General features: G+C 43.1%; 3 protein-coding genes and 1 long non-coding RNA gene across 6 annotated transcripts in view; 2 read left to right on the top strand and 2 right to left on the bottom strand.

The window, feature by feature from the left end:
• The window catches only part of LOC123424431 (fatty acid amide hydrolase-like), a 17,545-nt gene extending 1,769 nt beyond the window's left edge, over positions 1–15,776 (bottom strand). Inside the window, exons 1-16 of the mRNA XM_045108045.1 lie at positions 15,418–15,776; positions 15,222–15,282; positions 14,397–14,590; positions 14,173–14,302; positions 13,971–14,048; positions 13,738–13,885; positions 10,701–10,813; positions 10,548–10,623; positions 7,419–7,490; positions 7,113–7,164; positions 6,696–6,776; positions 6,541–6,624; positions 5,881–5,984; positions 5,604–5,696; positions 4,515–4,583; positions 498–559 (exon numbers count right to left, since the gene is read on the bottom strand). Of these exons, the coding sequence (XP_044963980.1) occupies positions 498–559; positions 4,515–4,583; positions 5,604–5,696; positions 5,881–5,984; positions 6,541–6,624; positions 6,696–6,776; positions 7,113–7,164; positions 7,419–7,490; positions 10,548–10,623; positions 10,701–10,813; positions 13,738–13,885; positions 13,971–14,048; positions 14,173–14,302; positions 14,397–14,590; positions 15,222–15,282; positions 15,418–15,624 (1,624 nt within the window). The 5' untranslated portion in view covers positions 15,625–15,776. The remainder of the gene's footprint in view (positions 1–497; positions 560–4,514; positions 4,584–5,603; positions 5,697–5,880; positions 5,985–6,540; positions 6,625–6,695; positions 6,777–7,112; positions 7,165–7,418; positions 7,491–10,547; positions 10,624–10,700; positions 10,814–13,737; positions 13,886–13,970; positions 14,049–14,172; positions 14,303–14,396; positions 14,591–15,221; positions 15,283–15,417) is intronic.
• Positions 15,777–29,264: 13,488 nt separating this feature from the next.
• Positions 29,265–32,394, top strand: LOC123424430. 3 transcript variants are annotated; one of them, XR_006621681.1, is made up of 5 exons: positions 29,265–29,302; positions 29,397–29,805; positions 30,700–30,808; positions 31,387–31,595; positions 31,762–32,394. It is a non-coding gene; the product is annotated as an uncharacterized LOC123424430 (long non-coding RNA). The 3 variants fall into 3 exon arrangements; XR_006621682.1 differs by adding an exon at positions 30,914–30,941 and having other exon boundaries at positions 29,271–29,805; XR_006621683.1 differs by having other exon boundaries at positions 29,271–29,805; positions 30,120–30,808.
• A 601-nt stretch (positions 32,395–32,995) lies between these two features.
• LOC123424429 (fatty acid amide hydrolase) lies at positions 32,996–42,064 on the bottom strand. The gene is made up of 19 exons (XM_045108043.1): positions 41,670–42,064; positions 41,513–41,573; positions 40,817–41,010; positions 40,610–40,739; positions 40,411–40,488; positions 40,180–40,327; positions 39,623–39,735; positions 39,462–39,537; positions 38,298–38,369; positions 37,997–38,048; positions 37,534–37,614; positions 37,380–37,463; positions 36,408–36,511; positions 36,182–36,274; positions 35,204–35,272; positions 34,675–34,736; positions 33,985–34,046; positions 33,731–33,826; positions 32,996–33,251 (listed from the first exon to the last, which is right to left on the bottom strand). Exons 1-19 carry the CDS (start codon positions 41,883–41,885, stop codon positions 33,192–33,194), a joined length of 1,851 nt encoding a protein of 616 aa, XP_044963978.1. The 5' UTR covers positions 41,886–42,064; the 3' UTR covers positions 32,996–33,191.
• A 23,193-nt stretch (positions 42,065–65,257) lies between these two features.
• LOC123424427 (dihydrolipoyllysine-residue succinyltransferase component of 2-oxoglutarate dehydrogenase complex 1, mitochondrial-like) lies at positions 65,258–70,002 on the top strand. Its single transcript, XM_045108042.1, has 13 exons — positions 65,258–65,448; positions 66,928–66,985; positions 67,067–67,106; positions 67,258–67,325; positions 67,416–67,490; positions 67,561–67,616; positions 67,719–67,763; positions 67,870–68,136; positions 68,229–68,323; positions 68,926–69,016; positions 69,094–69,204; positions 69,293–69,487; positions 69,592–70,002. Exons 1-13 carry the CDS (start codon positions 65,404–65,406, stop codon positions 69,781–69,783), a joined length of 1,338 nt encoding a protein of 445 aa, XP_044963977.1. The 5' UTR covers positions 65,258–65,403; the 3' UTR covers positions 69,784–70,002.
• The last annotated feature ends 1,364 nt before the right edge of the window (positions 70,003–71,366 follow it).

The raw sequence follows: 71,366 nt of genomic DNA, 5'->3' as shown, positions 1-71,366 counted from the left end.
CGTGAACTCGTGAACAATCATATTGCATAGCTACTTTATACTAGTACTAGATTACAAAAAGGAAGAAATGCCCCCTGTATATTTGACTCCAACAAGGTTCTAAATAGCTTGTGATATTACGTTACAGGTTTGTGCGGTCCCACTACAAAAGCATGAAACCCGTGATCTAAATAAGGAAATAGCTACTGATAGCTCAGCTATTGATTTTTCGGATCTTCGCGGCTAAGGTGTCAAATATGTGTTTATAACATCAATCTCCCCTACAAATTTCACATATAGAGTTGTCGTTACTTTATTTTTCTTATTACAAACTTCTTTCTCAATACAAAACAATGACAACAGTTATTGTGTCAAATAACAATTGTTCCAAATCAAGATTTTCAGCAGTTTTTATCCAGCATGTTAACATGGTTCAAAGTAGAGTTCTTGATAAGCTGTAAATCCACATATTGAAGAGCTAATGAAATGCATGACATGATATAGTGAAAAAAATCTACCTGATACAATATAATCAGACTCTCCTTTCAGAGCACTTGGTGGTATTCTTGGTGCGGTAATGCTGGGAAAACAACGCATCTCCTTAGTTGTTACAGCAACAGATAATACATATGATAGTAGGCAAGAGTACACCATTTTTTTAGCATAAGAGTACACCATAATTTCTTGAAACTGGTGCAACCGATAAAATTAGGAATGTGACATTCTAGGGAGCAAAGATAAACAGAGTTATATCAATTACTCTGCATAATCCCAAATGAATTAGTATTGTCAATTAAGTAATTCACAAATAGTATCTCACATTTAAGTTAGAAACCGATGAGACCTCCTAATTGGCGCCTTCAGCGCCGGCTAAGCCGCTTTGCGCTTGCACGCCTCTCCTGCAGAGCCAGCCCATTAAACGGGTCAGAGGGTGACCCTTTCGTTCGCTCAGATTTTTTTTCTTTCAGCTACTTGTTTGTTCGATCAGTTGATCAGTCAATATACGCTAAAAAAGTAGACCAATCAATGGTTGACCAGTAGACCTGGTTGACCGTAACAAGTTAGATTGCCCGTTGATTTTCTCAAAAAACTTGTGAACCTGAAAAGTTCACAAATTTCAAATCCTATGAAAATTTTCATAGAATAGAAAAGAGTTCATTTCAAAAAAAATCATGAATTATAAAATAAGTTCGCCAGTTTGAAAAAACTTCAAAAAAATTAAAAAATATTGATAAATATAGAAAAAGTTCATAATTTGAAAACACTTTGCAAATTTGAAAAGCAGTTAATGAATTTGAGAAAAGTCCATGTGTTTGGCGGAATTTAATGAATTTGAAAAAAAATAGTTCACAAAAGTGAAATAAAAAATCGTAAGTTTGAAATAAAACATGAATTCGAAATAGTCCATGGCTTGGAAAAGTTCATAATTTGAAAGAAATCACAAAAATGAAAAGGTTCACAAATTTCGAAATCATGAATTTCTGTAAAAAGTTTTTGAATTTTATAAACGTTCACGCATTTGAAAAAATGAAAAAGTAGAAATAGAATAACAAAAAATAAAACTAAAAAACAAATAGAACAAAAAAACAGGCTGAAGGCTTCAAGATCTTCCCAAAACCTGCCTTGGAAGATCCTGGAAGCCTCACAAAACCGGGACTGGAGGGACCTTCTCGTTCATCTTAGTTGAGCTGGCCCTTTTAAATAATTTCAAACAGGAAGGGGTGTGCGCCAGGTGCCGAAATGGCCTATAACTAACGCTTAACACGTCAAAGAGGTGCCAGCAAAACTGACATGCTTAGCCCTACATATACTCTCAAACTATTAGTGTTGTATGGGAGGCCCATCCTATTGGCACATGTGGCTCTGGCCCATTATGTCCACTGGCTAGACAAGGAGACATGCGGGGTTGTCTGCCCAGAAGTGCAGACACCAGACACCAACGACCAAGCGTGCCTCTCTTTCTCGATTCCAACATGGTATCACGGGAGGCGGTGTAGTCCCCAAGGACGATGTACATGTCAAGATTAACTCCAACACATGGACATGGACCGTAGCATGATGTACCATGAGTGATTGCATATGCTAGCTGTAGCTGCTGATGATAAGAGACTAGGGTCGTAATCCATGATTGTAAGATGGTACATGAGTCTTTTGAAAAAATGTATCAAGTATTAATTTCCCAAATGTCCAGAGTGGTGTGGACAAGTGCAAGCTGAACTGTGATGTGTTTGAGTTTGCTAAACGTACTGGGGACTCATAGGTGAGTAAGGGGATCACGAGCATATCTCCTTTTGTGTTAATCAACTATGATGTATGGACATGTGCAGTGTTATTTGTTAGTGGTATGAAGTAGTTCGTTATGTTCATCGCTTGCCATTCTCGGATGACTTGGGTCTACCTTCTGAAACATAAAAATGAAGTGTTTTAGTGTTTCAAAGTTGTGTATGCACTAGTCAAAAAAAAAGTTGTGTATGCACTTTCTTAGACTCGGTGTAATGCGAAAATTCAAGCACTCAGATCCGATAATGGCACTGAGTATGTTAACAAGGTCATTGGTGCGATCATGTCAGATAAGGGCATCCAACATCAAACATCTTGTCCAAACACACCTCCTCGGGATGGGGTGGCTGGGAGGAAAAAATGCCACCTGCTAGAGGTGTCCCGGGCATTGATGTTCACCATGAACGTGCCCAAGTTCATATGGAGTAAAGTTATCATGATAGCCACCTTCCTGATCGATCGCACACCATTCCGGGTGGTAGGTATTAAATCACACCAGGTGAGTTGGTTTTCAGATAAACTAAATACCCAGTCCCCCCACCCCCAGTGTGTTCGTTTACACTTGTTTTGCCTATGATCATAGGCCATTAGTGAACAAACTGGATCCTCAGGCGGCCAACTGTATCTTTATTGGAGATTCTTTGGGACAAATAGATTACAAACACTGGAGTTCGTCTCAGAGGCGAACATTTCTGAGCATGGATGTTACCTCCATGCATCGGAACCTTCATGGTGAGAAAACTAATCTCATTGTCTTGTTTGAATAACTTGACCAATTTCTCCCTCCGGAGATTAGTGAAGAGGGCGATAGTGCTAGCCCGGAGATGCAGATGGAACAGTCACCTTTAGTAATTCATGTGTCTCCTATGATACAAGCATCATCTTCCATCAATGATGTGTAGGTTGGCACAGTGACTAAGAGTGGTAGTGTGCTGAGGTGGACAACAAAGCAAGAGAAGCAGCTAAAGGTTTATGGACGGAAGCATACACTGGATCAAATTGGTAGCATACCAAGGTGGACATCAGGGAAAGAGGAGCAACTAAAGGTGTATTCACAAAAGCGAGGATGCGGTGTTGCACATCACGGGGAGCAACTAGATAAGCAACTGATAGAACAACAAGGTAGTACTAATGTGATTTCTATCTCCTCTAATGTGGATCACGCCGAAGGGTCAACTAAAGGGGAAATTGCTTTGAGGAGAACTACTCGAGAAACAATAAGGATACCAGAGAAATGTTATGGGTTGGATGACAATGATATTGGAATTATGTCTCCTATAAAGCATCCCACAAATTATTTGTTGCTTCTCTTCAGTTTGTATCAATCATTAATGAATGGAAGAAGGCAAATGAGGAGTCAAATCGGCGGATGGCCATGCATGCTGGAAGAGCTAGAGGCTCTGTATAAGAACAAGACATGATCAACAATTAATAAAGAAAACAACATAGTTCAACGTGATAGAACAAAACATGTGGAGCTAGACAGGTTCTTAATAAGTAAAAAAGTTGGATGTTGGGACTATTAAGATAGAGCATGTGAGTTCACGGCAACAAGTTGCAGATTGCTTGACTAACGGTCTGGGAATCAGAGAATGCAATTTCGTGTGTGATAAGATGAATGGTATATATCTATCACCCCTGGGGGGGGGGGGGGGTATGGAAGGCCCATCTTGTCCCGGGACCATTCTGTCCAGTGGCTAGCGCCCTGGACAAGTAGCCCACGGGGTTGTTTGTCAAGAAGTGGTGACACGGTTGACACCAGACACCAACGACCAAGTGCCTATCTCTTGATCCCAACAAATAGAAAACTTGGTCGCTTAGAACCACCAACCATCTAGTGGAAGCTAGAAAGCAGAATTTCCCTCATGTACTAGCCTCTTTAACTAGACAAAAACATGTACTCCCTCCGGTTTTTTTTTAGTCTGCATATAAGGTTTGGTCAAAGTCAAGCTTTGTCAAGTTTGACTAACTTTATATTAAAAAATATCAATATTCACAACATGAAATCAATATTATCGGATGCACCACGAGATGTATTTTCATACTATATAATTTTAATATAGTAGATATTCATATTTTTGAACATAAATTTGATTAAACTTTATGTTGTTTGACTTTGACCAAATCGTATACGCGGAGTAAAAAGAAACGGAGTGAGTACCAAGGAGTAAGCATGCATATACAGTATTACATAAATGACTAAGATGACATAAAATGTCTATGGACCGATTGTACTAAACATCAAAATCTTTTACCCGGTTGTAGGGGTTGCAATGACGTCGACCTTCCTGAAAGCTTCCATGTGATAGTACATTATCCTTCTCCTATATAAGCCATGGATATTGTAAGCACACAACTGGCAGAACGTTTGCCATGAGGAAAAGAAATATATACTTGATAGTCGCCAATTCATATCCCAGACTTAATTACATTTTTCGTACAATAACTATGTGTCATGTGATTTATAACAACACCTCAATGCCCACGATTTGTGCAACAGGAAGCAGATCTAGGAAATTTCAGTAGCTCGGTATATTTGACAAACTAGGACGCCCAAATGGACTTCTCGAAAAAAACATTTATGGAGTCTATTCAAGACATGGCAGCTCTTAAAAAAAGAAATAAGGAATTTGAGTTAGCAACACTTTCTGGTAGCAGATAAGGATAAAATTGACGCTACACAACTTGTAGCGTTTACTGATGTATTGTTAGTAAAAAGATGTCCACACAATTAATACACAGGAAGTCAATAAGTATGGTCCATCACCTGGTGTTAGGTATGCTCTGTGATGCATGTCCTTTTTTTACTTGTCTATAATTTCCAATTAGTTTTCAAACTAAAATGATAAAGAAAGAACTAACTAAAATAAGATATATATATATATATATATATATATATATATATATATATATATATATATATATATATATATATATATATATATATAGGATATGTCATATTAGAACAATTCAGTTAGATGGAATTGGAATTGGATTCGTAATTTAGCAATAACTGGGGTTATTGCTAGAAAGAACAGATATTGTATAATTAAATCCAACTAAAATGCAATAGATAAGGGCTTGTGGAAACCTTGGGATCATTAGATACTAGATTTTCTTCGTATTAGCTTCGCCGGTCATCTTTTTGTGTTATCTAGAAAAATTCTTACAATCTAAATAGGTTTTACTTTACCTTTCTTATCTACAATAACAGTCAACATGGTTCTAAAATAACTTACAAGATCTGAATAAGACTGCATGACGAAAAATCTTACTTCATACTCATGAATGAGTCATGTAATGGAAATCATAAATGGATCAGCTACATTTATACTCATATTCACCTGAGACGTTGAGAAGCAACATAATCTGCTGAAGTGAATGACCCGAAAAGTGCCAAACTTCCTCGAGTATCTAACGTCATTTCAGTTCGCCTCCTAGAAGATAGTATAGTTAGATTGGTAGTACGGAATAGTAAAGACTAACTAAAAATAATATTTTCAGTCTCTCAGGGACTAAAAATTTCAAGTTCTACCTCCTATTGGAAGGAAAAAAATTATAACTCAAGCTAAGATCAGTATGGAGAATCCGATATTTGTGTTGATAGATATAGATAGATACCCTTGTTGGTAATGAGCATTCAGCTGGCTGAATCCTTCAGAGCCAATAATAACAAGATGGGCAGTACGCATTTCCAAAAGCTCTGGTAATATTATCTCTTCTATCTTGAAAAATGTTAGGCAATACAAGTTAGCTGAGATGTCAAAAACAAAAAAAATATATGTATGTATAGTAGATCCCACATCATCAGAAAAGGCATCTCTTCATAATCATTTAGCAGCTGGGAAAAAATAAGCTTAACTATTACTTCCTGTTGGATACCTAGAAGCTCCAAATGATGCAAATCAGTTAGAACTTACAAGAATTGTTAACAATAGTAAGATGAACATTTTTTCTAATTAACACTTCACAATTGTTTTGACGGAACCATCAACAGAACTATGATACTCCCTCCATCCCAAAATAAGTGTCTCTAGTATAAAGTTGTACTAAGTTTGAGACACTTATTTTGAGACGGAGGGAGTAGTAGTTATTGTTGAGCACAGAGACATTCAACTTACACATGGAAATATTATTAATGAGCAAATGCCTTCATCTAAAGAAGAGATTGTACATTCAAAGGTACAACACCTAAACAGTTGATATAAATGGACATAATTGTGATAATTATACTGATATAATACAATAGTATAAGATATGTTGCGGTAGAAATGGCCATACCTGACACCCGAAAGTGCTGCACAGGAGGCTAAGTGCATCCTCACATGTATTTGAGATCTCAACATCAGAAACATCATGAAACCACTGAAAAGCCAAAGTTCATATAAGAAAAATTACGTGTGTACAAAGATAATATTTCATGTGAAAATTTGTACCTCTGTATATTTTCCCACTTTTACTGATTGCAGGATATCGTTGTTCTCACAGGACACCAAGTTAGGAACACACAGCGGCAACTGTACAGCACAAAGAGAAAGAGATGTATAAGTTGTGAGCCTGATAGGATGCAATAAGGTTAGATTTAGATCATAAGTTATGATCCATCCTCGGTAATAATGGAGAATGTTAACATATGATTGTTGCTATATTATGATTGCCGTACTATGTCGAATTAAAATATTTACATTTCATTTCAGAAAAAAAAATGTACTACTTCACATTTAAGAAATACTTACTTGTATAGTGCAATGACGTAGAAGTGACATGAAAGACATTTTAGAGTTTATTTAACATGCATTTCAATGTTTCTGGTACTTAACAGAAGGGAAATGTTAAAATAGGAAATATCTTACAGGTCGCAGAGTAAGCTTATCCATAGGTCTACAGTCTGCAAGTGCAGAATACCTGAAATGCAATAAGACTATATATAGGTGTAACACTGTAAGTAGTAAATAAATTAAGTACAAGCAGAGATTGTTCACTGTTGAGTGTTCATAAATGATAACTATTCAGTTGTACCCACTACCATGAGGTAGTTAAATTTGTATCTCATATCAATAACGTAAATAAGAGAGTTGACAAACTTCGACTTTGCCCACAAGATGGCTAAACAGATTTGTGCAACCTCACGATCTCATTTAGCAAGCCAAACTACTTACACTACCATAGAATCCTCCACTGATGCTGTAAGAGGTGAAGCAACTACAGCAGTCCCAGAATCGCAAAGCATCCTGCAAATAGGATATATAATTAATTAATTATGCATATATACTCATAATCTATCTATTATTTGTATACTAAAACAAAATGTTAAAAGCCATTACATTCATCCACATAGGCTAAGAATATATGGTCTGTTGATTGAGATTATAATGATTGATATTAAGAGGTGTAAAGTTACTGGGAACAACATCATATACTAATTTTGGCATCTGACACGTACGAGATGCAACCACAAATAACATGTATGTGTTAGTATCCGATACGATCACAACAAACCAATAAAATAAAACATGTATGTATCCAATACGATCCTCTCAAACCAATTATAGTTGACAGTTTGGTCTGGCTTTGGACACTCAACAAATGCAGGAGGAGAGAAAAACAGAAAAATGAATTGGCAGGATGTTGTGTTGGGCCACAAGTAATACGGTTTGAGCAGGCTAATGGGCACATGCAACACCATATGGGCTGAGAAATTAAACATGCTTGGGCATTTGAGTGTATGGGAGCATAGTGCAAACGACGTTACAAAAATGAAACTAGAATAAATCTACAAAAGACTAAGCTATGTAATTTACATGGGCTGTAACACAATCAAATGAAACACAAGTATCTATTATTAATCCTAATGGAAAGTCAAATAAATTCAATGATCAAGACGTATTCCATTCATAATATCCTAATTTGGCAAAACATGTAACACTCGTGTAAAAAATAGCCACGCTAATGCGCACGGCAACACACATCTTTGGCTCTTAGTAGTATATGTAAAAAATAATTGGATTGGCCATGTAAAAATAGTATCACTTTATTCAAATTGTGCTAATCATTTATAATTTAATATACAATTTTTTCATTAAAAGCAATTGCCCAAGGTACGCATCGAAGATCGCGTCAAAATCTAAAGGGCAAATGTAACAATACATAGGAAACAACTGAATAAGAAATCCAAGTATTTTTTATATGAAACTAAAAAAAGGAAAATATTTGTTTGTGAAACACCCCATCGAGCCAATAAATAACTATCAAATAATTACATTTAAATGGAAATTAGCACTTGGGTTCATTATATGAAATTAGAACAAGTTGGCATTTTGATTTACATCTGATGACACGAAATATTTAGCTACTAGGTTAACAAGCTCAAGATATTTTCTAAACTTTGCTTTTAATATATGAAAAATATCTGGTTTGATCAAACTAAAACAATATAATTTTGTTCAGCACGAATATTTTCCATAGTGCTGTAATGTACAATGTATGCAAGTATGAGTGGTCTATTGAAGTGTGTATGTAGATTGTGTAGACCGTTTCATCAGTTTGGACTTTTAGTTGCTTTCACTAGTGCATGAAGTTTAACATGGTATCAGAGACTAAGATCTTGAATAAAAGTCCTATCTTTCACAATTTATTCAAAAATTGTTTTTGTCCTATTTGTGTTCACGTATAGGCCTTTTGAGTCATGTCTCTAAGTCTATTAAGTTCCTGCGTCACGGACTTTTGGTTGCGTTGGTTAGTGGATGAAACTTGACATGATATCAAGGTCAAAGGTCTTGAGTTCAAATCTTTGATTTAGCAATTTAACCAAATGTTGATCTTGCTCTCTCTGTGTCTCACACGTGAGAGGATGTTGAAGTGTATATGTAGATTGTTAGCACTTTCCACCAATTCTGACTTTTGATTGTATTGACGAGTGCATGAAGTTTAACATGGTTAAAGTTAACTAAAACAATGCGTTATTTTAGTAAGACATGTATGATAATATCTAGTCCTCTAGCTGCGCAAATGTACGGGTTACGTTACTAGTTAAACGTATATTGATGGATTTTCTAATCAGATCCAATGCAAGCTAAGTAGCTAACAATAGAAAGTAACCTGTCAGCCCTGTTTACTTGACTATTGGACAATGTCATTGTTTAAAAGCAATTCCAGACATGTACTTTGTACTCCTATTTAGATTTAATTTGACAAAAGAAGGCCGGCTAGAATTTCTTTTGCAGTTTGCAGCAACCAACCTAGCTTGCCACTAGGAATTTCTTTGTTAGATGGAGAACAATCATATCTATCTGAACCATAAATTTGAAACCAATATCCAGAAAAGGGTATCGGCAAATCCTGTTACCGGTGTTTCTCTGGTTTAAGAACATATATATTGAGTTTTAACGAAGGGCTAGATATGCTTACTTAAGTGGCGTTAAAAAGGTTATCCTAATGTAGGGATGAAAATAGAGTGGAAACTTTCCGCTTTTCTGGAGGCAAAATGAAAATGGAGAGGAAATATGAAAACGGAAATGGAAATTTGCAAAACAAAAATGGAAATGGATTTTTTATGCGGAAACGGAAACAAAAATGGTATAGTGTTTTCCGATGGAACAGAGGTGAAAATGGAACTTTCCGTTTCCGTGAATATGAAATTTCCATTTTTTATATATTCCTATGGCAGATTTGTAATCCAACTACCAAAAAATGTACAATGGCACAATTATCATAATGGATCATTAGAGGACCAATTACTACATACATACTCAACTAGACCGTATACACAATTGTCCACTACTACTACTATACTATGCTAAGGTGTCAACATAACCATATTATTATTAGCTTGGTAACATTTCATTATATTTTTGGTTTTATGTTTATTTCTACACGACTCAAGGGGTTTTAAATTTCCGGACAATGCCCACTTATGTTTGCGTGTCCGCTCCGTATTCGATGTGTGTCTGTTTCTGCTAGTATCTATTTCCATATTCATTTCCGGGGTTTTTGTATTCGTTTCCGCTTCTGCAAAATAATATGAAAACAAATCTGGTAGCACCCAGTTCCGTCCGTTTCCGCTCCGTTTTCATCCCTATCCTAATGCATGTAAATTATGAAGCCCAAAAGCGCAAATATCACAAAACTACAAGTATTTCGCACAAATATTCAAAACCCTGGATTTAAGCATCTATTTCACATGGCAAGTAAGACGATAGCAATGACTTGAGGGATATATACTTCTATACGTAGCAAAGCACATGATAGTAGTAAATAGTATCAAGTAGGAACTTTTCTTAGTTAATTACCCAGTCATATTTGTACGCCCATACGTTGTCTTCAAACCAACAATTCCACACAGGGAAGATGGAATTCGAACTGAACCTGTGAGAAAGAAATGGTCGTAACTAGAGTGTAGAGACTAATACTAAAAAGAATGACACGGCTTTATATGTACAAACCTCCGGCGTCTGTTCCAATCGCTGCTGAGCATAACCCTGATGAGACAAGTGCAGCTGGACCAGATGAAGAACCACCAGTATATCTATCAATTGAATGTGGATTTCTTACTGTCCTGAAATAAATAAATATGAAATTATGAAGATAAAGTAGCAAACAGCAGAACAGAAGTAGACTGGATGAACAATATTGGATGACTGAAAATTCCAAATTTTCGTTTTCCATTTCATTTTCATAATGTGATGGTTTCCGGTGATACTGCTAGAGCATAATGTTTGTAGGCATCAGAGAGTTCTGATTCATTGTCCAGCTTTCAATTATTCAGCTGAGTTTGCGTCCAAGAAATAGCTAACAAATATTATAGTTCCCCATTTCCTTTACAAAACTTTAAGCAAAGTAAAAGAACCACCTAGATGTTCTTGAACATTCATGTTTTTGCAGCATTTTGAAAAGAAAAAGAAAAAAAGAGAAAAGAAATTTAAGCTAGCTGGTCACACTCGAGTTCCATCAGGTCAACATATATAGATGAAAACATGAACAGTTCAAAGATTTATTCGAGGGCCAGTTGCAGCTTTTCCACCTTAACTTTGAAATAATTACGTTGTTGTCAAAAAAGGTGGAAGCAACACGCATTGAACAGTTTAGATCAATTTGTCTGCTAAATGTGAGCTACAAAATTTTCACAAAGGTTGGCACAAATAGATTGACGAAGATAGCACATTCTGTAGTCCAACCGACACAGACGGCGTTTATGCCTGGGAGACATATCCTTGAGGGGGTTGTCGTTCTTCATGAAACGTTGCACGAAATACATACAAATAAATTAGATGGAATTATATTTAAAGTAGATTTCGAAAAGGCTTACGATAAGGTAAATTGGTCATTCCTTCAACAGGCCTTACGAATGAAAGGTTTTAATGAAAGGTGGAGAGATCAGATTGATGCTTCCATACGGAAAGGGAGTGTAGGTGTTAAAGTAAACGATGACATAGGTCATTATTTTCAAACACATAAAGGATTAAGACAGGGGGACTCAATGTCCCCAGTATTATTCAACATAGTTGCTGATATGTTGACAATACTCATTACGCGAGCCAAAGATAAGGGCCAAGTTGGTGGACTTATTCCACACCTTGTAGATGGGAGTGTGTCTATATTACAATATGCGGATGATACAATTCTTTTTCTGGAACACGATATGGCTAAAGCAAGGAACATGAAATTATTATTATGTCTATTTGAACAACTATCAGGGCTCAAAATTAACTTTAACAAAAGCGAAATCTTATGCTTTGGAAAGGCAAAAGAAGAGCAACACGCGTATAGACAGCTATTTGGTTGTGAACTAGGATCACTTCCGTTTAGCTACCTCGGAATACCTATTCATCATAGGCGCCTCACAAATAAAGAATGGAAATGTATCGAAGAAAGATTTGAGAAAAAATTAAGTTGCTGGAAAGGCGAACTAATGTCATATGGAGGGAGGCTTGTCTTAATTAACTCGGTGTTAACAAGTTTACCTATGTTTCTATTGTCTTTCTTTGAAATACCAGTAGGGGTACGGAAAAGACTAGACTTTTACAGATCTCGGTTTTTCTGGCAAAGTGATGAAGCTAGGAAGAAATACAGATTAGCTCGGTGGGATATTATATGCTCTCCTAAAGATCAGGGGGGTTTGGGCATTGAGAATCTAGAAGTGAAAAACAAATGCTTGCTTAGCAAATGGCTATATAGATTATCTACAGAATCTGAAGGAATGTGGATTCAGATAATTCAAAACAAATACCTAAATTCTAAAACTTTAGCTCAGGTTACAGCTCGACCAAATGATTCCCCATTTTGGAAAGGGCTAATGAAGATAAAGATGAATTTTTACCAGAGGGTAAAATTTATAGTTGGTAATGGTGCCTCAACAAGGTTTTGGGAAGACACTTGGCTTGGAGACACACCACTTGCACTTCAATACCCAATGTTATATAATATAGTACAACGTAAAGAGGATTATGTATCCACGGTACTACAATCTACACCGCTTAATATACAGTTCAGGCGGGCTTTAGTAGGAGCTCGTTGGGATGCATGGTTGCATTTGGTTGAAAGAATCATGCAGGTGCATTTGTCTGAACAATCAGATAGTATTAGGTGGATTTTAACTAAGAGTGGAGTATTCTCAGTCAAGTCCATGTATTCACATCTGATAAATACAGGAATTTTACCAACATCTTTACCTATTTGAAGGATCAAGGTACCCCTCAAAATTAAAATATTTATGTGGTTTATACACAAAGGGGTCATACTAACCAAAGATAACTTACTTAAGCGCAGTTGGAGAGGAAGGCCTAACTGTTGCTATTGTGAGCAAAATGAAACAATTAGACACCTTTTCATAGAATGCCCTCTTGCAAAATTGCTATGGAGAACTATTCAAATAGCTTTTAATATCAGCCCACCTACATGTGTTGGTTCAATATTTACAACGTGGCTAAATGGAGTTGACGTTAAAATATCGAAACTTATCGGTGTTGGGATATGTGCTTTGTTTTGGGCAATATGGAATACCAGAAATGACATGATCTTTAATGGCAAGAACTTCAACAATTTTTTGCAGGTTATATACAGAGCAACGTCTTGGATCCGTACGTGGTCGTTACTCAGTCATGCGGAGTACAGGGATCTTATGGATATTGGGTGCAACCGATGGGAGATGGCCGCATGGGTTATCTTCAACCGATTTGGATGGAGTGCTAATAATAGACTAGATGCATAGGCATCGTAGTCTAAGTTTAGATACGCCGGATGTGGCATCTTTTTACTATTTCATTCATGCTTTCTTTTACACTTTGGGCTTTTTGAGCTCTTTGGATCTGAGATACTATTTTATTTATCTTTAATAATATGACTGCATGCATCGATTGATGCAGAGGTCGGGGGCTCGTTTCCTCCTTATCAAAAAAAAAGAGATGAAAACATGACTTCGGTTTTAACACCTCCAATAAAACTGCATGTGTCCCTAGACTCCATGTAAGTAATTAACCATACCCATAGTTTGGATTGTTCCCGGTGATCCCAATGCCTAACTCGTGCATATTTGCTTTCCCAATAAAAATCACTCCACATTTCCGTAAACGAGCAACTAAGACTGCGTCTTTCTCCACAGGGCGGATTTTGTCGAAAAATGTGGTGCCACCTGAATTCAAAAAGAAGAACATAATGTAGAATGTACTTCTTGGGCACAGCAAAAAAAAATGGACACTTCAGTCGAGTGAGCTAACTCTTTGATGGATATGGGAAGCAGTCAATGTCATCCTTAATGGCGAAAAAGATCCCATCCAAAACGGAAATCGGGCTTCCTGTGCACAAGAAGCAGCACAGATCAAGAAAACAGGATAGAGGTAGGTAAATGGAGTTTCCACCTGATGTCTGCTCATTTCAACAATGATTGAATAAAGCAGCAATGATAGGTTCGGCGGAAACCTTGCTCAAATCTCTTTTTGGAGGCATCAGCTTGCTTCCTCAGGTCATGAGCGTCAAAATAGATCAGCATTGGCATCGGAGGCTTCTTATAGTTCCACTCTTCCACGCCGGCGATGACATGCTCCGCAACCTACCCAACGGCCAAGGTCAACACGTACCACAAATGCAAGGAGAGCAAAACAATGTTCTGCACAATTACAAATACATTTCGGAGAGCTACTCACGGCTGACGGCGTGGTGATGCCGGACCGGTATGCGTGCGCAAAGTCACGGATCTTCCAGTAGAGGAAGGGATTTTTCTCATCGGATGATGTGAAACGCCCGGACGGGTCGTACGGAGCGAGGCATTGCAGTGCTTCCTCCAGTCTCCCCACAGCGTCCCTGTCCTCCCCCAGGATCACGACCCCTTGCTCCGGCTCTAGCAAATCAAATTAGAAGCAGCAGCAGCAGCAGTTAACAATAGTCAATAATACACCTTCTTTTTTTTATTTTGTTCAATCGTGCATATAACTTTCACATGATTAGGAAAGCTGCAGTAGGAAATTGTATTTCCTATGCAGAGGCCCGAGGTCATCCTCCTTCTCTATAAAAAAGTCTTACTGTTTCCGATTAAAGAATACTCCCTCCGTCTCATAATATAAAAGCGTTTTTTACCCTACCCGAGAAAAAGAGCGTGGTACACTGCTACTTGAAAATATGAGCGGCGACGTCTGAGTAACTGAATTGAGGAAACTATTTTCTAGACAGAACTGAGCAAATTATTCAGGTGTGGTTGTGCTTGTGCTTCTGCAGCAAACATTTATGTTTCTCTGCCTTTGTACAGTTTCACAGATGAATTATTTTATTTTTTTTGGTTAAAAGTTACAGCAGAATTCAAGAAGTGGAAATGGATGAATGAAAGAACTAGAGCATCTACCTCGGCTATGCAAAATTCAAGAAGTGGAAATTCAAAACAAAACAAAATCAAGAAGCTGCTTTTAATTGCTTGCGCACACAGACAGAGGCAGAGACAGAGGGTATGAGTATGACCGTCGTGCGTACGTACGTACCCTGCGGCGGGTACTCCGGGAAGAACATGGGCCGGTCGGGGATCACCGTGTGCTGCAGCATCTGCTCCGCCACCGCCACCGCCGCCAAACAAGACCAGAATCGTGCTGAGTGCAACGGAGAGGCAAGCCACGGCCGGGAATGCTGGACAAAAATAGTCTCAAACGAAACAGGAACTGGCAAGTGGCAAGGGAGGACCTGCGTCATGTTGTTCTGCTTCTTGAGGACGGAGGTGACGAGTGGGCCGAGGAGCGGCGACTCGAGGAGCCAGACGAAGGCCCTCAGCGGGAACCCCGTGAGGCGCGGCGCCCGCAGCACCAGCGGCTCGTACCGCACCGCGGCGACGTCCACCTCCTCCACCGGCGGCATCGCCCGCGGCGTCGTCCCCTTCGCCTTCCCGCCCATCTCCTCCGTTTCCCTCTCTTCGGTCTTCGGGGCAGAGGCAGACGACGGCGAAGGAGGAGGAGCAGGAGGAGGGAAGGATGGCGAGAAAATAATGGCCGTTGTTGGGGTACCTAGTACTGAAGTACTAGGACTGTGCACACGTAAATGTGCCAGCGATTCAGTGGACTCCGATAGTAAGTGCTACTAGCGATCCAGCCGGGCCGGGCCGGGTACCGTTCATGGCACCGATTCAGCGACAAGACGATAAATTTGCGTCCAGGACCACCCAGCATCTCTCACATCAACCAAATTAATTTTTCTCCCCGATTCTACCTTAGAGCGACTCCAACGCGATGAACCATTTCGTCGTCCGCCACTGTTTGTTTGGATCGCCACACGTAAAAATAATGGCTCAATACGCCGTCATGGCCTTCTTCTCAGGCTCAGGCAAGGGCAAGGCCCCCACTGGCCCTTCGTGCACGCAGCCCCCGCCTCCGCCGTTGTCTTCCCGTCCACCTCGGCAGCGGATAAGCGTCCTAGTGCATCAGGCGAGGTGGCAGTGAGAGCACCGCATCCTCCTCCCCTCCACAGACGTCACACTGCCACATGACTGGCACTTGGATCCGGAGAGGATCGCAGTGCCGAGGGTGCCGTTGTCCGACACGGACGCACGCGGAGGAAGTGCGGCGCTTGCAGCAGCAGCTGACGCGAGAGCAGCGACTCAACCCCGCCTACGCTGTAGATTCTCCCGATTGGGAGGTCTGGTTTGCGTTCGAGCACGAGCAGCAGAATCGGCGCGGCATCCGTGACGTGAGGGCTAGCACCTTGCCGCCCCTCGTCGTGCGCGACGAGGACCAGGAGGCGAAGGTCACCTACCAGGAGGCGTTCGCGGCTGTCCTCCGTGAAACCGAGGAGGAAGAGTGACGCAATGAGGAGGAGGAGGAGGAGGAGGCGTACAAGGCGCAGCTGGCGGAGGCCATGGTGCTCTCTGCTGTCGGCGACTATGTCGTGTCGCTACTGACCCCTCGTCTCCCGCCAAGGCCGAGCCGGGGCCGACCACCCTCAAGCCCGAGCATTGCATATGGAACGGGTACGTGCGAGAGTCAGCGTGCCACCCGTCTGGTTGGGCTGACGCCAAACAAGGAATAGACGATCTACCTAGAGCAATGGCGGCTACGACGGCTACAGGAGGAGCGTCGCAAGGGCGAGCGGCTCGAGTAGTTGGAGCACGACGCCGAGGCAGGGAAGGAGAAGCGTCGTGCCTACGGTGGCGCAGCCCAGGCAGCGGTGGTACAACCACCGGCAGACGATGTCGCCGCAGCCTCGAAGATGGCGTTCCCCTGGGCTGGCCCGGCGCCGACGCTCGTCGACCTCACCGGTCATGATGATGACTATGAAGATGCCTAGGGCAGCACGCCACCTAGCCGACTAGTTTTGAGTTTTATTAAATGGTTTTACTTAATGCAATGTGCACTCGTGGACTCTCGTCGGCTTTTGTGATGTTTAATTAGCATTTTTTATTATTTTTAAAATATTATGATATATATTTTTCGTGTCACCTCAAAAATAAATCATAACAGCGTTGAACGCAAGCGCCGAGCCAAACGCAAAAGCGGGCATGGATGTCCACTCACTGACTCAAATAAACAAAATCGGTGTTCATTTAGATCGATCGGTTGGAGTTGCTCTTAAAGCAACTCCGATGCAGATCACCAAATGGGATATCATCAAACGTGTCTGCGGTGTTAAACATGATGATGTACCGTACGTGTAACCACGTAACATGAAAGGGTTGCTTGGACGTGTAGATTAGGAGGTTAGAGGATATCTTATCTCTTGTAACTATTATCTCTACCTAGCTTGTTCCTCAAGATGTAATTCCTCATGTAAATCTCAACTGTATGCGCATCAGGATTCAGGAAGGTGCGCCCCTGCCTATAAAATATACGGTGTTCCCTCTCATTGAGGTAAGACACTTTCCGCTCTTGTACATGGTATACAGAACGTTCCTCCTTCTATCATCTAGTTTTTCTAATCTATATTAGTGCTAGCCATGTTTTCCTGTGATTCCTCCCAACCAAACCTCAGTGGCCAGGTTTCGGAGCTACTCTCTCCCACTAACTACATCTTGTGGCGGGCACAGATTACACCACAACTGCGAGGTGCAGGTGTCTTCGGCTATGTCAATGGCACCATGCCGGAGCATGCCAAACTCCTCGTCACCAAGAACAAAGATGGAAAGGAATCGTCTAAGCCCAACCCTCTCCACCAAATCTAGGCCAGGGAGGACTAGCAGGTGCTTGGTTACCTGCTCAGCAACCTCTCGGAGGAGGTGATCGTCCAGGTGACCGCGATCACTACGGCACACACACTCTGGGAAGCTCTGGCGGGCATGTTCTCATCGCAATCCCTAAGCCGTGTCAAAAATATCCTAACGATGCTGGTGAACGCGCGGAAGGGGAACCAATATGTGGTCTCCTACTTCGTCCACATGCGTGGCCTCGTCGATGAACTCGTCGCAACCGGCAAGCCCCTGTCGGACGATGAGCTTGTCTCCTGCATCCTCCACGGTGTGGACATGGACTACTAGCCTGCCATCTCGGACCTAGATGCCCGAGTCACGCCTGTCACCCTCGACGAGCTCTTCTTCATGCTAAGCAATTTCAACCAATGCGTCACGTACTTCCACGGGTCGGGCGGCTTCAAATCCTGCGAACGCTGCATATCGCGACCGCGGCGGCTCCTCTCCTCGCCATCGCAGACCACCCCGCAACAAGGGCAAGTTCACTGGTGGTGGAAACAACAGCGGCTCCAACTGCCGCAACGGTCGATCCTCTTCTGGCAACGACAAGGGTCGCAGCGGCGGCTCCACCAGGTCACGCCCACATGCCCCACATCGTCAGATCTGTGGCAAGCTTGGGCATACGGCCAAAGACTACTGGTACCGCTATGATGATGATGTGGACTCCTCTCCTGAGGACAAGGTTCCTACTGCTGCCAATGGCTCCTGCAGGATCGACACAACCTAGTATGTCAATAGCGGCGCCACCAACCATTTCATCATTGAACTTGAAAAGGTGACCATGAAGAAAAAGTACCGCAGCAAGGACCAAATCCACACTGTCACTAGTGAAGGTATGAGTATAAGTCATATTGGCCACTCAATTTTTAATACCCCTCGTCGTAAAACTCATCTTAGAAAAATCTTACATGTTCCTAGTGCCGATAAAAACCTTCTTTACGTTCGTAGAATTGCCCTTGATAATCATGTCTTTCTTGAATTTCATCCTTATTTCTTTTTTATTAAGGATCAGGCAACAAGGAGAATACTCTATCGAGGTAGATGTGCTCATGGGCCTTACCCGTTGATTCCGGAGTGTAGAAGATTCAATAAACAAGCTTATGGTGTTGTCAAACTTTCGTCAATGTGGTGGCACGATCGATTAGGACATGCTTCTTTTTCTTTAGTTGAAATTTTGCTTAGGGAAATTAATCTCCCGTTTGTTGGTGTGCGTAATATCAAAACTATTTGTGATTCCTGTGCTAAGAGTCATCAATTACCCTATCACATATGTACTATTGTTTCTACCAAACCGTTGCAATTGATCTATTCTGATGGCTGGGGTCTGGCCCCTAGTTCTGTTGGTAGACATGCCTACTATGTGAGCTTTATTGATGACTACATCAAGTTCTCTTGGATCTATCTTCTTAAGAAAAGTTCCGACATTTTTAGGTTTTTCAAAACTTTCAAGCACTTGTTGAACGCAAATTTGACCGTAAGATCATTGTTGTCCAATCCAATTCGGGAGGGGACTACAAAAAAGTTGGATTCCTTATTCCAAACCCTTGGAATATCTCATCATGTTTCATGCCCACATGCTCACCAACAAAATGTCTCGGACGAACGCAAGCATAGGCACATAGTTGAGGTTGTCCTAGCTCTCTTAGCTCATGCCTCCATGACACTAAAATTCTGGGATGAAGCGTTTCTTACTGCCGTTCATCTTACTAACATGCTCCCTACCCGTGTCATAAACAATGAAACTCTAGTAGAACGACTTCTCCACACCAAACCAGATTACACTACTCTTCGTGTCTTTGTTGTGCTTGTTGGCAAAACCTTCGCCCCTACAACAATCGTAAGCTCATGTTTGGCTCTAAACAACACGCCTTTCTTTGTTATAGTGCCCAACATCAGTGTGTAAAATGCCTTGACATCTCAACTGGTCGTGTCTACATCTAGCGATGTGGTATTCGATGAGACAAAATTCCATTTTGCCGATCTTCACCCTAATGCAAGTGCCTTGCTTTGACAATAAATCTTCTTTTGTCATTTCATCTTTGCGGTTATGATCAAGGGGGCATTAATAATTATGATGATCATATGTTGACTAATACTCTTAACAGTGTGCATGAGTCTTGTGATAATGCAGGAAAAAGTAATGGTGAAAACAGCACTCAAATGGTGAAGAAATTATCTCAAATGAGCAATATCTCATGTGTCGCACCTTGGGGAGCATATCCCCTTTGGGATTCGACCTGCATCAACGCACGCAATCGTCTTCGAGATATGCACCGCAAACAGACAGCAGGCCCGCGTCGGCCGAACCGGACACGACAGGCGTTGCCAGTCGCACGGGCACCACCAACCCAGCGGTTGACATACGACATCAACCGACCGGGGCCAGCGCGTCCACCGGTCCGCGTAAATCACCAGTTGTCACACGGCAGCCCGAGGCTAGCCCAAACAGCACGCGCTTCGCGGCCCAACCGACGTTCTACAAGAGGCGTGCCTCGAGTCGCCAGGTGGGTGCGGGGACACGCGCGGATTTCTACGGACCCTCATCATCAGGACTCATGATGATCCGCCTTGTCGCCCGGGATCATCTACGGGCCCTGCTTCTCCATCACACCAACCAGCTGCCACAGAAGATTCGGCCCGTGCTGAAACAGCTGTTGCTGGTGGATCTCTTTCGGGATCTGTGACAGGTTTGTCCCCAGTACAAGCTGCGAGATCCTCTCGGCCTACAAACACTCATGCATCCATACCATGTTGTACTAGGTTACAACAAAGGATAATTCAACATGTTAATTACAAACACATAACCAAATATGATCTAGTTTGTTCTACAGGTGAACCAAGAGAACCCAAGACCCTTGAAGAGGCACTTAGTGATGAAAAATGAAAAAAGGCAGTGCACCAAGAATACAGGGCTCTAGAGAAAAACAAAACATGGCATCTAGTTCCCCCACAGTAAGGTAAAAATCTAATTGATTGCAAGTGGATTCCAATAATCAAAAGAAAGTCTGATGAAACTATTGACAACTATAAGGCTAGACTTGTTGCAAAAGGCTTCAAACAACGGTATGGCATAGACTATGAGGACACTTTAGTCCACTTGTAAAAGCTTCCACCATCCGTTTTGTTTTGTCTATTGTTGTTTTCAGGGTATGGAGTCTATGACAATTAGATGTGTAGAGCATATTTTTTCATGGTGTTTTGGAAGAGGAAGTATACATGAAACAACATGCACCCTCTTATGTGTGCAAACTTGATAAAACATTATATGGGCTGAAACACACTCTAAGGGCATGGTACTCCTGCCTTAGTAAAAGATGCAAGCACTTGGTTTTGTTCCTTCAAAATCTGACACCTCATTATTCATTTATAACAAGTCCAATACATCTATATTTGTTCTCATATATGTTGATGATATCATTGTCACAAGCTCATCTGATTAGGCAATATATAGCAGGACTCTTGAAAGACTTGAGTGCAGAGTTTGCTCACAAAGATCTAGGAGAACTACATTATTTCCTTGGAACTGAAGTGAAGCAGCACAAGAGATGGAGTTCACCTTTCTCGGGAAAATATGCAGCGGATCTAGTAAGAAAGGCTGACTTGCAAGATTGTAAACCTACACCCACTCCTCTTTCTAGTACAGAAAAATTATCTCTTACTGGAGGAGAGCTCCAGAGTTCAGAGAACGGTACAAAATACAGAAGTCTAGTACGTGCACTCTAGTATTTTACACTTACCAGACCTGATATTTTCTTTGTTGTTAATAAAATATGCCAGTTCCTTCATGCACTTACGATAGTTCATTTGACTATAGTACCATATCCACAACAAGAAGCTACGCATCAAGGGCGCCCTTCCGCGCTATCCACGTCATCACAAGCGTACAGTGGGCGCTTTTGACGAGAGAGGAAATATCGAGTGGATTGGGCGATGTTACGCGTTTATGATATCCCACGCACACCTCCTTTCGCACCACACGCACACGCAACCGCCTCCTCCCCTCCTCGTTTCTCTTGCTCAGCGGCGCCGTATTTGTGGTGCCATCGTGAGGGCGACAACGAGCGTGAGAGGCAGCGACTAGATCGGCGTCCGGCACAGAAAAGGGCTAGCCCTCCGTGCCGCCAGTTAGGTTGTCTCTAGGGGCGAGGAGGGGGAGCAGCCGTGCCCGGGGGAGTACATCCCGGCGCCCGCATCAGGTCGCCGCTGCTGGCCAACACCGCCCCCACCGGCCTGCAGCACATCCTTCTCGAGGACAGGGTATGGCCTTTCCCCCCTCTTAGATCTCGAGATATGCTGATTTGATTGGGTTGTTCGATTTAGTCCTTCCGAGCAAGGAAGACTGCGAGTGGTTGGACGTGCAATGGCCTAGCGGAGTCATCCGCGCCGCGACACCGCCGGTATGGAGGCCCGGGCTCGGGCAACCATCACGATATCGGGTGCGCCAGCGGGGGTTATGGTGACCGTGCGGCGTCAGGCCAAGGGTTCTGGCGACGCCGTAGACCGGAGCTGTTGTCTCCACTTCATTTCCTCCATGTTTTGATATGCACCACTACTGCACTACCTCCCTGACTCGCTCCCTCTCTCACGTAATCTCGAAATCGAGGCGGTGAAATTCCTCTAATGTGGCAGAGACTGACTACCTTGACATCTTTGGAGATTCTATGTGTCCTTCTTTGGTTGTGCATGTTAGAGTTATAATATAAGTCATGTACCCTTTTTTATTTATCCCAATATATAAGGGGTTTCCTGCATATAGTTCATTACCTGTACATGTATATATACTGGCCTATGGCCTCATGGGAATACAAGTTGCTTATTCCTAACATGGTATTAGAGCTAGGTCAAATTTTTGCACGTTGCAACTCGTGCGTTTGATCCGTCTCGCCGGCCTCGATCTCCTCTCGTCCGGCTGCCTCCTCCTCGTCTGCTCCCGCAGGCTCTACTCGAAGCCATCCAGCGCACGCCCGATCCAGTCGCCACGGCACCACGCACCGCGCCGCAGGAGCCGTGACGTGCTGCCTGGGACTCGATCCACTCTCCCCAGGCGCCACGCACCGCTCCGCCAGAAGCCGCGCAGGAGCCGTGCGCACTGTACCTGGGAGTCTGGGACTCGATCAGGAGCTGTGCGTGCTGTACGAAGCTGGGACTTGATCCAATCTCTTGTCCTGGTGCGCCACGCAGGAGCTACGAAGCTGGGATTCTGAGGGTCTCTCCCCGCCACCACTGCCCAGCCGACGAGTTTTTCACAGGTGCGGCTTCCAGATCGGCTCGTTTTCTCTGCTGTCGACGTGGTTCCGATCCCGTTGACTGATTTCCTTCCCAAAAAAAAGGAAAAAAAAGAAAAAGAGAAAAAAAATGTCTGCTTCATCTGCCTACGTTGTCGTTCCTCGTTGTCCGGTGATCTTTGATGGCACTAATTACACCGAGTTCATTGGCTTCATGCACATTCACATGCGTGGCATCCGCCTATGGGGTTTTCTTTCTGGCGAGGTCTGCTGTCCGCCATGTCCGGTTCCTCCCGTGGCTCCCACTCCGCCGACCCCACCGGCTCTTCCTGCGGATGCTTCTCAGGCTGCAAAGGATGCGGCTAAGCTTGCTGATGAGGCCGATATCCGTGCCTATGATGAGAAGGTTTTGGCTTATGAGGAGGCTCTTCGGACGTATCATGGTGCTCTGTGTGCTTACACCCAGTGGTTTGATGATGATGCTCGTGCTGCAGCTGTTCTCACTGCTAGCGTTCTGCCTCAGTTTGCCTCTGAGTTTCTGGGTCTTTCTACTGTGTTTGAGATGTGGACTCGCCTTCGTCAGCGCTATGAGCCCTCTGGTGATGCCTTATACCTCTCTATGGTCCGTCAGGAGCATGCTCTTCAGCAGGGTGACTCTACTGTTGATGACTTCTATGCACAGAGTTCTGCTATCTGGCGCCAGCTTGATTCTCTCTGCAGTGCTGGTTGTCGTACTTGCCCCTGTTGCCAGGCTGTCCAGGCCGACTTGAAGTTTCATCGCGTCTACGAGTTCCTGTCTCGGCTTCGTAAGGAGTTTGAGCCCCAGCGTGCTCAGTTGTTTGCTCGTGGCCGTATTTCTCTCATGGAGGCGCTTTCTGAGATTCGTGCTGAGGAGACTCGCTTACGTGGTGCTGGTTTGCTCGAGGTTCCCTCGGTGCTCGCAGCTCGGATTTTTTCTACGCCACCTGCTGCACCGATCCCTTCTCGCTCGAGTGCTCCGCCGCTCTTGCCCACTCCTTCTGGAGGCTCAGGTCGCCCCCGTCCACATTGTGAGTACTGCAACAATGATGGTCATATTGAGTCCCACTGCTACACAAAGAAGAAACACTTGCGCAAGGCGTGATCATCATCTACAGTGACTTCGTCATCTACCTCGACAGCTTCAGCCATCGCTTTGACCGAGCAGGATATTCTGAGACTTAAGCGTCTACTCGCTGCTTCAGGTTCTTCCTCGATGGGTACTGCTGGTTCTGTGACTGAGGCTTCCCGCACTGAGCAACCACCTTCTACACAGTCAGGTACATCCCCATGGGTTCTGGACTCTGGAGCTTCCTTTCATATGACTTCTAATTCTTCCACTCTGTCCTTCCTTCGATCGCTTGATTCTCCTGTTCATGTCCTCACCGCTGATGGTACTCCCCTTCTTGTCGTTAGTAGAGGCACTCTTACCACTCCTTATTCTGTTCCTGATGTTGCTCATGTTCCTCTTACCACTCCTTATTCTATTCTGTTTTCCGCTTGTCAACTTGCTGATTCTGGTTGTCGTGTCATCCTTGACCTTGACTCTTGTTCTGTCCAGGACCGTCGCACGCACACTCTGGTTGGGGTTGGTCCTCGCCGCCGTGATTCTGAGGGTCTTTGGGAGTTGGACTGGCTTCATGTTCCTTCCGCTGCCCGCTCTATCGCTAGTTCTTCCGCTTTGGTCGCCTCGGCTACCGGTTCTCTCCAGCAGTGGCATCATCGACTTGGTCATCTTTGTGGTTCTCGTTTGTCGTCGTTAGTTCGTCGAGGTCTTCTAGGGTCTGTCTCAGGAGATGCCTCTTTAGAGTGTCAGGGTTGTCGTCTTGGCAAATAGATTCAGTTACCATATCCACATAGTGAGTCAGTGTCTAAGTGTCCTTTTGATTTAGTTCATTCCGATGTATGGGGTCCGGCTCCCTTCGCTTCGAAAGGGGGTCATAAATACTATATTATTTTCATAGATGACTTCTCTCGTTACACATGGCTTTATTTCATGACTTCTCGTAGTGAGGTGTTGTCCATTTATAAGCGTTTTGCTGCCATGGTTCATACTCAGTTCTCTTCTCCCATTCATGTGTTTCGTGCTGACTTCGCTGGCGAGTATATCTCTAAGATGTTGCGTGGTGTTCTTGCTAAGCAAGGGACTCTCTCTCAATTCTCTTGTCCTGGTGCTCGCGCTCAGAATGGCGTGGCTGAGCGCAAGCATCGTCATCTTCTTGAGACGGCTCGTGCATTGATGATTGTTGCCTCTCTCCCGCCTCATTTTTGGGCTGAGGTCGTCTCCACCTCCACCTATCTCATCAATTTCCAGCCTTCCGCTGCCCTACAGGGTGGTGTTCCTTTCGAGCGTCTTTTTGATCGTTCTCCCGATTATTCGATGCTTCGCTTGTTTGGTTGTGTTTGCTATGTTCTTCTTGCCCCCCGCGAACACACCAAACTGACCGCTCAGTCTGTTGAGTGTGTCTTCTTAGGCTATAGTGATGAGCATAAGGGCTATCGTTGTTGGGATCCTATCGGTCGTCGGATGCGTATCTCTCGGGATGTGACTTTCGATGAGTCTCGTCCCTTCTACCCACGCCCATCTTCCTCGACTTTTTCAGTGGAGGATATCTCTTTCCTCACTTTTCCTGACACACCTATCACACCCGTCGAGCCTTTGCCTATTCGCTCTGCTCCCTCTGCTTCTCCACCTCCAGTCGATTTGTCGCCACCATCTTCCACGGTCTCCTCGTCTAGCATGTCACCGGATTCTACACCTTCATCTCCGGTGACTTCTTTGTCGCCACTCCCCGATTCTACATTGGCGATGCCTCCTTCCATTGTTCCATCTTTTCCTCAATGTTACACTCGTCGTTCACGTTCTGTGGATGCCTGTGTGGATGTGTCATCATCCTCGTCTCAGCCTACTTATGGCTTGCGTTCTCGTCCTCGTCCGCCTGTTGATCGCTTTGGATTTTCCACCGCTGGTGCTGCTGTTCTTGAGCCGACTACTTATCATCAGGCTGTTGTTCATCCTGAATGGCAATTTGCGATGGCAGGGGAGATTGCTGCTCTTGAACGCACTGGTACGTGGGATCTTGTTTCCCTTCCTCCCGGAGTCCGTCCCATCACTTGTAAGTGGGTCTACAAGGTTAAAACTCGCTCTGATGGTTCTCTTGAGCATCACAAAGCTAGTCTTGTGGCTCGTGGTTTTCAGCAGGAGCATGGTCGTGATTATGACGAGACGTTGCTCCTGTGGCTCGTATGACCACGGTTCGTACACTTCTTGCCGTGGCCTCTACACGCCACTGGTCTATCTCTCAGCTTGATGTTAAGAATGTTTTTCTTAATGGTGAGCTGCGTGAGGAGGTGTACATGCAGCCACCACCTGGGTATTCTGTTCCTGATGGCATGGTATGTCATCTTCGTCGCTCTCTCTATGGCCTTAAGCAAGCAACCCGCACCTGGTTTGAGCGTTTTGCCTCTGTGGTGACTGCCGCTGGTTTTTCATCCAGTGTTCATGATCCAGCATTGTTCATTCACCTTTCTCCTCGTGGTCAGACTCTTCTTCTACTCTATGTTGATGACATGGTCATCACTGGGGATGACCCCGAGTATATTGCTTTTGTTAAAGCCCGCCTTAGTGAGCAGTTCCTTATGTCTGATCTTGGACCTCTTCGCTACTTTCTTGGTATTGAAGTTTCTTCTACCTCTGATGGCTTCTTTATATCCTAGGAAAAGTATATCCATGATATTCTTGCTCGTGCTGCTCTTACTGATGAGCGCATTGTTGAGACTCCTATGGAGCTCAATGTTCACCTCTCTGCTACTCATGGTGATCCCCTGCCTGACCCGACGCGTTACCGTCATCTTGTTGGCAGTCTTGTTTATCTAGCTGTCACTCATCCGGATATCTCTTACCCGGTACATATTCTGAGTCAGTTCGTCTCTGCTCCCACATCGGTTCACCATAGTCATCTCCTCCGTGTTCTCCGATATCTTCGGGGCACGATCTCTCACCGTCTATTCTTTCCTCGCTCCAGTTCTTTACAGCTTCAGGCCTATTCGGATGCTACGTGGGCTAGTGATCCTTCAGATCGTCGTTCACTTTCTGCTTATTGTGTTTTTCTTGGCGGTTCTCTCATTGCCTGGAAGACGAAGAAACAGATTGCAGTTTCCCGTTCGAGTGCAGAGGCCGAGTTGCGAACGATGGCTCTTTTGACGGCAGAGGTGACTTGGTTACGGTGGTTACTTCAGGATTTTGGTGTTTCTGTCACTACACCGACTCTGCTCTTATCTCACAATACAGGTGCTATTAGCATTGCGCGTGATCCTGTGAAGCATGAGCTCACCAAGCATATGGGTGTTGATGCTTTCTATGTGCGCGCTGCTGTTGGGGCATAGTTTATGCGTAAGTAATTTTGGTGATTGATGACAGTACCGTAAAGGACTAACCGTGTGTGTTAAGGTTTCAGATAACACACGTCAACGGCACAAGACGACTCGTCTCCTCATTCATGGAACGGAAGCACGTCGCTCTCTACGATTCTCTTTATTTGAGTCATAGGAAAGGCGTACTATTAAGAGGGGAACCGTAGTGGAAAGGTTTGGGTGGAATCTATCTTTGCACGCGCACACTTCACATATTCTCCCTTACCTTCATCGTTGGAGCGGCCCCCGCCACTATGTTTCTTTCTTCCTTGCAAAATAGTCTCCAGCGGTAGTACCGATGGCCCTAGCGGTAGTACCGCTGGAATGCTAGCGGTAGTACCGCTGCAGCCAGCGGTAGTACCGCTGGCTGGCGGTAGTACCACCCCTGGTCAGCGGTAGTACCGCTCCAGGAGCTTAGTACCGCCTGCCTAGCGGTTGTTCGTGGACGGACCTTTTTGCGAAGACTTTCTTGGCGGTGGTAGTGCTTTTGCACTACCAGGGGCCCAGCGGTAGTACCGCTGGAGTTCCAGCGGTAGTACCGCTGCATCCAACGGTAGTATCGCTAGTCGGCGGTAGTACCGCCCCTGGTCAGCGGTAGTACCGCTGGAGTGCCAGCGGTAGTACCGCTGGAGCTCGGGCAGAGAGTGGGAAAACGGTCTGATTTTTCCCCCATTATATAAAGGGTTCTTCTAGCTGTGGAACCTTATCTCTTACCTTCCCAAGCTCCATTGTTGCGCCCCAAGCTCAAAAGTGCCCGATCTCTCTCCCTAGCCAATCAAACTTGTTGATTCTTTAGGGATTGGTTGAGAAGGCCTAGATCCACACTTCCACCAAGAGAAAAGTTGATTCCCCCACCAATCCCTTGCGGATCTTGTTACTCTTGGGTGTTTGAGCATCCTAGACGGTTGAGGTCACCTCGAAGCCATATTCCATTGTGGTGAAGCTTCGTGGTCTAGTTGGGAGCCTCCAAGCTTTGCGTGGAGTTGCCCCAACCTTGTTTGTAAAGGTTCGGTCACCGCCTTCAAGGGCACCTATAGTGGAATCACGGTACCTTGCATCGTGCGAGGGCGTGACGAGAATACGGTGGCCTTAGTGGCTTTTTGGGGAGCATTGTGCCTCCACACCGCTCCAACGGAGACGTACTTCCTGTCAAAGGGAAGGAACTTCGGTAACACATCCTCGTCTCCATCGGTTCCACTTGTGGTTATCTCTATCCTTTACTTTGTATTTGCTTATGCTTGTGACTATATCTTGTCTTAATAGCTCTCGTTGTTAGCTTCTTTAGGGTTCACCTCATTGTCGTATTATTTGTGAACCCGTATGTTGTTTACCTTAACTTGCTAAGATTAATTAAAAAGTGGTCGTTGTCTATTCACCCCCCCCCCCTCTAGCCAACCATATCGATCCTTTCAGCTGCTGTGCAGGATCAGGTTGTTGCTCTTCAGTATGTGCTTTCCGAGTTACAGTTGGCGGATTTCCTGACGAAGGCCCAGACTAGAGCACAACATGGCTTTTATCTCTCCAAACTCAGTGTTGTTCATCCACCATGAGTTTGAGGGGGGTGTTAGAGTTATAATATAAGTCATGTACCCTTTTGTATTTATCCCAATATATAAGGGGTTTCCTGCATATAGTCCATCACCTGTACATGTATATATACTGGTCTATGGCCTCATGAGAATACAAGTTGCTTATTCCTAACAGTGCACATCAACTGTTTGATGAATTGCTAGAAGAAATTGTACGTTTTTTTGCTCTATGTTTGAAGCGGGTAAAATGTGATTTAGCCGTTCTTTCGAAAATCACTCATGAAAGCTTTTGAACATGAGGTGAAGTAGTCCAGTTGACCAAATGTGGTGGCCTATCACCGACCGAGGCGGTGGATTTCCTAAGGTGGGTAACTGCCCTCTGTTGATTGCTCTGCGACGTCTTGCTGAATTCTACTTGTTGCACGGAGGTGGAACAAACGTCATCTCGGAGGCAGGCAGGGAGGGAGGTCACTCTTAGTTATTCTGCATGTTTGCTTGGTCTCCTGATCGCTACCATGAAGGTGATTTTGATTGCACTGGATCTTATTTTTTGCTTAGGATGTGCTGCTGCTCTTCTATGATCTGATATGTGCTCTTTTTCCACAGATTGGTGATAAGTGAGCAGGCAGTTTGTCATTGTTCGTGAATCGTCTCTTTAGTCTTCCTCTTTGCTCTGCTCGGCTTTATAATAAGGACACTATGACACTATGGTATTGTGAGTCCCTCTCAATACTCGATGGCTTACTTCCCTTATTTAGATTGTTGATTTCTTTTCGAATAATAACCCCTTGTTAATATGCTTTTCACAAGGGAATCATGTCGCAGCAGCAATTAATATGTTTTTTAGTTTTATTATAAGTAAATAGCAAAATAAATGTGTCATAACATAAGCATTGAGTAAATGAGTGTATATATGTATCAAACTTGGTTTTGGTTGATGCTATTTTAAATTTAGTTTCAGATACTGCCGAATTTCGGATTTTCTGTTACATATGATTATGGTATATGCTACATCAACTATGTATTCAGACTTCAAATATGTCAGCAAGCCACTTTAGAGCCTTGCTACATTTACGTCAGTATTTGCTTCACTTTAGTGCATCATGGTCTTTGGTCGTTCATTTCATCCTGAAGAGCAACAATCAGGTCGCTTCCCTTCCCCCCTTTTTCTCTATTTCAAAACTCTTCTTTCACCTTTGCAGACTTCCTATGAGAACTTCAAGTATGTGTGCGCACGACGGGCTAGCCCATATGATAGTACTGCTTGGAGCTGACATAGAGATTAATTAAATTAATCTTTAGTTCTTCTCTTCATTTTTTCATCAGTCAACCTTAAGATAAACTCTCTTAAAAAATCATGTTTTCTTCTTCTTTGAAATGATTTGATATGATATAATTGTAGAGATCATTTTTGTAGCTATATGTGTTCAATACAGATTACATTATTTGAGCTCTCTCATGCTATATTCAATAAGAATAGTATATAGTACTGGAAAGCTTATCTTATAACAATGAGGGTGTAAGGCACTACTTACAATCATTATGGGGTAATTTTTGACATATTATTACATTTTTCTAACCCAAACAATATTTTTTGAAATGCTCTTAGGCTAGGCTGGTGAGATGCACAGGAGCCCTGGTTATAGGTGAAGGGAGGTGTTGTGTAGAAGAGGGTTTTTTCTAGCTATGTGAGCCCAAGATGTGTGATGTTCAAGAAGGTATGTGTCCGCCTTTTTGTTCCTTTTATTTCCAATTAATTTTTCTTTTTTATTTGAATGACTGCATGCTTAGAGTATTGAAATATTATTTTATATGCTTGGTAGATCAATAAGCTGCCACACGATGCTACTGGTGTGTTTACTGTTCCATAATTGAGTCAGTTTTGTGTGTATTCTCTAAACAATGTCAATACCTTTCTTCATAAATAATTTTATGGGCTTACATGTTATATTTTAGTAAGGGTTTTCAGTGCTCTATTCAGATCAGTTTAGTTCCTATTTGGTCGGTTACACAAAGGAAACCCTAACTGAAATTTATCGAAAGCTTGGAGTATTTAAATTGAAGACTAATATTTCCTTGAAGTGGCATTACTATACTAAAATGCTCGCCTTACAACAAAATATGCATAGACACATGTGGTATATTAGACATGTCGTATTAGGCTACAACATTACATGCAAAATCCAACTTTTCTGATGTAGCATGTGCTCCAATACATGGAACAAATACAAATGTTAGTAAATGTATCAGCATGATTTCCTCAGACAATAATATTTATTTCATGCTATTTTTGCAGGTAGGGTGGCCATGTTTCATTTCTTCTTAGGACATAAATATGTGAAAAATATTAATGCACTTCTCTCTTGATGGAATAACTGTGCATTGAGGTATATGCAATCATTACCTTCATGATTTGAAGATCCGTGCTGCTGTGGAACAGGAGGGCAATTAAGATCGTCAGCAACTCGTCGCATGGCAACTCCAAGATGCTTGTGTCCACTAGATGTAAGACACCGTTTTTCGCCTAATTAGTTTCTCTCCTTCCCACGGTTCTTACTTAGTATATGTTCATTGCTTCTGTAGTAGATTCGATTGGTGGGAGATATTTGGTTCTATGATGACCAAGTTGATCAAAATCACTGCCTAATGAGCTTCCTTCTTCTTCCTGCAGTTCTCATTTAGTATATGTTCCTTGCTGCTGCGGCAGATTGGATTGGTGGGTCATATATATTTGGTTCTATAATGGCAAGTTGATCAAAATCACGTGGTCTTCTTTAGGTTTAAGAAAAATGGATGTAAAACGACAAGGAAGGTCCTGATCAGATGTGGTGGCTGCTGCGGCTGGTGGTGCTCTGGGCGCGCAAGGGGAGCGCCTCCGCTTGCTCAAGATTGCCACAACCATGCCAGCTTCGGCGGCATGCGCAGTGACTGGTTGCACTATGGCTAACTTGAATTCCCCTGCACGCACATGCTCCAGTTTATCCTCTGCATCGCATCCTTCGCCCCGAACACTCTCCCTGGCGTCTATGACAACAATCAGTACTTCTTCGATGCCGCGAGAGGGATGTTGACTGCATGGAGGACTACCACGATGGCGTGCAAAACGAGGAGAACCGGGCGGATGAGCAACTGCTCTGTAATGGCAAGTCCTCGTGGCTGCAATACAATGACATGGAGAGGTGCTAGATACAGTCCTAAGAATGTTTGTTTATTTACCGAGTTTGATAAACTTTTGGATAAGCCATTGTATGTGTAATGCATCTTGTAAGCAAATAGATAGCTCACTGCTACTCCCTTTTGTTTATAGTTTCACCTCTAAGGCTTGCCCTCATTCATTCAAAAAATTCCAAGCTATACATGCATATATGCTATCAATTGGAGCCACAACCAGCTGACAAGGCGCTTATCTACCTGGCACCGCACCAGCCGCCATCCAGGCGGCGCGCCATGGCGCGCCCCAACAACTAGTGGATCACCAAGGTAGGTTCCCTTTGGTTAGCCCGGACATGTCCATCGCATAGATACTAAAACCATTGCAGTACTATAGCAATGTTACTTAGTCCACATGAAGAAACAAGACCAGGGGCATGTCGATCTGAACCTAATATTTTTCTCATCTCTTCTACTTTCTTCGCAGCAACAAACAGAACCACAAAACGATGGGAAATACTATTAATAAACACAAAATGAGTGGTATAGATTTTGTTTTGTGTCACATACTCCACTTCATTTTGGACCTATCATCAATAATTTCTTATTGGGATACGAATTCATGATTCACCCACATTTGTCAATAATGGATATCTCGGTAACATCTCTGTCTCCACTTTCTTGACCAGCAGAGACGGGCCAAATCAAGAACATTACGAATAAGATGATACGCAACAAGAAGAAAACCGGCAGAGTTATCCCAAACGTCCAAACGGTTCTTTTTATATATATACTGCTGTACCTCACTTGCTTATTGCTGCTACAATGTTTCTGGTAAAATTATTTTATCAGTTTTTTATAAACTGGAGAAGGTTTGTTGTGTCTATCCTGAGTCCTGACAAATGACAAACCTCTCACATACTATTGATAGTATGGTATACTGATGATGTTTCAGGTCTTCAGGATGTCGTAAAACGTGGATGGCCGATTTCTTTTCTTCAGGCAGAGCTCCTGAAAGCAGGGGAAAATAAGGTCACATTTTTAATTCATGATGAGGGTCCAGAAGGAGACAAAGACGGTACAAAAGACTTGATGAAAATAATGCTCACACTCATAATGGTGATGATGCCACTGAATAGTGATTTTCAGATTCTGTAGGCATGACAAATTTACGATATTTCATAAATTACTATTTCTTCCCTAACATTTTTATCTGCTTTAGCATATTTTCCCATTAAAAATTACTCAAAGTAATCTGCAGCTAAGTGTACCTATGTCGCAATATAAATAAATGCCCGTAAACAACATAGTGGTGTAAATAAAGTCTCCCCGATGCCTAATGCTAACGGATCAAAATTGGCGAATGTTCAGAGATTCACTTGGTTCATACAGAATGCAGCCTTAAAAAGCACATGGACTCTTATTAAATAAATGAGCACATTCTCAGATGGCAAACCGCAAATACAGAACATTTATGATGAATGCAGTACCTCTACTGCCGAAGCCACCCTCAATAAGCTAGCCTCGCCCCACGGACGGCCTATCAGTTGCAAGCCGATAGGAAGGCCTTGCTTGTCATGACCAACCTGAGTACAGGACAAAGGAGTAGCAGCACATATTAGCAATTAATACTCTCCCTGCATGTTTTTGAGCTATATTGTAACAAACTCCTGAATGTTCCTACAATTATTGCTAACTAAAAGATACGATTAATACTCGTCATGAGTTGTGACACCGCACTTACAGGAACAGTAATGGCAGGCAAGCCAAGAAGGTTCCCGGCAAAAATGAATTGCATCAGCTTGGCTGCAATAAAGAGATTGAAACAGGATCAGAAAAGGTGTAATTGATCTCTTTAGAACAAAGTACCGACAATTGTACTTGGCAGGTTGGCGTCAAAACAGGCATTAATATGGCTTGCTTATCAAACTGCTAAACTAACACAACTCGTGTACTTCCATATTGCATAGCTACTTTATACTGTTGGATTCCAAATAGGAAGAAATGCCCCTTATATATCTGATTCCAACAAAGTTCTAAATAGCTTGTGATATTCTGTTATATCTTTGTGCGCTCCCACTGCAAAAGCATGATATCCATGATCTAAATAAGGAAATAGCTATGACAGCTCAGCCATAGTTGTTTAGTATCTTCACCGCTAAGGCATGAAAACCACGTTTAAAACTTCGATCTCCCCTAAAAATTTCACATGTAGAACTGTCATTATTTATATTTTTATTATTACAAACTTCTTTCTGAAGACAACACAATGACAGCAGCTGTTGTATCAACTAAGAATTGTTTTACATCAAGATTTCAGCAGGTTTTATCCAGGATGTTAGCATGGTTCAGAGTTGAGTTTGAGATAAGATGCAAATCCACGTGTTCAAAAGCTAATGAAAATGCTCAACATAATATAGTGAAAAGAATCTACCTGACACAACATAATCAGACTCTCCTTTCAAAGCACTTGGTGGTATTTTTGGCGCGGTCATGCTGGAAAAAAGTAGCACATCTCCTTAGCTGTTATAGCAACAGATATATGATAAGAAGCACGAGTACACCATAATTTCTTGAAAACTGGTGCAACCAGGTAAAATTAGGTATGGAACATTCCAGGGAGCATAGATAAACAGAGTTATGTCAGCTGCTCCGTGTAATCCCAAATGTTAATTAGTATTGTCAATTCGGTAATTTACAGATATTATCTCATATTTCAGTCAGAACCCGACATGCTTGTGTAGCCCTATATACCCTGAAACTAATAGAAAAATATGTGTTGTCTAGAACTATTAACCATCTACTGGAAGCTAGAAAGCAGAACTTTGCTCATGCACTAGCCTCTTTAACTAGACAAAAACAAGTACGAATGAGGAAGCATGCATACACAACCATTAGCAGAAATGAGTAAGATGATATAAAACATCTATGGATAGACTGTAGTAAACTTCAAAATCTTTTACCCGGTTGTAGGGGTTGCTATGACGTCAACCTTCTTGAAAGCTTCCATGTGATAGTACATTATCCTTCTCCTATAAAGGCCACAGATACCGTAAGCACACAACTGCCAGAACATCTGCCGTGGGAGAAAGAAATACACACTTGACAGTTCACAGTTCAGATTTCAGACTTAATTGCATTTGTCATACAACAGCTATGTGGCATGTGATTTATAGTAACACCTAAATTTCCATGATTTTTGCAACAGTCAGCACATCTAGGAAATTTCAGTAACTCAGTATGTGACGAACTACGAGTCAAGACCATGACAGATTTTAAAGAAAACTAGCAGCACTTTCTGGTAGCAGATAATGATGAAACAGGAGCTGCACAACTTCTAGTAGCTATTGAAATATTATAATTTAGCATAATTTGAAATATTATAACTTAGCATAAATGTCCACACAATTAATACACTATAAGTATGCCCCATCACCTGGCGTTAGGTATGCTCTGTAATGCAAGTCCTATTTGTTTGCTTGTCTCTGATCCCCTATTTGTTTACTTGTCTCTGATCCCCTATTTGTTTTCAAACTATAATGCTAAAGGAAGAGGTCCTAACTAGAATATGACATATATGTAGGTTGTCATATTATCATAAATCAGAATTGAATTTGTATATTTAGTAATAACTAAACTTGTTACTAGAAATAACTGATATTATTGAATCAATCTAACTAAGATGCACTGTATAAGGCTTGTGGAAACCTGTGGGATCATAAGAATAGACATGTTTCGTTTCTTATTAGCTTGATTGGTCATCTTTCTGTGTTATCTGAAACAACCTTACAATCTAAATAGGTTTTATTTTATCTTTCCTATCTACAATCACATTCACAGTGGTTCCAAGAACCAAATAAAACTGCAGAACAAAAAACCTACTTCATATGAATGAAGTGCTGTAATGGAAACATAAACAGCTAATTTACACTCATATTCACCTCAGAGATTGAGAAGCAACATAATCTGCTGAAGTGAATGACCTAAAAAGTGCCAAACTTGTTCGAGTATCTAATGTCATTTCCGTTCGCCTCCTGGTCAATAGTAGTATTGTGAGATTGATATTATAGAATAGTAAAGACTAGCTGAAAAAAATACTTCCAGTCTCTCAGCATGGAGTTATATATATATGTATAGGTAATATTGATAATCTGCATAGGTAGGTACCCTGCTTGGTAATGAGCATTCATGTCGGAGAATGCTTCTGAGCCAATAGAGACAAGATGGGCTGTACGCATCTCCTCAAGCTCTGGTAAGATTATCTCTTCTATCTTGAAAAATATTAAACAGTACCAGTCAGCTGCGATGTTGAAAAATAATAGAATATGCATAGTAGGGAAATACACAGGAGCTCAAAAAATACCAGGAAAAAAAAAACTGGAATCTTGGGTGCCCAAATCTACTACCGTGTGAAGTTTCGTGAAAAAATACCAGGAAATGCATCCATAGCGAAGGAAATACAGTCCAACCTACGGTCCATAAAAACATTTTTTTCTGTACATAGAAATTTTCCGCCTTCTTCACTGAAAATACCACGGGTGTCATTTTTCATGAAACTTCACACATTGGGCACCCAGGTTTCATATCCCAAAATCCCAGGATTTTTCCCCTTTTTTTAACTTAATGTTCATATAGAGGGGTGGAGCACCCAGGTGCTCCAAATCCTCTTCCTATACAGTACTCCCTCTGCCCAAAATAAGTGACTCAAAAATGACTCAGTTTTGTACTAACTTTAGTACAAAGTAGAGTCACTTATTTGGGACGAAGGGAGTAGTAGATACCACACTAACAGAAAAGGCATCTTCATAATCATTTAGCAGCTAGGAAAAAATAAGCTTAACTACTACTGCTTATTGGATAGCTAGAAGCTCCAAATGATGCTCATCAATAATCAGTTACAACTTACAGGAGTTGTTAACAATAGTCAAGATGGACATTTTTCTAATTAACACTTCACAATAGTTTCGACATAACCATCAGAACTATGGTTGCAGTTATTGGGAGCACATAAGCACCTTACACATGGAAAATCTGATTAATGATCAAATGCTTTCATCTAAAGAAGAGATTGTACATTCAAAGGTACAAGACCTAGTTAGGTGTGATAATAAGATATGTTTGTGATATAAATGGCTATACCTGACATCCGAAGGTGCTGCATAGGAGGTTAAGTGCATCTTCACATGTATTTGAGACCTCATTATCAGGGACATCATGAAACCACTGCAGAAGCCAATTTTATCTAAGAGAAGGCACATGTGTACAAAAATAATATTTCACTGAAAATTTGTACCTCTGTATATTTTCCCACTTTCACTGATTGCAGGATGTTGCTGTTCTCGGAGGACACCAAGTTAGGAACACACAGCGGGGACTGTAAAGAGGAAAAAGGAAAGAGATGCAGAAGCTATGAGGATGATAGGATGCAATAAGGCCAGCTTTAGATCGTAGGTTATGACCCATCCCGGATAACAATGGAGAATATTAACATGTGACTGTTGCTGTATTGTGATTACCGTACTGTTGGAGTTTAAAATTTTACATTTCATTTTAGAAAAAACAATCACAATCTTGTTTTACTACAATTCAGTAATGATTGACTTCCGTACTGTTTCTATTTAAGGAAGAAGAAAAACTGACTAGTATGGTGCAATGACGTAGAAGTGATATTAAAGAAATTTTAGGGTTTTTTTACAGATATTCAGTGATTCTGGTATTCACCAGATGGGAAGTGCTAAAAAGAAGAAATATCTTACAGGTCTCAGAGTAAGTTTGTCCGTGGGTCTAGAGCCTGCTAGTGCAGAATACCTGAAATGCCATAAGACATGGTGTAAGATTGTAAGTAGTAAATACATAACTTACAAGCAGAGGGTATTGACTGTTGAGTGTTCGTAAATGACAAGTATTCAGTTGTACCCACCCAACCAGATAGTTAGATATATAACTTATATCATTAAGGGAAATAAGAGAGTTGACAAACTTCCAACTTTATCAACAAAGATAGCTAAACAGCCTCATGCAACCTCACGGTCTCATCTAGCAAGCCAAACTGCTTACAATAGCATAGAATCCTCCACTGATGATGTAAGAGGTGAAGCAACTTCAACAGTCCCAGCATCACAAACGACCCTGCAAATAAGATATAATATTATGCGTACTCACAATCTATTATATTATTATTAAAACAAAAGGCAACGAAGCCATCCTGGGTCGTAATCACTATATTGCCAGGTTCAGTTGTCATAGCTGTTCGGAATCCACAAAGCATCCCGACCGACGGTCAGAATATTTTTGAATATGTCCTTCAATTTATTCGAGACTTGAGCAAAACTCAGATTGGAGAAGAATATGGTCCCTGGGTTCCCTTTATTGGAACTATGTTCCTTCTTATTTTTGTTTCGAATTGGTCGGGTGCTCTTTATATTTGTACATTAAATTTAAACCAAAACCTGAACAGGGTACCAGTAAATCCAGTAACTGGTGTTTCTCTGGTTTAAGAATATATGCAGTGTTCAAGAAAGGCTACGCGCACTTACTTAAATGGCTTTAAAAGGTTATCCTAATCCAAGTAAATTATGAAGCTCAAAAGAAATGTAACCGTAAATATGACAAAACTACAGGTATTGTAAACAGACTATTCAAAACCATGGATTTATGCATCTATTGCACATAGCTAGCAAGAAGCTTTCGCATAGCAAAACCCCATATTTAAAGTTGAACCGTTACATGCAACAATATTGATCAACATATTGCAACCCGCACACCCTTGCTGAAACCTCCATTACTAGTAGGTACTAGGCCAAGATGCTGACAGGTGGGCCAGTTACGGTCCAGCCTTAAAACTGGAGCCTTATGACAGTTTGTAAGAATGTGTGCAGTTTCACAAAGTTTACTCTATCTTATAAACTGGAGTTGGTGAGGTGCGGCCCATCTCTCAACTTTGTTTATCACCTTGCTAAAAGTCTCTTAGAAACCAAATTAACTAACTGAGAGTCTGAGACACGAATCTCCCCCACAAACTGACTTAATGAAAATGGAGCATCACAGGAATAAGAATGAATCGAGTGACACTGGCCTACGTGGGACTCGGGTGAGCTTGAAGGCATAGCTGGCGTGCAGAGCAGCCTTAGACAGTGACAGTGAATTGATCCGATATATACTTTTATCTGTAGCAGAGCACATGCCAGTAGTAAATATCAAGTAGGAACTTCTCTTAGTTACCCAGTCATATCTGTGCGCCCGTATGTTGTCTTCAAACCAACTATTCCACATAGAGAGGATGGTATTCGAACTGAGCCTGTAAGAAAGAAAAGCTCCCAATTAGAGACTAGTACTGAAAAGAATGTAGTGTCAATGAATGTCACAGCTTTATATGTACAAACCTCCGCCATCTGTTCCAATAGCTCCTGAACATAACCCTGATGAGACAAGTGCAGCTGGACCAGATGAAGAACCACCAGTATATCTATCGATTGAATGTGGATTTCTTACTGTCCTGCAATAAATAATTATAAAAATATGAAGATAAAGTGACAAGCATCAGAAAATAAGTAGACTAGATAAACAATATAGGATGACTTCAAATTCCAAATTCATTTTCCATTCCCTTTTCATAATGTGATGGTTTCCGATGATACTGCTAGAGCATAATGTTTGTAGGCATCTGAGAGTTCTGATTCGTTGTCAAGCTTTACAATTACTCAGCTGAGTTTGCTTCTAGGAAATACGGTAGCTAACAAATATGTTTCCCTTTTCCATTGCAAGACTTTAGGCAAGGCAAAAGAATGACCTGGTAACACTCGAGTTACACCAGGTCAACATAGATGAGAACATGATAAGTTTTAAGTTTAACACCTCCAATAAAACTCATGTGTCCCTAGACTCCAATGTAAGTCAGCATTTCGGACAGAATTAGCAGCCGCTCAATTATTAACCGTACCCATAGTTTGGATTGTTTCCAGTGACCCCAAGGCCTAGCTCGTGCATATTTGCTTTCCCAATAAAGATCACTCCACATTTCCGTAAACGAGAAACGGCGACAGCGTCTTTCTCCACAGGGCGGATTTCGTCAAAAAATGTGGTGGCACCTGAATTCAAAAGGAGGAACATGATATAGAATGTGCTTCTCGGACACAGTACAAAAATGGCTACTACTGTCGAGTGAACTAACTCTTTGATGGGTATGGGAGGCAGTCAATGTCGTCCTTAACGGCGAAAAAGATCCCATCCAAAACAGAAATTGGACTTCCTGGGCACAAGAAGCAACACATATCAAGGAAACAGGATAGAGGTAAATGGAGTTTCCATCTGATGCCTATTCATTTCAACAATGATGAACTAAAGCAGCAAAGCCGGGTTGGGCTGTAAACCTTTCTCGAATCTCTTTGTGGAAGCATCAGCTTGCTTCCTGAGGTCGTCCGCGTTAAAATGGATCAGCATTGGCATCGGAGGCGTCTTGTTGTTCCACTCCTCCACGCCGGCAATGACATACTCCACAACCTACACAGCAGTCAGGGTTAACACCACAAGTTAAAAGACAGAAAGCAATGTTTCTTACATTCCAGTGAGGTACTCACAGCTGACGGTGTCGTGATCCCAGACCGGTATGCATACGCAAAGTCACGGATCTTCCAGTAGAGAAAGGGATTTTTCTGGTCCGGTGATGTGAAACGACCAGACGGGTCATACGGAGCGAGGCACTGCAGTGCTTCCTCAACTCTCTCCACAGGGTCCCTGTCTTCCTCCAGGGTCACCACCCCTTGCTCCGGCTCTGGCAAGTTAGGAGCAGTAGCAATTAACAACAGTATAACTTTCTGTTCACCTTGTACATACAACTTTGACATGATAAAAAAAATCTGCAGTAGGAAATTTCCTTGCTATTTCCAGTCAAAAGAGATCTAAGAGGCCCAAAAACAGGGGTGTTGTACTTCGAAATTGCGACATCTGAATAACTGACTTCAGCAGGTTGTCATTTTCAGGGGAAATCTGGCAAAATTTTAGTCGACATCTTAACAACTGAATTGAGCAAACATTTATGTTTCTGTGCCTTTTTCAGTTCGAGGAGCAGAGCTTTTTTCTTCCGGCGAGAGTTCCAGCTGAACTTGACTGAATCAAAAGAAGCACAGTGGAACGCTTATATTATAAAATGCCAATTAGCGTTTGTCGTGTCTGATTGCCTTCTTGCTTGTGGAGCTGAACAACGACCGGTGACAATTTCGAAGGAACGGGCAGAGACAGAGACAGGGGATAGGACCAGAGATGAGAGAAGGTACCCTGCGGCGGGTACTCCGGGTAGAACATGGGCCGCTCCGGGATCACCGTGTGCTGCAGCATCTGCACGGGCACCAGAATCGCGCTGAGCGCAACAGAAGCAAGGGAACCGCCGGATAAAAAAGGGAAATTTGGGAGGGAGGGAGAGGAGGGACGGACCTGCGTCATGTTGTTGTGTTTCTTGAGGAGGGAGGTGAGGAGGGGGCCGAAGAGGGGGGACTCGAGGAACCAGACGAAGGCCCGGAGCGAGAAGCCGGTGAAGTGCGGCGCCTGCAGGACCAGCGGCTTGTACCGCACGGCGGCGACGTCCACCTCCTCCACCGGCGCCATCGCCCGCGGCATCCCCTTCCCCCTGCCGCCGGATCCGCCGCCCATCTGACCGATCTCGGTCCGGTTGGCCGAGGGGAAGGGGCGGAGTGAATGCGAGCGCGCGGCGGGAAGTAATGCGAGGCCGGACTGCGGGCTCCGGGGAGTGGGGTTTTTATGGGGAGGCGGGGTGGAGACGATGACCGGGGATGGATGGATGGCGAGGAAATAATGGCCGTTGCTGCTGCCACTTGACCAGCCGAGGTACTGCGGACCAAAATTACAGCTTTGTCCGGACAAAATTAGGGTGGTGCACATGTAAATGTACCAGCGATAAAAAATACGCAGTACAGACACGGACGCCCGTAGGACGCTTCCTGTATACACACGTACGCCCGATAGACTAAGCCGACAAATCATCTTGACATTGACAAAGTCGTCAAATATGCCTTCATAGTCGACGAGTGTAAGTCCTCATGTCCATTCAATTACAGGTTGGCTCACATATGCATATTTTTTGTGATGATAGCGGAAGGGGCTAATTTGTAGGCGGCTTACCTTCCCGACGATCATAATTGAACATCTCCACCATAACCCACGTCGTCGCCGCCACTCCCCTACCACTTCCTCAAGCTAAGATCTGGTTGTCGTCGCCGCCACTTCCTCAAGCTAAGATCTGACGTCGCCGGATGACTTTGTCATCAATCATGGGTCGGTTTGCTGCCGTATAGTCTTGTCGCCTTGCCATGTTCATAAAGTAGGTCATGTCGGCCCCGCCTCCAAGTAGAAAACATTTGTTAAGTAGATTCACTAATCAACACCAACATCTATAAGGCATGACAATGTGCGCTCCTCCCATTTACTAAATCAACTCGTATTACAACCACCACAAAACCTTCTAGATCAAGGCATACATCTTGACCATCGTGTCATGGTCAGTCCAGTCACCCCTGCCGCAACAACCTGATTGTTCAATTTCATGTTGTTATGTGTAGCCTACTCGCTCTATCTAGTACATTTTCAGCTACCCTGTTGTACATTTATATATTAGGTTGGAGTTATGTGTGTTTGACCCCAACACCTAACCCTCTACATCAAGTCAATGCTAGTCTTGTACACATGATCCATCTATTTCAATAGGGAGAGTGGTGTATGGTGAAAGATGGGGGAAATCTAGCTACACATGGACGGGACAGGTCAACAAGAGAAGTATAAAGAGAGTCCAACTGAGCCCAAGATGGAAAAGGCAACCATAGGACTAGGTTTGAACCGTACGGATAGTTTCTACATGGATGGCTTTAAAATTGAAATCCACCGGCAAGTGTTTAATGTCAAATTATAACATCTGTTTTGTTTTAGCATAAAGTATCACCGCCTTTTTAGATTAGGGAGAATTTTACGGGACTGAAGTAGAACTTTATTCTAGCGTACATGCAAGAGAAACCCATGACACCACAACGATACTTGGAAGACTCTTGTTCTATGACCTAAGTCAGATGAGTTGGCGGTCACTGATATGTAGACCCATGTGTTAGTGACCACAAAGTCATATGACTTGAAGTCTAGACATGTTTTCGTTCTCGAGTTAAACTTGAAACCACCAGCAGATCAGTACCTTCCCTCATTGGCCTGCAAAGTGGAAGAATGCAAGGTCAAAAGTATTTCCAATCAAGATGAGTACATCGTAGCGGTAGAGAGGGACTGGCTATTTGTATGTTTGTTCAAAGAAAAATTATGTAAGTCAAAACAATTGGGCGTTGGATCTTCATCGGACCACTGTTGCATCGTCTCCTACCTCCGCTGGCCAACTGGAAAAACATCAGCATCTCAGGCATATACTTCCTTTGTCCCGAAATAAATGTTTAAATTTTAATGTAATTTTATATTAAATTTAACATAAAGTTAAGACATTTGTTTTGAAACGGGGGATTAATTACGATGCAAAAAAGATAACCTGGCCGATGAATGGATGAAAAGAAAAGGAAAACGCGGGAAGAAGAGAAGATATGCGTGGAGGAAGAATATAGTATGTCATTCCATAATCGATCATCTCATCCAGCTTCTAGAAGGGGCATCTGTTAATGGACGTAGGCGTTGGTTGGATCGATCGCGGGAGAAAGGGAGACGGGCACAAATGGGAGGCTTGCGTCCATTTGATGCCGTCGCGCAACGCAACTCGGGCGGGCCGAGATGGCAACGCGCTGCTGCATCAACAAGGTGGAGCCGCTGCCGCCGCCGCCGCCAATACGTGGTCATCGCGTCATTGGTGTTTCCTAGGGGGGGCATAAATGGTGGGTGCCTGCATGGCATAAATGGAGTACTACAGCGCCGATGGACTAATTCGATTGGGATGTGTTTACGGAGTCTCATTGATCAAGCCTCATATATGAAACCCTAAATCCATACAAACGCATGCATTAGGCTGCCCGTAATGATAGTATCATAGGTAGTACTCTCTTTAGTATCAGGCTGCTCATAGTGGAGAGTAACATATAGTAGCATCATGCATATGTCACTATTGTATGATACTACCTTCATAGTGCATAGTATCATAAACTAGTATCATAGGTGTTCTCATTTATTGACATGCATGACACATAGTAGCATAACATTTAACATGATACAGTATCTACCTATGTTACTATAACCATCTCTCTCTTCATTAATTACTTGTCACATCACCATGTTTGCTAGTCCCAAGACTATGTTACTAGTTATGTTACCCCCACTATGGCCAGCCTCATAGGTAGTACTCCCTTCGTCCGGGTTTATTAGGCCCAGCAGTCACAATAGCCCGTCCGGATTTGTTAGGCCCTTCTAATTAATCCGTTTGGAAACAAACGCGTTCCATTGCCGCAGTCCGAGAAAATTACTTAGAGGGTGCTTGGATACGTTTTAGTCTCATGACTAAAAGTAGTGGGACTAAAACTTGCTAGCCTCATCCATGTTTGAATCCAAATACTAAAGAGACTAAAATCAAATTAATGAGCATTTATTATCCTCCAAACCCTCCAATCCAGAACCCGCATGTGTTAAAGGAAAGGAGTTAAATGAGGAGAGAGAGGACTAATCCACATTTTAGTAGGGGTACCCCTGACTAAAAAAATTTAGCCTCAAGACTAGTTTTAGCCCCTATTTAGTCACGGGTGCTTGGAACTTTAGCCTCTTAAAGAGACTATTTTTAGTCAAGACTAGTTTTAGTCCCTTGGATCCAAGCACCCTCTTAGAGGATGCTTGGATACGTTGTAGTCTCATGACTAAAAGTAATAAGACTAAAACTTGCTAGCCTCACCCATGCTTGGATCCAAATACTAAAGAGACTAAAATCAAGTTAATGAGCATTTATTATCCTCCAAACCCTCCAATCCAGAACTTGTTTGAGGAGTTAAATGAGGAGAGAGAGGACTAATGCACATTTTAGTAGGGGTACCCCTAACTAAATGATTTTAGCCTCAAGACTAGTTTTAGCCTCTCTTTAGTCACGGGTCCTTCGAACTTTAGCCTCTTAAAGAGACTAGTTTTAGTCAGACTAGTTTTAGTCCCTTGGATCCAAACACCCTCTTAGTCCGTTGCATGCAGCGACTCAAATAAGGTAATTAATGAGACTGTGGTGAGTTCCGAACGGAGGCACATACTTCTACTCTTATTCTAATTGGCCATGCATCAGCGCGCGTGAACTCCGGGATGCTCAATAGATTAGGCTCGCCATAGTGGGAGTAATTAAGGTACTTGGGAATAGCAAATATGCTGACGTAGCGAACAACTAAAGAAGAGAGAGAGGGTTAGAGTAACATAGGTAGATACTCCCTCCGTTTCTTTTTACTCAGCGTATAAGATTTGGTCAAAGTCAAACTACATAAAGTTTGACCAAATTTATATCAAAAAATATGAATATCTACTATACTAAAATTATATAGTATGGAAATACATCTCGTGAAGCATATGATAATATTGATTTTATGTTATGAATGTTGATATTTTTTAATATAAAGTTAGTCAAACTTTACAAAGCTTGACTTTAACCAAACCTTATATGCAGACTAAAAAGAAACGGAGGGAGTATCGTAACATGTTAAATGCTATGCTACTATGTGCCATGCATGTCAATAAATGAAATCATCTATGGGGGTGTTTCTTTACAGGGACTTTTTGCTGTAGGGACTAAAAAAAGTCTCTTTTAGTCCCATGTGAAAGAAACATGAGGGACTTTTAGGGACTAAAAGAGGGTATTTCTAACTAAAGGAAGAAGTCCCTATGGGAGGGACTTTTTGGGACTTTTTTCACACTTTTTCCAACAGTGCCCCTACTTTTAGCATGTCATTTAATAACTTCTACTACATTACTAGGGGTAGCATGGTCTTTTTGCATGTCATTTAATGACCTCTAGTCCCTGTTTAGTCCCTGGAAAGAAATGGATAGGGACTAGAGACTTTTTAGTTGGGACTAAAAAAAGTCCTAGGACTTTTTTAAAAACAGGGCCTATGATACTAGTTTATGATACTATGCACTATGAAGGTAGTATCATACAATAGTATCATATGCATATACTACTATATGATACTCCCCACTATGGCCAGCCTTAGCTAGCTGGCTCATTAAATTACCCGGCTTTCCAAGCGTCCGCTCCAGAGATTTATGGCTGTAATCAAGGCCACTTGTTTCTTGATCCTGCCAATTCGGTCTCTAGGCCTAATAAACCGGACGGAGGAAGTACCATACATGCCAATTACTCCCTCCGTCTCGATGCATTAGGCATCTTATGAAAATCAAATAATCCCAAAACGCTAAGGCACATTACAGTAGTACTAGTTGCATGCATATTAATTAGACTCCATCTATTAATTGAAGGACCAATGCATGCAATTTATGTGTCATGTTTTTTGAATTTGAAGAGGTCTTCTAATTAATAGCATGTTTTTAACTGAGAAAGAAATAGTGTGATTGTCCTCCTCTACAATTTAATTTCTTCTCCTACCCAATCTCTACATGCCTAGGTTGCAGTGCACCTTCTAATATGCCTAATGCACCGAGACGGAGGAAGTAAGCAATTTCGATGAGATGACATAGAATTAAATGAAGAAAGAGAGGGTTGAGTATCATATCATGATACCGTATCATATTAAATGATGTGCTACTATGTGTCTTGCATGACAATAAATGAACTACCTTATGATACTTCCTTCATCACAGTATATTGTGTTGGAAATATGCCCTAGAGGCAATAATAAATTAGTTATTATTATATTTCTTAGTTCATGATAATCGTTTATTATCCATGCTATAATTGTATTGAATGAAGACTTATATACATGTGTGGATACATAGACAAAACACTGTCCCTAGCAAGCCTCTAGTTGGCTAGCCAGTTGATCAAAGATAGTTAGGGTCTTCTGATTATGAACAAGGTGTTGTTGCTTGATAACTGGATCATGTCATTAGGAGAATCACGTGATGGACTAGACCCAAACTAATAGACGTAGCATGTTGATCGTGTCATTTTGTTGCTACTGTTTTCTGCGTGTCAAGTATTTGTTCCTATGACCATGAGATCATATAACTCACTGACACCGGAGGAATGCTTTGTGTGTATAAAACGTCGCAACGTAACTGGGTGACTATAAAGATGCTCTACAGGTATCTCTGAAGGTGTTCGTTGAGTTAGTATGGATCGAGACTGGGATTTGTCACTCCGTGTGACAGAGAGGTATCTCGGGGCCCACTCGGTAATACAACATCACACACAAGCCTTGCAAGCAATGTGACTTAGTGTAAGTTGCGGGATCTTGTATTACGGAAATAGTAAAGAGACTTTCCGGTAAACGAGATTGAAATAGGTATGCGGATACTGACGATCGAATCTCGGGCAAGTAACATACCGAAGGACAAAGGGAATGACATACGGGATTATATGAATCCTTTGGCACTGAGGTGCAAACGATAAGATCTTCGTAGAATATGTAGGATCCAATATGGGCATCCAGGTCCCGCTATTGGATATTGACCGAGGAGTCGCTCGGGTCATGTCTACATAGTTCTCGAACCCGCAGGGTCTGCACACTTAAGGTTCGACGTTGTTTTATGCGTATTTGAGTTATATGGTTGGTTACCGAATGTTGTTCGGAGACCCGGATGAGATCACGGACGTCACGAGGGTTTCTGGAATGGTCCGGAAGCGAAGATTGATATATAGGATGACCTCATTTGATTACCGGAAGGTTTTCGGAGTTACCGGGAATGTATCGGGAATGACGAATGGGTTCCGGGTGTTCACCGGGGGGGGGGGCAACCCACCCCGGGGAAGCCCATAGGCCTTGGGGGTGGCGCACCATCCCTTGGTGGGCTGGTGGAACAGCCCAAGAAGGCCCTATGCGCCATAGGAAGAAAATCAAAGAGAAAAGAAAAAAAAAGAGGAGGTGGGAAAAAGGGGAAGGACTCCACCTTCCAAACCTAGTTGGATTCGGTTTCGAAGGGGAGGACTCCCCCCTTTGTCTCGGCCGAACCCCTTGGGGGTCCTTGGACCCCAAGGCAAGGCTCCCCCCTCTTCCCCCTATATATACGGAGGTTTTAGGGCTGATTTGGGACAACTTTGTCACGACAGCCCGACCACATACTCCACGGTTTTACCTCTAGATCGCGTTTCTGCGGAGCTCGGGCGGAGCCCTGCTGAGATTAGATCACCACCAACCTCCGGAGCGTCGTCACGCTGCCGGAGAACTCATCTACCTCTCCGTCTCTCTTGCTGGATCAAGAAGGCCAAGATCATCGTCGAGCTGTACGTGTGCTGAACGCGGAGGTGTCGTCCGTTCAGCACTAGATCGGAGCGGATCGCGGGACGGTTCGTGGGACGGTTCGCGGGGCGGATCGAGGGACGTGAGGACGTTCCACTACATCAACCGCGTTCACTAACGCTTCTGCTGTGCGATCTACAAGGGTACGTAGATCGGAAATCCCCTCTCGTAGATGGACATCACCATGATAGGTCTTCGTGCGCGTAGGAAATTTTTTGTTTCCCATGCGACGTTCCCCAACAGTGGCATCATGAGCTAGGTTCATGCGTAGATGTCTTCTCGAGTAGAACACAAAAGTTAATGTGGGCGGTGATGTGCGTTTTGCTGCCCTCCTTAGTCTTTTCTTGATTCCGCGGTATTGTTGGATTGAAGCGGCTTGGACCGACATTACTCGTATGCTTACGAGAGACCGGTTTCATCGCTACGAGTAATCCCGTTGCTCAAAGATGACTGACAAGTGTCGGTTTCTCCAACTTTAGTTGAATGGGATTTGACCGAGGAGGTCCTTGTATAAGGTTAAATAGCAATTCATATATCTCCGTTGTGGTGTTTGCGTAAGTAAGATGCGATCCTACTAGATACCCATGGTCACCACGTAAAACATGCAACAACAAAATTAGAGGACGTCTAACTTGTTTTTGCAGGGTATGCTTGTGATGTGATATGGCCAACGATGTGATGTGATATATTGGATGTATGAGATGATCATGTTGTAATAGTTAATATCGACTTGCACGTCGATGGTACGGCAACCGGCAGGAGCCATAGGGTTGTCTTTAACCTAACATTTGTGATTGCAGATGCGTTTACTATATTGCTAGGACGTAGCTTTAGTAGTAATAGCATGAGTAGCACGACAACCCCGATGGCAACACGTTGATGGAGATCATGATGATGGAGATCATGGTGTGACGCCGGTGACAAGAAGATCGTGCCGGTGCTTTGGTGATGGAGATCAAGAAGCACATGATGATGGCCATATCATGTCACTTATGAATTGCATGTGATGTTAATCTTTTATGCACCTTATCTTGCTTAGAACGACGGTAGCATTATGAGGTGATCTCTCACTAAAATTTCAAGACGAAATGGTGTTCTCCCCGACCGTGCACCGTTGCGACAGTTCTTCGTTTCGAGACACCACGTGATGATCGGGTGTGATAGACTCAACGTTCACATACAACGGGTGCAAAACAGTTGCACACGCGGAACACTCGGGTTAAGCTTGACGAGCCTAGCATGTGCAGACATGGCCTCGGAACACATGAGACCGAAAGGTCGAGCATGAATCGTATAGTTGATATGATTAGCATAGAGATGCTTACCACTGAAACTATTCTCGACTCACGTGATGATCGGACTTGAGATAGTGGATTTGGATCATGTACCACTCAAATGACTAGAGAGATGTACTTTTTGAGTGGGAGTTCTTAAGTAATATGATTAATTTAACTAATTGTCATGAACATAGTCTAATGGTCTTTGCGAATTACGATGTAGCTTGCGCTATAGCTCTACTGTTTTTATATGTTCCTAGAGAAAATTTAGTTGAAAGTTGATAGTAGCAAACTTTGCAGAGGATTGTCCTCGTTGCTGCGCAGAAGGCTTATGTCCTTAATGCACCACTCGGTGTGCTGCACCTCGAGCGTCGTCTGTGGATGCTGTGAACATCCGACATACACGTTTCTGATGACTACACGATAGTTGAGTGCAAAATACTTAATGGCTTAGAAGCAAGGCGCCGAAGACGTTTTGAAACGTCACGGAACATAAGTGATGTTCTAAAGAGATGAAATTGTGATTTCATGCTTGTGCCCTTGTTAAGAGGTACGAGACCTCCGACAAGATTCTTTGTCCACAAAGTAAAGGAGAAAAACTCAATCGTTGAGCGTGTGCTCAGATTGTGTGAGTACGACAATCGCTTGAATCAAGTGGGAGTTAATCTTCCAGATGAGATAATGATGGTTCTCCAAAGTCACTGCCACCAAGCTGTGAGAGCTTCGTGATGAACTATAACATATCAAGGATAGATACAATGATCCTTGAGCGATTCGCGATGTTTGACACTGCGAAAGTAGAAATCAAGAAGGAGCATCAATAGTTGATGGTTAGTAAAACCACTAAGTTTCAAGAAAGGCAAGGGCTAGAAGGGATACTTCGTGAAACGGCAAAACAGTTGTTGCACTAATGAAGGGACCCAAGATTAAACCCAAACCCGAGACTAGGTGCTTCTGTAATGAGGGGAACAGTCACTGAGGCGGAGCAACTCTAGATACTTGGTAGATAAGAAGGCTGGCAAAAGTCGAAAGAAGTATATTTGATATACATGATGTTGATGTGTACTTTACTAGTACTCCTAGTAGCACGAGGGTATTGGATACCGGTTCGGTTGCTAAGTGATTAGTAACACGAAATGAAAGCTACGACATAAACGGAGACTAGTTAAAGGCGAGGTGACGATACGTGTTGGAAGTGTTTCCAAGGTTGATATGATCAAACGTTGCACGCTCCCTCTATCATCGGGATTGGTAGTGAAACCCAAATAATTGTTATTTGGTGTTCGCGTTGAGCATGAACATGATTGGATCGTGTTTGTTGCAATATGATTATTCATTTAAAGAGAATAATGGTTACTCTATTTGCTTGAATGATCACCTTCAATGGTTTATTGAATCTCGATTGTAGTGTTACACATGTTCATGATACTGGTGCTAAAAGATACAAGGTAATGATGGTAGTACCACTTACTTGTGGCACTGCCGCTTGAGTCATGTTGGTATAAATTGCATGAAGAGGCTCCATGATGATGGATCTTTATACTCACCTGATTTTGAATCACTAGTGACATGCAAATCATACCACATGAGCAAGGCCTTGTGTTCATTGAGATGAAACAAGATAGTAACTTGTTGGAAGTGATACATTTTTATGTGTGCAGTCCAATGGGTGCTGAGGCACGCAGTGGATATCATTATGTTCTTACTTCAATGAGGATTTGAGTGGATACAAGAGTATTTACTTAATGAATCACAAGTCTGAAATATTGAAAAGTTCAATTCTGTTTCGGAGTGAAGTTCGTCGTAACAAGAGGATAAACTGTCTACGATATGATCATAGAAATGAATATCTGAGTTACGAGTTTTGGTACGCAGTTAAGACAATGTGGAAATTGTTTCGCAGTTCATGCCACCTGGAACATCATAGTGTGATGATGTGTCTGAACGTCATAGCCACGCACTATTTGGTATGGTGCATGATATGATGTCTCTTATCGAATTACCACTATCGTTTATGGGTTATGCATTAGAGACAACCGCATTCACTTTAAATAGGGCACCGCGTATTTCCGTTGAGATGACACAGTATAGACTGAGGTTTAGAGAAATCTAAACTGTCGTTTCTTGAAAGTTTGGGGTTTCAACACTTATGTGAAAAAGTTTCAGTCTGATAAGCTCGAACCCAAAGCGGATAAATGCATCTTCATAGGATATCCAAAACAGTGGGGTACATCTCCTATCTCAGATCCGAAAGCAAAGTGTTTGTTTATAGAAACGGATCCTTTCTCGAGGAAAGGTTTCTCTCGAAAGAATTGAGTGGGAGGGTGGTAGAACTTGATGAGGTTATTGAACCATCACTTCAACCAGTGTATAGCAGGGCGCGGGAAGTTGTTCCTGTGGCGCCTACACCAATTGAAGTTAAAGCTGATGATGGTGATCATCGAGCATCAGATCAAGTTACTACAAACCTCGTAGGTTGACAAGGTCGCGTACTACTGCAGAGTGGTACAGTAACCCTGTCTTGGAGGTCATGTTGTTGAGCAATAGTGAACCTACGAGTTATGGAGAAAGCAATGGTGGGCCCGGATTCCGACAAATGGCTGGAGGCCATGAAATCCGAGAGAGGATCCATGTATGAAAACAAAGTGTAGACTTTGGAAGAACTACTTGATGGTCATAGGACTATTGAGTAAAGATGGATCTTTAAAAGGAAGACAGACGATGATGGTGATAAGTCACTATTAAGAAAAGCTCGACTTGTCGCAAAGATGTTTCCGACAAGATCAAACAGTTGACTATGATGAGACTTTCTCACTCGTAGCGATGCTAAAAGTCTGTTAGAATTATGTTAGTAGTTGCTGCATTATTTATGAAATATTGCACGTAGGATGTCAAAACATTGTTTCCTCGACGGTTTCCTTGAGCAAACATTGTATGTGATACAACCAGGAGGTTTTGTCGATCCTGAAGATACTAGCAAGTATGCAAGCTCCAGTGATCCTTCAATGGACTCGTGCAAGCATCTCGGAGTTGGAATATACACTTTGATGAGATGATCAAAGATTTTGGGTTTGTACAAGGTTTATGAGAAACTTGTATTTCCAAAGAAGTGAGTGGGAGCACTATGGAATTTCTGATAAGTATATGTGGTTGACATATTGTGGATCAGAAAGTAATGTAGAATTTCTGTAAAGCATACAAGGTTGTTTGAAAGGAGTTTTCAAAGGAATACCTGGATTGCGCTACTTGAACGTTGAGCATCAAAGATCTATGGAGATAGATCAAAGGCACTTAATGGAAGTTTCAACAAGATGCATGCCTTGACAAGTTTTTGAAGGAGTTCAAAATAGATCAGCAAAGAAGGAGTTCTTGGTTGCGTTGTAAGGTGTGAATTTGAGTAAGACTCAAAACCCGACCACGGCAGAATAAAGAGAATAGACGAAGGTCGTCTTCTATGCCTTAGCCGTAGACTCTAAAGTATGCCATGTTGAGTACCGCACCTGATGTGTGCCTTGCAGCAAGTCTGTTAAGAGGTACACAGAGTGATCCAGGATTGAATCACTGATCGGCGGTCAAAGTTATCCTTACTAACTAAATAGACTAAGGAATTTTTCTCGATTATGGAGGTGGTTAAAGAGTTCGTCGTAAAGGGTTACGTCGATGCAAGCTTTGACACTAATCCGAATAACTATGAGTAGTGAAACGGATTCGTATAGTAGAGTAGATATTTGGAGCATTTCCGAATAGCACGTAGTAGCAGCATCTATAAGATGACATAAAGATTTGTAAAGAACGCACGGATCTGAAAGTTCCAGAACCGTTGACTAAAACCTCTCTCACGAGCAAGACGTGATCAGACCCCATAACTATATGGGTGTTGGATTCGTTGAAATCACATGGTGATGTGAACTAGATTATTGACTCTAGTGCAAGTGGGAGACTGTTGGAAATATGCCCTAGAGGCAATAATAAATTAGTTATTATTATATTTATTAGTTCATGATAATCGTTTATTATCCATGCTATAATTGTATTGAATGAAGACTTATATACATGTGTGGATACATAGACAAAACACTGTCCCTAGCAAGCCTCTAGTTGGCTAGCCAGTTGATCAAAGATAGTCAGGGTCTTCTGATTATGAACAAGGTGTTGTTGCTTGATAACTGGATCACGTCATTAGGAGAATCACGTGATGGACTAGACCCAAACTAATAGACGTAGCATGTTGATCGTGTCATTTTGTTGCTACTGTTTTCTGCGTGTCAAGTATTTGTTCCTATGACCATGAGATCATATAACTCACTGACACCGGAGGAATGCTTTGTGTGTATCAAACGTCGCAACGTAACTGGGTGACTATAAAGATGCTCTACAGGTATCTCCGAAGGTGTTCGTTGAGTTAGTATGGATCGTGACTGGGATTTGTCACTCCGTGTGACGGAGAGGTATCTCGGGGCCCACTCAGTAATACAACATCACACACAAGCCTTGCAAGCAATGTGACTTAGTGTAAGTTGCGGGATCTTGTATTACGGAACGAGTAAAGAGGCTTGCCGGTAAACGAGATTGAAATAGGTATGCGGATACTGACGATCGAATCTCGGGCAAGTAACATACCGAAGGACAAAGGGAATGACATACGGGATTATATGAATCCTTGGCACTGAGGTTCAAACGATAAGATCTTCGTAGAATATGTAGGATCCAATATGGGCATCCAGGTCCCGCTATTGGATATTGACCGAGGAGTCGCTCGGTTCATGTCTACATAGTTCTCGAACCCGCAGGGTCTGCACACTTAAGGTTCGACGTTGTTTTATGCGTATTTGAGTTATATGGTTGGTTACCGAATGTTGTTCGGAGTCTCGGATGAGATCACAGACGTCACGAGGGTTTCCGGAATGGTCCGGAAACGAAGATTGATATATAGGATGACCTCATTTGATTACCGGAAGGTTTTCGGAGTTACCGGGAATGTACCGGGAATGACGAATGGGTTCCGGGTGTTCACCAGGGGGCAACCCACCCCGGGGAAGCCCATAGGCCTTGGGGGTGGCGTGTAGATGGACATCATCATGATAGGTTTTCGTGCGCGTAGAATTTTTTTTGTTTCCCATGCGACGTTCCCCAACATATTGGTCGTATCTCACGGGGCTGTGGGACCAAGATATTTTTCTATTGGTAGGAAAAACCGAGCCGACGAGCTGTAGAAGCGCCTAATTAATCGTAAAACTGATGTATTAGTAACCCTCCGTCCACTAAACGAGCGACTCCCTCACATGCATTGGCGAAGACGGTTTCCAAAATACCCCAATTAATAGGCTAATTAATGCCATGCGCCTTATTTCCTTCTAATTATGAAAAATTATCGTTTTGGAGATACGCTCAATATACTGTGATGGAGGGAGTACTAGCATATGATATTATGCACTACGGATGTGGTATCATACATTAGTATCATATGCATGATACTAGTATATGATACTACCCATTACAACCAGCCTTATGTAGATCAACTATCCTATACTACCTCAATCCTCGTCGGAGATGCCCATTAGTATCTCTGGGTCCGGCTCCGGATACATGTGCCGCAGTCGCAGCTCCGGCTCATGCGGCTCCTTCGTGTCCGTCTGTGTCGCCTCTACCTTCGCGTCGAGTTCCTTGAAAAGAGCGTCGGTCGATGCCCACTCCTGCTGGATGAAACGCCGGTTGGCCTTTACATAGTCCTCATTCTTCATGGACTCCAGGATGGCTTGTTGCTCCGCCATCTCGTCCGCTTGCGCGACCGCGAACTCCGCCTCCATGTCCACCATGTTGAAACCCGGAGCCGGATCCAACTCCTTCTCCTTCTCCGGCTGCTCCTCCTCCTCTTTCGACTGCTCCTCGTCCTCCTCCTCCATCGAAACTGAATGTTGCTACTCCTTCTCCGGCTCCGGCGAGTCGGAAGGCAGGCCGACAATGATGTGGGCCGCACACCTCTCCCGAATATGCTCCTTGATCTTGAAACAACTCTCTGGCATGAACATGGCGTAGGTAGTCTTTTTTTGTTGGACCATGACGAAGTCGGACGACGTGGGACAAACGGCAAAACAAAAGAGAGGATGTGGATGGGCTCGGGCTGACGACACGAAAAGGGAGGAGGTGAATGTGGCTAGGGTTGGGGGACGTCGGCCGGCTTAAATAGCCGGATTTAACATCGGGCGGTGAGCCGGAGTGCCACCATGCGACGTTCACGCCCCAATCGCCGAGTTTTCAAACGATTCTGCATGGGGACCCAATCGCCAGTCCGACATGACGAACACGCCAAGTAGCAAAGACAGGGGGGGCAGCAAGGGCCCCGTCCCGCTAACATGTGTGATTTGCTAGTAATATGCTTATGACCAGTACATATTTAGCAAATATTTGCTGCTAAAGCCTATTTTAAAAATTTCTGGCTCCGCAACTGTACGTCCGAGCGTCTCCACGTTCGTCCTAAATTTGGGCTGTATATGAGGGGCGTTGGTCAGTCCGAACGTTTGAGATCCATTTAAAAAGCCCGTCAAAATCACATTTTTACGGTCGAACAATGACTGGATCATTCGTCTGAACATTTGAGGCAGATTTAAGACAATCGGCTATAGATGCTTTTAGATTTGAGGCGAGCGTGGAGAATGTACAACAGGGAGGACGAGGTATGACACCCATCTCGTGGTAAAAGGAACGCCCTTGTTAGAGCATCTCAAGCAAACCCCGTATAATGCCCCGACCCGTAAAATAACCGTCAAAATATAGGTTCACACGAAAAAAGTTGTCCGATCAGACCCTGCAAACGCATCGGATCCGTAAATATTTTTGCGGAGCATGGTAAAAAACTTCTTCCAATCTGCAAAAACACAGTTTTCGCGTCCGGTTCTATCGTGCCCTGTATTGAGAGAAAGCAGTTGGCGTGAGCCCAACTGGCACGGAAACTTCCACGTCCGCCATCCATGTCCATCGTACGCCGCCCCGGACGTCCCTGAACGCTGGCCACCCGTCCTTGGATGCCGCACCGTCCGTCCTCGCGACCGCAATGCTCGTCCTGGCCGGATTCGATGTTGGCGGCAGAAGCTAGCTAGCTAGCTCCGGGATCCTGGATGGATTCCACGACCGGAGCTAGCTAGCTCTAGCTCCTCGATGGATTTGTGGATGGAGGAGCTAGCTAGCTCATTCCTGGATGGATTCAGGGATCGACGACTCCGCATTTAAGAACAAATTTAGTTGACCATGGACATGGACGAGAGAAAGAAGAAGATGTGGGGGAAAATATAAGTGAAAATTCGAATTACAGTTTAAGTTTAAGGAGTATGTTGTGCCGCAGCTCGAACCGACCCGTAAAAGAGCATATTATGTGAATATCCTTTTTTACAGGTTCATTTTGCGGGGTGACTTTGTCCTCGTCCGCGTCGGCCGTAAATTCGTTTTTCCGCGAACTGTAAATGTGTTTTACGGGTCGGTATTTTACGGGGTCTGCTAGAGATGCTCTTACAGTCTTAGAGCATCTCTAGCAGACCCCTTATAATGGTCAAACCCGTAAAAAACGACGTGTTTACAGTTTTGATTGAAAAAACGGTGCGGAGTAGACCCCATAAAATTTGTTCAACCCGTAAACTTTTGAAGGGGCATAGTAAATTCATACGCAAAAACCTTATACGTGTAATTTTGGAGGCACTATACAGTTCAACCCGTAAACTAGTCAAACCCCGTCGGAGCAGACGCGCTGCAATGGAACTGGCCGGAATCTACCAGAATCTCACCGAAATCCGTCACCGCGTGTCGGAAGAAGTCGCCGCACGCCGGAATTTATCGCTACCGGTCCGAATTGCGGCCAGATTGACCTCCACTGCCGAGGCGAGGCTGTCCACGGGCAGGGGCGGAGCAGGCCACTGGCGGCCCGAATCAGGACGGGGCGGCACTGGAGAAGAGTGGGGCAGGGGTGAGGGAGCTCGCGCGGCCACGTCGGAGAACGCGCGTGCGGCGGCGGGAAATGTCGGGCTCAAATCAGGGACGGGCGGGCGCGCCAGGGAACGCACGGTCGGGGCGGGCGGCGCAGGACTCCTCCACTGCATGAGTGGCCCGGAATGGGCGACGCTGGGACGAGGCAGGGGCGAGGCGGGCGACGCCGGAGTGCCAGGGCGAGGCACCCCGTGGCCGGAGACGGCTCGTCGGGACGGGAGGAAAAAAATGAGCTACACTGAAATACAATTTTATTTATAGGGTCTGCTCTCTCTAGAGCAATTACGCACCGTAAAAATAATTTACAGTACCCTTATACGTGTTTTTAAGGATTGATTTTTATAGATGCTCTTACAGAAGAAGCATGTGAGCTGGTTTAAAATAAATTGCTAGTTTTCTTGTGAACTTGATGTGCAATCGTGGGATGCTCTGCCGCTGTGAGACAAATAGATTGGCTATTTAATTGTGGCTTGAGGAAACAATATCCAATAGGAGTACAAGTTAGCGGCTCTAGTAAAATCACGAGTGTGTGTGACACGCGGGATAGATTACGACAGGTCACGGTGTTTTTCAGGTTAGGGTTTTTCTTTTCTTTCACACGATGGCACTTCATCCTTAATTGGTCCCCTGGTCTTTGATCCTCGTCGAGTAGGAGTGCGACCGTCGAAACGGAGTCCACGCAACTCTCACCTAGATTCATGTTGTTCCATTTGAACATCATTGTTGTGGTTTTTCATCATGCGTGTCCGATGTCAGAATAACCGTTATTATGGACTGCTGCCTATTTGGGACACGTATATGAAGACTTGTCGACCGTTATTGATAAAATCAGACCCGCGTCGACAGGAGAGCGGTAGCAACGATGCATCGACGACTTGTTCCGACGACAGTAGTGATCCGACTTTTTTATTAGGTTTGATCCGACTCTTTTAAAAAGGACAACGCTAGGTGCCGGCGAGCCAGCGTTAGGTTTTGGGCCGGTCGGTGCCTAGCCGTCCGATTTGGACGCATTAGCCGTTGGATTAGGACTTCCTTTCTCGTGTCTTCTTTCTTCCCCACGCTCCCCACACTCACACCTTCATGGACGAGCAAAACAACTGATCTCGAAGCACCATCCCGTGCGCTCGCTCGTCGCCGCCGGTCCTCGTCCTCATCATCGGTCCTCGTCCTCGCCCGCAGTTGCAGCTCCCTTGCTGGATCCACGCATGCAGCAACCTTTCTTTTCGGATCCACGCATGCAGCAACTTTCGTCTGCGTTGCAACTCCCTCGCTGGCAGTGGCAGCTCCGGTAGGACGCCCACAGCTCCTGTAGCGCCGGTCGCCGGTCGCTGCACCCCGATCGTCGTCACGGTTCGCAGCTCAGCCGTGATTGATGTAGCAAAATGAAACACCGGTTGTAGCACAAATCACAACGCCATGTGTGATGTTGCAAAATGCGACACTTGTGATAGCAAAATGCGGTGCGAGTTGAAGCAAATTTCCGCGTCGGCTGAATCATGTAGCAAATTACGCACTCGGCCATGGACGTAACTTCGCCGGCCATGCACGTTGCAGCTCCGCTCGCCATGGAGCAGTTGAGACAGAGAGAGGGGATGCAGCTCGCCATGTCGTCGGTTGTAGCAAAATGAAACGCCGATTGTAGCAAAAATTGCGACACACATGTGTGATGTAGCAAAATGTGACCCCGGTGGTAGCAAAATGTGGTGCCGGCCGTAGCAAATTTCGATGCCTCTTAAAGCATGTAGCAAATTACGCCTTCGGCCATGGACAGAAAGAGGGAGATCTATGGGGGGCAAGAGGGCCGGTTGCGGCGGCGACCGGTGGTGCGGGTTGGGTGGAGTAGCTCCGATGCCGCCGTTGTGCGCGGGTGGTCGGAGCTGCGACGACGCCATTGCGTGCGGCAGGGGGGTTACGGGTGAAGGAGGAAGGGGAGGGATGTGCGATGGATCCCGCGGCCTGCGTGCGTCCGGCACAACGGTTCGGCTGGCGTGCTGGGTGGAAACGTTTCCCTTTTAAAAGAGATTAGGGCAACTCCAATGCACCGACCCAAACAGATGACATTTTTGTCTGTTTTTATCAGTTTGGGTTGCCCGTCCGTTTGTCCGTGTTCACTTTTTTAAATGGATTAGCCGACGCATACAATGGCAAGCAAGTGAACGACAAGACTGTGACAGTAAAATAATAAGAGAGATGGATGGGAGCAAGTCAGCGAATTAAATAAGTACAGAGATATGGATGGGTGGATGAGTGATAAGTGGGTCAGTCCGAACACAAACAGACACAAAAAACGTCTACTTTGTGTCCGCAAACGACCCAAATATGACCTAAATTTAGGTCAGAAATAAGTCCGTACGAACTCAAAGCGAATACAGAATAGAAATATGTCATTTTTATCCATATCAATCCATACGAACGCGGCGAACGATTTGGATCCTTGAGTTGCAGTTGCTCTTGCAAAAAGAGTTGGGAACGCTAGCTTGCAAGAAACGGGGGAAACTTTCGTGTGGCTGAGGCTGTCTGTAATGGTAGTATCATAGATAGTATCATGCATGTCAACTATGCACTTTCGATGAGGTAGCATAGAATTAAATGAAGAAATAGAGGGTTGAGTATCATATCATGATATCGTATCATATTAAATGATGTGCTACTATGTGTCTTCCATGGTAATAAATAAACTACACTATGATACTAACATATGATAGTACTATGCATTACGGATGTGGTATCATACACTAGTATGATATATATGATACTACCCATTACAAGCAGCCTGACAGCGACTGCAGCCGTGAACAAGTTTCGTGTAGCCTCTCCATTGGGTGCACGCACACACACCGGACACAGGACACGGCGGTAGGCTCCTCGATTCGTGAGAAAAACAGTGAGTTGGCACTCGGCTAGACGGGTGTTTTTTCACTGTTTTAACCCACGAGACGAAAATAATGTACAAAATAAACTCGATCTGAAACTATTTCACGATCTGACTCTTTTAGAAACGTCATAACCCGTGGCGTTGCTGGTGTACATAGAAACAACAGTCTACCATGACGTTTTCGATCTACATTAATACGCCAGTCTAGTTTACGTTACAGATCATTTAGAAACGTGATCATAACTGACGTTTCTACGGACCCTGCTGCCGCTCGGTGACAGTCACGTCTGCACCACAGCTGTTGGCCCTGCAGCTTTGCTGACAAAGGCATCTTTCCCTCAAGTGGCACACAGCCTCCTTTCCTTCCTCAAATCAATCTCTCTCCCCGCGCGCGTGCATGTGTGTACATATTTCACCAATTAAATCCGAACCACCTGACGCTGCACGCAGTCACGCACTGGCAGGGATTTTTTTGAGGTAGAAAAACCTTTCACCAAACTGCTCGTGCCCATGCATGCATGTCGAGAAATTTAATGCAACATGTGGTGGCTAGGCCGGTCTCATGCATGCAGTGCATGGCCCCTTGCAGCAATATGAAGCAATCATTTCTAGTCTCAAGAGGTTGCCTGTATTGTGTGTCTACACCTGCATGCGTTGGCACATGAAGCAATCAGCCGGTGGCAGCAGCAGCACAAGCCAGTGTGGGTAAGAAACGCCCTGTTTAATGGCGTTTGGTGCATGTGTAGAAATTCTAGGTGATCTGCAACGCGAGCTAGACTGGCGTCTGAATATGGATCAAAAACGCCGCGGTGTACTGGTGTTTCTATATACACCAGCAACGACACGGATTCTGACGTTTCTAAAAGGATCAGATCGTGAAATAGTTTCAGATCAAGTTCATTCTGTACATTATTTTCGTCTCGTGGGTTAAAACAGTGAAAAAAAACCGCTAGACGGCTCCGTCGACCGTCGACCATCCCGGTTCCCGGGTCCAGGATTGCCGAGCAATGCTATACCTAGGTAAGGTAGTTACGTAAACTAACGTAATTACTTATCTGTTCTTTTTTAATTGGGTTTAGTTAGGGGAGGGGGACCCACCCACTTGAAATCAGGGAGGGAGGAGAGATTGTTTAGGAAAATCATACGTAGGAATTTTACATAAGTCTAGCATTTTTACAGGATTGCCCTATCCAATCCGGTGCCCACCACGCCGCCTATCCTCTGGACTTTTCTGCCTTTCTTCTAGAACCAAGCAAGCACGCACGCACGCACGCCAACGGGGATGAGCGTGACAGCGCCCATCATATTCTTGGAGCATCCGTACAAATATCGTTTCGTTTTCCGACCAGCCTTGACTAGCCATTCTCCTTCCAGAAGCAAAGGCTCTTCGGTCACGACTGCACCATGACCAGATTTATTTTTTTAAACGGAGACAAAAAAAATTGCATCATCCATTAATTAAACGGAAAATATAGTTGGTTACATGTACGGCATGGTAATTACTCAGCGCATAATAATTGTCCCTTATTTCTTAGTACCGATGAAAATGGAGTGGAAACTTTCCGCTTTTCCGGATGAAAAATGAAAACGGAGAGGAAATATGAAAGCGGAATGGAAATTTGCAAAACGGAAATGGAAATGGAATTTTTATTGCGAAAACGGAAACAGAAATGGAAGAGCGTTTTCCGATGAAATATATGTGGAAATGGAACTTTCCGTTTCTGTAAATATGGAATTTCCCATTTTTACTATAGGCCTACGACTGCTTTGTAGCTCAACCACTAAATAACACACAATGACATAATGATCATAATGGATCATTTGAGGTCCAACTTATACTACCATATATGTACTCAGCTAGGAGTGCGGACGTTTGGAGCTCGGCCTCCATGAAGGCCGAAATTTTTGAATAATTCAAAAATCAAACTTTTCGGTTTCAAAAAAATCTGAAAAAATATGAAAGTAAAGAAGGATGTTATGTGTATGTGTGCAAAAAATTAGGATGAAATACCTTGAAATACGATCTGTACAAAAAAGACAATTTCATGACCTGAAATGATGAATAGTGTCATGTGTAAAAAAGCCTCAGATTTATCTTTTTTGCACAGCCCTCATTTCAATGTATTTTTTTCTGAAAATTTACACACATGTGTGTTACGCCTTCACTTATCCCTGTATTTTTTTAAAAAAAAAATTGAAATGTAAAAATATGAATTTTCATGAAATTTGAATTTCAAATTTAAAGGCCTCCATGAAGCTCGGCCACCAAAAGCAATTTCCGCTCAGCTAGACCCTATATACAATTGTCATGTACTAATACAATACTAGGATATGTTGCTAACGTAATCAAATTATTTTATAGACATGTTAGCAATTCATTAATTTTTGTTGTTGTCTGTATTACTCTATGATTCAAGGGGTTTTAAAGTTCCGGTCAATGCCCACTTCTATTTCTGTATCCGTTTTGTATTCGCTCCGTGTCTGTTTTCGGTAGTATCTATTTCCGTATTCATTTCCGGGGTTTCTGTATTCGTTTCCACTTCTGCAAAACAATATGAAAACAAATGTGATAGCACTCAGTTCCGTCCATTTCCGCTCCGTTTTCATCCCTATTTATTAGCACCGGCGGTGACCCAAAGGTTTGCCTCGCAAATGACGGCGGCGAGCTGAATTTACGGGGGAACACTCTTTGTTATGAAACATCCTGCGCTCTTTCCATTATCAAATGGTCAATGAGACAAGCATAGTAAGGGATTCATGGCTTTTTTATTGGGTGTGCCGACGCCGGTCCTATACGCCCACCATCCCTTCAAGTGCCATGTATAGGTGTCCATATGATCAAGATGGAGTTTGTGGATGATCAATTTCCAAAGCCTAATGGTGCATCAAGATTTGTAGAAAAGGTGGGGTCCGCTTGTAAAGCGGGCAAAGCATTAGACAGAGATCATACGTGAATCAATTTCGTTTTAACATAGATTGAAACCACATGTATGACATATTTCAGAATCAATTATCATCAAAACATAAGTTTACACGCATTTTAGGAAAAGGACAAAAAATACGGATGACCAACCAAATATTTAGAGCTTATTTTTTCACTTTTTTTATTTAAAAACATAATATGGCTAATGAAGCTATGGTAGCAATGCTTTTATATTACTTTATTTGCACTCACATGGTACTCCCTCCTTTCCGGTTTATAGGGCTCATCTAAAAAATTCCAGGTTTCCATTATATTGAGCTCATTTTGAGTCTAATTAAGTTAAAGTGTTTTGAGTCCCACGCCTTTTTTAATTCATAGAGTTTAGAGAAAGGAGATGAGTGGCTATGCATGCATCGTTTTTTACATCCACCATGCAAGTCCAATGAAAAGGAGGATGCTACATTTATTGCCTTGGAAATTGAATATGTGAGAAATATTTCATTGACTAGTTAAAACTAGTGTCATCCACTCACAATTCACCTTGGTTGATGAGATTTCAGATTTGAGCCCTTATAAACCGAAAAGGAGGGAGTAGTATTTTCTCTGTACTCTAGTTTAATTTTCCCCAATTACAATTATTTAGGTATAAAAAAGTATAATTTATCCAAGTCCCTGAAATTGCTTTGATTATTATGGAGGGTTTTAGTAATAGTGATCATATACCATGGCTTCTGAAATATATCCACTCTTACTATATACATAATTTTGAAGAACGAAGTGACCTACTATCAATTCTTACCAATATTCCTGATGGATTCAAGCCGTGGTGTTTATATTTCCGATGATGTGTATTCAGTGAGAGGATATATTCCGTCGACTACAAGCTATCTACTATGCAAGCTCATATTTATCACTCAAGGTTAGATTATTCATAAAATTAATCGTTGAATATTTGTGCAGAGACGTAGCACTTTATTAGACACAAGTTCATACTTTGAAATCATGGGTGACAAGGCTCTCCTGTTGCACCCCTCTGTCTTTCTATTGCCACTGCTATATCATGTAGTGAATTGTTCTTAAAAAATGTAGAAATGGAAATTTGAAATCCATTCTTTTATTAGTGAACGCGAATTATTGATGATAGAATTGTTTCCTTTCCACTTATGATGTATGTTCCCGCACTACATAGTATGAAAGATTATCATACCCTCGTTCATATGCATAGAAAACCCAAACATTTGGGTTCTTTTTAGTTTGTAACCTATATTTTTTTAATGTATGCTTGTAGGGACCGGTCATTTACCGTGTTTATTCCACAACATGATACATCAATACTTATTCTCTCGTTGCGATGCACGGGCACTTGTGCTAGTAAAGATAAAGAGACTTAAAAAGTTAAGTAAGTTGTTAGTACTACCTGCGCATAGATACAAATTTGAAATGACGAAATCGAGGGCGGAATTTGGAAGGAAAGCACCGACGCGTCCATTCGAAGAATGGCCGGACCCACCCAGGGAGAACCGTCCACGCCCGCCGACGGGTGGGGACGGGAGGAGCGTCTCCCATTCCCCTTTCTAATTTTCCAGATCTAATTATTGCACTTGCACCGTCCGTCCTGCGCCCGGTCCGCAAGTCAGACAGAATCGAGGAGGAGGAGGAGGACCAAATCCCTCATTCTCTCTCGCCCAGCCAGCCAGCCAGCCACCCTTTCTTCTCCCGCACGACAGCCCTCGCCGCCGCCGCCGGCGAAATGGCGTCCCGCATCGCCACCCGCCTCCTCCGCCGCTCCAGCCCCGTGAGTCCCCTCCACGCCCTCCCTCCCCCCTCCCTCCTCCCCGCGCGCCCGCTCCGCCAGGCCCCTATCGATTCGCCGCGGCGGCTCGCCGTGCTCTGGGATTTCGATTTCGCGTGCGGGAAAGGGGATTTAGGGTTCGCGCGGCCGTCCCGCGCCTCGAGGCGACGGGCCCGGTTCGCCCGGCGTGGTTCCGCGGGCTGGTCTCCCCGGCCGATTTGGGATCTCTCGTCGGGTTCGGGCGGGGCGGGGCGGGGATTACTGTTGCCGTCGGGCCGAGGTGCGCTCGGCGAGGTCCGCGGGACGCGCCTCGCCCGGCGTCTCGGATTAGGGTTCCCCCAGTTCGCGCTCTTGCTGTCCCCCCCCCCCCCCCCCCCCCCCGTTTTCGTGCCCGCGTCGGGCGGCCAGCCTAGAACCGGCTGCAAAGGCAGGCCCGAGTATCCAGGGGCAGGATCGCTCTCTCCCCCTAGCTCGTGGCAGCGGATATGATTTCGTTTGTGTTTCGTCAGGGCGCGCATGTGCAATTGACAGTCACTGGACATGTCTGGATCCGGCTGATAGTTATACAATAATTTTGTTCATTGTTATCGCGTTGCATTTTTCGTGCCGCGCCCTACGTGTTAACTGCAGTCTGCTGTCATAAAATGTGACCTGTCCTTGTCCCATTTTATGTGTTGGGACTGGCTGCTGGTTAGAATTAGATGGTATATTGGTCATGCTTATGTTGTCGCTATCCCTTTTCACGTCGTGCTACTAACCAGGGCGTTTCGGTGTGCTTTTGACAAGACCTAGGCTCTAACTTGTAATGTTCATATTGGCACATAATGTTCATGTGCCCCCATTGGTCTCATTGGTTTACTACTTTACTTTATCTTGATTCGATCAATTGTAGCAATACATCATATGTAGGATGCTATACTTCATACGACATATCATCGCAGACACACACATGCACACATCTCTGTGCTTATGTGGAACGGAGAATCTGGAATGGGTTGCATATGCTTGAATATCTGGGGTAGAATTGTTTGCTTTGTCTAGTTCTTGCTAACACATAGGAATTCATTTGTGTTTCATCAAGGCGTGCAATTAACAAACGCTGGGTATGTCTGATTGGCTGCTAGTTACATAGTATATGATTTATGCGTATGTTGCATTTTTTCATACCCTACACTACTTGTTAAGTGCAATCTGTTGTCATAAAGTTTGATTTGTCCCTGCCCCATTCCATGTTGTGCTAATAACCAGGGCATTTTTGCGTGCATTTGACAAGAACTAGGCTCTTAAGTTGTAATGTTCATATTGCTGGTAATCCTGCCAGCTTGCAGGTGTTGGTCTCATTGGTTTACTACTTCTATTTTATCTTCGTTTGATCATTTGTAGCAACTAGCAATACAGCAGATACAAGATGCTATACTTGATGCAACATGGATTATTTTCTTCTGTTATCTTTCCGTGCTCACTGTTTATATTTACTTGCAGACATTAGGCCTCCTGAGGAGCTATACACATGTCAGAAACTACAGCAGTCAACTTTCAGGTTATTAGCTGAACAATTGCTGTTTCGATTTTGATCACTGGTTCACTACGGATGACTCTAATTCCTTTGTGTTCTCTGCAGGTCTTATTCCAGTTGGTCCCCAAAGCTCAAAGCTGACAAGGTAAGTGGTAACCTTTGTACTTAGTTGTATTCTGTAGAAGTGTTTTTGATGAATTCATTGTTTATTATCATCATTGCAGATGTTGTTAGATATTTTGTTCTGTTCATATACATGAGCTAGTTACTAATGGCCGTTTCTTTTAAATTTCTAGAAGGAACTATTACTTCCCAAATGCCTCTCCTTACCAACTCTGGAGTAGGTCATTCGCATCAGACAATGGTAATGGCAGCTGTTTTTTTTTGGCTATGTTCAACACTGTTAAAATTCTCCTGGAGATGTGCTAATTGATTCATGTTGTTCCTCCTGTAGGAGACAAGTTTGAAGCTGTTGTACCTTTCATGGGTGAATCTGTAACGGATGGAACTCTTGCTAACTTCTTAAAGAGTATGCTCTTTCTCCCACCCCTCTCTCTCTCCGAGTGAAGGCCCTTCTATTAACCCTTCCTTCAATACAGAACCTGGCGATAGAGTTGAGGCTGACGAGGCCATAGCTCAGATTGAAACTGATAAGGTTTAGTGCCTCTCTTAATCATTTTGAATTGTACTCTAAATATGTGTCAAATCGAGTGCCTATGATTTTTAATATAAAACATATATTTTCCTTGTATTCCAGGTCACCATAGATGTTTCTAGTCCTGAAGCTGGTGTTATTGAAAAGGTGGATAATTTTTCTCTTTTTAGCTTCCACATGTGTTTCTTATCATGGTCTTCCTCTACCCGAGCTGTAGCAAAATTGTTAATTTCCTTAATCCATTGCTTCACAGTTTATTGCTAGTGAAGGTGATACAGTTACTCCAGGCACCATAGTTGCTATTGTATCAAAGTCTGCAGCACCTGCTGAAACACATGTTGCCCCATCTGAGGAGGCGCCCCAAAAAGAATCACCTCCAGCAAAAGCTGAAGAGAAATCACCAAAAGCAGAAGAGAAACAAACAAAAGTAGAACCTCCCAAGAAGCAAGCGCCAAAGCCAACTCCTTCAAAAACCTCCCCTACAGAACCACAGCTCCCTCCAAAAGAGCGAGAGCGACGGGTAAGGCTAATCTTCAGTGACTTGAAGTTGTAAAGTTGCATGGAATCAATTCAAAGGGATTTGTCTGTAATCTTTTACAATTGTAACTGCAGGTGCCAATGCCCAGGCTTAGGAAGCGCATTGCCAATCGTTTGAAGGATTCCCAGAACACATTTGCAATGCTGACCACATTCAATGAAGTTGACATGTAAGCGTTTTGATAATCTTCTTATTTAACATTAGTTCATGTGGTGCCGACCACATTCAGTGAAGTTGATATGTAAGCATGTTGGTAATCACTTTTCTTATTTTACTAACGTATGTTCATGTGGTGTGCTATCGTGTTAGACTTCACTTTTATCTTATCTCCTTGTTTCTCTTGTGGTATGAATGCTTCATCACTGTACACTTGTTGAACATGGTGAGATGGTGACATCTGGTCCCCAGCTAGCATATCGTGAGGACTTCAACTACACCATGTTAGGGTGCATGTCACTATATTACCGGTTGCCATCCACTGACAATATAACAATACACACGTGACATGTACTCCCTTGTTAGGGAGTAATATATAATGATTTATACAAGAGTGCTCACAGAAATGTCTGCTTGTATTCCTGACCAAAACAATAATACTATTTTCTTGTAGTTAATAATGGGTATCAGTATGTGATTTAGCATATGCTCATCTTTTCATACATAAGAAGTTAAGAACTTAATCAATCATATTTTCTCCACCATCAACTGTTAATAAAACAACTCACATGTGTAGATATTGCTTATCACTTTAATATTGATATTATGATGCAGGACCAATTTGATGAAGCTACGGTCTGATTATAAGGATGAATTTGTCGAGAAGCATGGTGTCAAACTTGGTCTGATGTCTTGCTTTGTCAAGGTACCGTCTAATGTTATGCATCACCAAACTATCACTGATTTTATTCAGTTATGCTGATTCTGTTTGGCTTTTCTTAGGCTGCTGTTTCTGGACTCCAGAACCAGCCAATCGTGAATGCTGTCATTGACGGTGATGACATCATTTACAGAGACTATGTCGACGTTAGTGTTGCTGTTGGCACTTCCAAGGTACTAGAATAATGTATAGTTGTCAGCATGCTGCATTCCTTGGTTTTAGGGCTATTATCTCACTGGCAATGCAAATATCATATTTCAGGGTCTTGTGGTGCCGGTTATCCGAGATGCTGATACAATGAACTTTGCTGACATCGAAAAAGGGATAAACAACCTTGCAAAGAAGGCTACTGAGGGGGCGCTGTCAATTGACGAGATGGCGGGAGGAACATTCACCATCTCCAACGGTGGTGTCTACGGAAGCCTTATTAGCACGCCCATCATCAACCCCCCACAGGTACCCGCTGCCTTTCTTTTCTGGTGCTGAGCTGAATCTCTTGAAACAGCATTCTTCCATAGCAGATGCTCATCCGAGACACAACAACTTCTCTATTTTTGCAGTCAGCGATTCTTGGGATGCACTCCATTGTGCAGCGCCCCGTGGTCGTGGACGGCAGCATCCTTGCCAGGCCCATGATGTACCTCGCGCTGACATACGACCACAGGCTGATCGACGGCAGAGAAGCCGTCTACTTCCTGCGCCGCATCAAGGACGTCGTCGAGGACCCCCGGAGGCTGCTCCTCGACATATAAGCCCCATGCGCCTGATCTCCTTCGCTGCCAAGTGCCTTGTTCTTGTCTGGAAAATAATGCCGTGCAAATTTTTGACTGATACAAAGAGTTGCGTCCTGGGAAGGATGAAGATTTGAGTTGAGGATATGATAACGCGTTTGGGGTGTAGTTCCCTGAACGACGAAATTTGCTTTAATTTTCAATGCAAGAGCAATAGATATATGGTACCCTCTTGGTTAATGTTTCTTGAGTGCATAAAGCAATTTGCCCTCTGCTTCTGTTTGATGGCTCGTAATACGCTGTTTTAGTTCCATTCGACTTCGAGCTCAGTAACCGGCATATAAACAGTAGGGTTTTGCATTAACAATAGAGGTCTCTGGTGGTCAAACCACGATGGGTGTACACAACAAGGCCCTTATGCAATTGGAGGTGCCGGTTAAAGTGCATTTTTCTTAACCGATGCCTGCAGCGTTCGGTCATGAGCCGGCCCATGTAAGTTTTGTGAAGCTTCCTAGATTTTTTTTTATTTAGGTTTTTTCAGGACTGATTTTTCTCTTTTCTTTCTTTACTCTTTTTATTACTTTTTCATTTTCATTTTATTTTTTATATAATTTTTCGTTTAAAAAAAAAGCGCAGTCTTTTTTTGATGAACTTTTTTGAAATGTACAAACTTTTTCCCAAATCAGTGAACCTTTTCAAAATTTTACGATTTTTTATTAAAATTCTATGTGATTTTGAATATTGATGGACTGTTTTCAAATTTTGATGAACTTCTTTGAAATTTGATGAACAATATTTTTGAAATGGACGAACTTTTTTCAAAATTGATGAACTATTTTAAGATTTGTGATTATTTTTTCAGTTCAACAAACTTTTTTAAAATATACTCCCTCCGTCCCAGAATAACTGTCTCAAACTTAATACAAGTTTCCACTAGAGCTAGTACAAAGTTGAGACACTTATTTTGGGACGGAGGTAGTACATGATTTTTTTTTCAAATTTTGTGTACTTTTGAAGAAAATTCAAATTTGCTGAAGTTTTTGTTTCAAATTCTATGAACGTTTTTAAAACTTTATGACCTTTTTTTAAATTTGATGATCGTTTTTTTTTAAATTCAAAGATTTTTTGTCAAATTGGATGACTGTTTTTCAAATTCAGTAAACTTGTTTCTGTTTATGTGAACTCTTTCAAAATGAATGACCAATTTTTGGAATTGGTGAACTTTTTGTTGAAAGATTTTATGAACTTTTCATATTTTTCTGAACTAATTTTCAAATACGAGATATTGTTTTTAGATGCATGAACATTTTTTATTTTCATGATTTTAAAATAATAATTCAAAGGGCAACCTATACCACGACAATATTATTTAATTTTTTTTAACGACTGAAATAAAATTTTCGTGCTTCATCGGTTGCCCTTTGAAATAATAATTCAAAGAACGACGCCCTTCGTATTGGGCTGGCCCAGCATGGGGCGCTAAGAGCTCTCTATAGTTGCAGCTTCTGTAAGACTACGACAAGTTAGACTCCAGGCCTCGTAGATGTACACCGGTCAGTGATCACCTATGTCACTTGCAATTCTTAATTACTCCTTGGCTGCAG

The sequence above is a fragment of the Hordeum vulgare genome, chromosome 2H (assembly GCF_904849725.1).
Source record: "Hordeum vulgare subsp. vulgare chromosome 2H, MorexV3_pseudomolecules_assembly, whole genome shotgun sequence".
Lineage (NCBI taxonomy): Eukaryota > Viridiplantae > Streptophyta > Magnoliopsida > Poales > Poaceae > Hordeum > Hordeum vulgare.
The sequence above is the reverse complement of the archived record's forward strand: the minus strand, read 5'-3'. Positions and strand labels throughout refer to the sequence as shown.

Bases quoted from the DNA above. Each gene is read 5' to 3' on its own strand.
- LOC123424429 (XM_045108043.1), bottom strand. From the start codon at position 41,885: ATGGGCGGCGGATCCGGCGGCAGGGGGAAGGGGATGCCGCGGGCGATG. The intron at 38,049-38,297 runs GTAAGCAGTTTG...ATGGCATTTCAG, and splicing joins GTGGAGGATTCTATGCTATT to GTATTCTGCACTAGCAGGCT. The intron at 33,252-33,730 runs GTACTGCATTCA...CCCTGCTTTCAG, and splicing joins GGGTGGCTTCGGCAGTAGAG to GAGCTCTGCCTGAAGAAAAG.
- LOC123424427 (XM_045108042.1), top strand. From the start codon at position 65,404: ATGGCGTCCCGCATCGCCACCCGCCTCCTCCGCCGCTCCAGCCCC. The intron at 66,986-67,066 runs GTTATTAGCTGA...TGTTCTCTGCAG, and splicing joins CTACAGCAGTCAACTTTCAG to GTCTTATTCCAGTTGGTCCC. The intron at 69,205-69,292 runs GTACTAGAATAA...ATCATATTTCAG, and splicing joins TTGCTGTTGGCACTTCCAAG to GGTCTTGTGGTGCCGGTTAT.